Source organism: Triticum aestivum, chromosome 3B (genome assembly GCF_018294505.1).
Source record: "Triticum aestivum cultivar Chinese Spring chromosome 3B, IWGSC CS RefSeq v2.1, whole genome shotgun sequence".
Classification (NCBI taxonomy): domain Eukaryota; kingdom Viridiplantae; phylum Streptophyta; class Magnoliopsida; order Poales; family Poaceae; genus Triticum; species Triticum aestivum.
The window spans coordinates 72262642-72334730 of record NC_057801.1 but is presented as its reverse complement, the minus strand read 5'-3'; positions in this window follow the sequence as shown (position 1 = coordinate 72334730).

Below are 72089 nucleotides of genomic sequence, written 5' to 3'. Positions count from 1 at the left end.
CCTCCCTCCCTTATCTTTGTTCTTGCAAATCGTAGGTCATTTGAGTAAAATAGAAGTAAGAAAATTTAGGGTAGAACTAGGGTAGTAGAATTTTAGCAAGTGTTTAATAGAAAATAGTTTATTTAGTAAGTGATTAATATAACTAGTTTATTTATATTAGGTACTTAATAGAACTAGTTTATTTGGTAAGTGCTTAATAGAACTAGTTTATTTATAGTAAGTGCTTAATAGATCTAGTTTATTTAGTGTTAGGATTATATATAAGATATTTTCAAATATTTTTTCTTCATATTTTGAACCATTGAAATGCAATGACCATCGATAAGTGGCCTATGTTTTGCCAGAGTGTTGATTAATTTCCATTCCGGCAAATTTCAGGCAGTTGATATGTCTTTTTAGCAAAGGTCATGCCGGATTTTTTGGTTTTGCCGCCGAGTTATAATCTTTGAATTTTGAACACAGGAGATGTCTGATGACGATGGGATCCTGGAGTGCGGGTACTGCTACGATGACTGTGGTGTGTGCGACAGGTTTCCTCACCTACAAAATGATAGGTTTTTCACCGTGAAGCTAGAAGAGAACTTTGATGTTTGTACGGTACGCAACGACAAGCATTTTATCGTAATAAATATCATCACTTGTGCTTCTTTTGTTCAACGTGTAATTTATGGAATTTTTTTCAATTCTACTAGTACATCCCGTGCCATGCTAGACCATATGTATTGGAGAAGCTTGGTTTGGTTTAGATGACTTTGAGAATGTGGAGACGAGGAGGGCTCCCTTAAGGACTAAACATGGTTATGAGTTTATGGTTAAGTTCTACAATGCGGTCGATCGCTCCGATTTCGGTTGCTCTAATTGGGAAGCTCTCTGCAAGGCATATGGATTTGAGGAGGGAATGCGAATAAGATTTAATATTCACCCCGAAGATTATGATGATGATGATAATATCAACATCTGGGTGGATGTGGATATGCCTCCAGTTTTACCTAGATATGAGTTTGTCAAACTAATTTGTTAAGTTTAGTAATTTATGTTGTTAATTTAAAATATTTTCTATTCATACGTACTAAACTTATTTATTTATAATTGTCAACTTATTTCTTATCTTCAAGAAATACTCGGAAGGTAGTAGACAACACATACTACAACTATGACTCCAAGCTTAATTGTGAGGAGAAAGGTTATCTTGTCTCATTCATAGAAGTTGTTGAGGCCTTCAAAACCAGTCACTCTATCAGCCCAAATTATACTAGATACGTGCCACTAGTCCATAAATTGTTTGATGGTAACTTCATTGCCAAAAACTTGGTAAGATTTGGCTAATGATGGTAACTTCATTGCATACATTATTCTTAAGTAAACTACATTGCTAACTATATATGTTACTATTTCGGTTTTGAACTGAGGCTCCCGAAGCAGGTTGTGCCTGACATGCTATGTATCGAAGGTGATATGCATATGGTTAGCTTATGACCAACTCCTTCGGAGGCTTACCATACTACATACTCGATTTCTTCAAATGATGGAAGGTTCAAAATCAAAGAATGGAGAAAAGTAATGAATGCGCACACGCAAATAATTGAAGACAAAATGAATGTGTGCAAGCCACAAGTTGGAGATAGGTTTATGTCCATTCTCCATTATGGTGAAGGACCAGTTTATCTGTTTTATGATATTTTAGCTAGGAGAGAGGAGTAGGTCCGAAGTATTAAGAACAATTAGTTAGTGTTGATTATATATGACTACAATGTCTTAGACTTGATGGTGATGCTGAGCACACTACTGGAATTAGCTTATTTGTCGTCTACCAACTCTTTGTTGTCCGCTGGCTGACGACAAAGAAGGTCTTTGCCGTCCGCCACACGAAAACGGACGGCAAAGAAGTGGCTGATGGCAAACAAGGTATTTCCCATCAGCCAACTCTTTGCCGTCCGCTGGCTGACGGCAAAGAAACTATGTCGTCCACTAGCAGACGGCTAAGAGGTTGGTGGGTGCAATTATTGTGTAACCAACCCAAGCCCACCGGCCCCACCTCTTTGCCGTCCGCAAGCCGAGGCAAAGAATGTTTGCCGACCGTTGGCGGACGGCAAAGAGGGGAGTACGCTAACGGCTGTCCCACCCCTGTCCTCTGTCTCTTCTCTCCACTCTCTCTCGCTCCTCCTCGATTCACACCCACAAACCGCGCTGCCGCCGCCAACCCCGTCTGCCATAGCCGTCCGCCCCACCGCCACGCACTCCTCCCCTGCGGCGTCCCGACCTCCACCGCACCCCCGGCGCCCCTTCCACATCGCCGTCACCCCCCCCCCCCCGCCCCCTCCCGTCCATCGCCATCCCCCACCCACACTAGCCCACGCCGCCACCACCGACCCCATCCGGTGTAGCCTGCCGCCCCGCCGCCCCACACCCCTCCCCGACCTCCACGGCGCCCCCGCCGCTCGTTACACGTCGTCCAGCCGCGCCGCGGCCTTCCCTGCCCCGGCCCGTCCCGCCAGGGCCATCTGGCCTCCCCCTCCACCGGGTCGCCGCCTCCTCCTGCAGGTGAGCTCCTCCCCCTTTTTTTAATTAGTTTCTTTTTGTTTCTTTTTTAGTTTCTATTTTAGTTATAGTTTTAGTTTCAGTTAGTTTTAGTTTAGTTTATTTTAGATTAGTTTTAGTTTTAGTTTAGTTTATTTTAGATTTTTTTAGTTTTATTTAGAAGAAGAAGTAGTAGGAGGAGGAGGAGGGAGGAACGGGAGGAGGGAGAAAAAGAAAGAAGAAAAGAAGAAGAAGAGGAAAAAAGGAGAAGAAGAAGAAGAAGAAGAAGAAGAAGAAGAAGAAGAAGAAGAAGAAGAAGAAGAAGAAGAAGAAGAAGAAGAAGAAGAAAGAGGAGATGAGGAGAAGAAGAAGAAGAAGAAGAAGAAGAAAGGAGAAGAAGAAGAAGAAGAAGAGAAGACAAGGAAAAAAGAGACCCCGACCCCGGACACCCCAACACCCCGGCTCAACACCCCGACCCCGACCCCCGACACCCTGATACCACACCCCGACCCCGACCCCCGACACCCTGATACCACACCCCGACCCCGACACCGACCCCCAACCAACCGACACCCTGACACCACACCCCGACCCCGACCCCGACACCCTGACACCCCGATCCCGAAACGGCGCCCCGACACGACACCCCGACGCCGACCCCGACACCCTGACACCCTTACCCCCAACCTCCAACACCCTGACACCACATCCCGACCCACACCCCAACCCCGACCCCGACACCCTGACACCCCGACCCTGACACAACACCCCGGCACGACACCCCGACCCCGACCCCGACACCCTGTCACCCTTACCCCAGACCCCAACATCCTGACACCACACCCACACCAACACCCGACCCCGACACCCTGACACCCCGACCACGACACGACACCCAGACACCACACCCCGACCCCGACCACCGACCATCGACACCCCCGCACCTAACACCCCGACCACCGACACCCCGACACCGACCCCAACCACCGACACCCCGACCCCGACACCCTGACACCCCGACAATCGACACCCCGACCCCCCCCCACCCCGACCCCGACCCCCGACCCCGACACCCTGACACCCCGATACCGAAACAACACCCCGACCCCACCACCCCGACACCCGGACACCACACCCCGACCCGGACCACCGACCATCGACACCCCCACACCTGACACCCCGACCACCGACACCCCGACCACGACCCCGACCACGGACACTCCTACCCCGACCCCGACAGCCTGACACGCCGACAATCGACACCCCGACCCCCCCACCCCGACCACGACCCCTGACACCCTGACACCACACCCTGACACCCTGACAGCACACCCCGATCCCGACACCCTGACACCACACCCCAACCTAGACCCCGACCCCCGACCAACTGACACCTTGACACCACACCCCGACCCCGAACCCGACCCCGACACCCTGACACCCCTACCACGAAACGACACCCCGGCACGACACCCCGACCCCGACCCCGACACCCTGACACCCTTACCCCCAACACCCTGACACCACACCACGACCCAGACCCCAACCCCGACCCCGACACCCCGACCCCGACAAGACACCCCGGCATGATGCTACGTTTGGAGCTTGCGTTGGTTTTCCTTGAAGAGGAAAGGGTGATGCAGCAATAGTAGCATAAGTATTTCCCTCCGTTTTTGAGAACCAAGGTATCAATCCAGTAGGAGGCTCCTCAAAAGTCACAGGCACCTACAAAAACAAACAAAGAACTCACAACCAACGCAATAAAGGGGTTGTCAATCCCTTCATGGCCAGTTGCGAAAGTGAGATCTGATAGAGATAGTATGATAAGATAAATAAATTTTTGGTATTTTATAATATAGATGCAAAAAGTAAAGATGCAAATAAAAGTGGATTGAAAGCTTATATGATAAAAGATAGACCCGGGGGGCATAGGTTTCACTAGTGGCTTCTCTCAAGATAGCATAAGTATTACGGTGGGTGAACAAATTACTGTCGAGCAATTGATAGAAAAGCGAATAATTATGAGATTATCTAGGCATGATCATGTATATAGGCATCACGTCCGTGACAAGTAGACCGACTCCTGCCTGCATCTACTACTATTACTCCACACATCGACTGCTATCGAGCATGCATCTAGAGTATTAAGTTCATAAGAACAGAGTAACGCATTAAGAAAGATGACATGATGTAGAGGGATAAACTCATGCAATATGATATAAACCCCATCTTTTTATCCTCGATGGCAACAATACAATACGTGCCTTGCAACCCCTGCTGTCACTGGGTAGGGACACCGCAAGATTGAACCCAAAGCTAAGCACTTCTCCCATGGCAAGAAAGATCAATCTAGTAGGCCAAACCAAACTGATAATTCGAAGAGACTTGCAAAGATAACTCAATCATACATAAAAGAATTCAGAAAAGATTCAAATATTTCTCATAGATAGACTTGATCATAAACCCACAATCATCGGATCTCGACAAACACACCGCAAAAAGAGTTTACATCGAATAGATCTCCACAAGAGAGGGGAGAAATTTGTATTGAGATCCAAAAAGAGAGAAGAAGCCATCTAGCTAATAACTATGGACCCGAAGGTCTGTGGTAAACTACTCAAAACTCATCGGAGGGGCTATGGTGTTGATGTAGAAGCCCTCCATGGTCGATTCCCCCTCCGATGAAGCGCCGGCGAAGGCTCCAAGATGGGATCGCGCGGCTACATAAGGTTACGATGGTGGAAATTGTTTTTCGTTGGCTCTCTGGATGTTTTCGGGGTACGTGGGTATATATAGGAGGAAGAAGTACGTTGGTGGCCGCTCGTGGGGCCCAGGAGACAGGGGCACAGCCAGGAGGGGTGGGCGCGCCCTCCTATCTCCTGGCCACCTCGATCGCTTCTTGACTTGCACTCCAAGTCCTCTGGATCACGTTCGTTCCAAAAATCACGCTCCCTAAGGTTTCATTCCGTTTGGACTCCGTTTGATATTCCTTTTCTTCGAAATACTGAAATAGGCAAAAAAATAGCAATACGGGTTGGGCCTCCGGTTAGTAGGTTAGTCCCAAAAATAATATAAATATGTAAAATAAAGCCATAAAAATCCAAAAGGGGTAATATAATAGCATGGAACAATCAAAAATTATAGATACGTTGAAGACGTATCAAGCATCCCCAAGCTTAATTCCTGCTCGTCCTCGAGTAGTTAAATGATAAAAACAGAATTTTTGATGTGGAATGCTACCTAGCATAATTCTCAATGTAATTTTCTTTATTGTGGCATGAATGTTCAGATCCAAGTGATTCAAAATAAAAGTTCATATTGATAAAAGAAATAGTAACACTTCAAGCATACTAATCAAAGTAATCATGTTTTCTCAAAATAACATGGCTAAAGAAAGTTCATCCCTACAAAATCATATAGTTAGGCTATGCTTCATTTCCGTCACACAAAAATGTTCCAAAATTCTACACCCCCGATGAAAAGCCAAGCAATTGTTTCGTACTTAAATAATCTCAAACTTTTTCAACTTTCACGCAATACATGAGCGTGAGCCATTGATATAGCACTATGGGTGGAATAGAATATGATGATGGGGATTGTGTGGAGAAGACAAAAAAAGAGAAAGTCTCACATTGACGAGGATAATCAATGGGCTATGGAGATGCCCATTAATTGATGTCAACATGAGGAGTAGGGATTGCCATGCAACGTGCACTAGAGCTACAAATGAATGAAAGCTCAACAAAAGAAAACTAGTGGGTGTGCATCCAACTTTCTTGCTCACGAAAACCTAGGGCATTTGAGGAAGCCCATCGTAGGAATATACAAGCCAAGTTCTATAATGAAAAAATCCCACTAGTATATGAAAGTGACAACATATGAGACTCGCTATATGAAGAACATGGTGCTACTTTGAAGCACAATATATGAGACTCACTATATGAAGGACATGGTGCTACTTTGAAGCACAAGTGTGGAAAAAGAGATAGTAACATTGCCCCTTTTTATTTATTTTCACTTTTTTTTCTTTTCTTTTTTTCTCTTTTTTCCTTTTTTTCTTTTTTTTCCTTTTTCCCTTTTTTCTTTGGCCTTTTTTTGGCCTTTATTTTGGGGGGGGGGACAATGCTCTAATAATGATGGTCATCACACTTTTATTGATTACAACATATGAATTACAACTCAAAACTAGAACAAGATATGACTCTATATGAATGCCTCCGGCGGTGTACCGGGATGGTGCAATGAATCAAGAGTGACATGTATAAAAAATTATGCATGGTGGCTTTGCCACAAATATGATGTCAACTACATGATCATGCAACGGTAATATGACAAAAGTAATGTATGTCATGATGATGAACGAAACGATGGAAAGTTGCATGGCAATATATCTCGGAATGGCTATGGAAATGCCATAATAGGTAGGTATGGTGGCTGTTTTGAGGAAGATATAAGGAGGTTTATGTGTGATAGAGTGTATCGTATCACGGGGTTTGGATGCACCGGCGAAGTTCGCACCAACTCTCAAGGTGAGAAAGGGCAATGCACAGTACTGAAGAGGCTAGCAATGATGGAAAGGTAAAAGTGCGTATAATCCATGGACTCAACAATAGTCAAAAGAACTCATATACTTATTGCAAAAATTTAGAAGTCATAAAAAACCAAGCACTACGCCCATGCTCCTAGAGGGATAGATTGGTAGGAAAAGACCATCGCTCGTCCCCGACCGCCACTCATAAGGATGCACACTTCAAGTACACTTCATGTTTCAAATTTGTTACACAACTTTAACCATACGTGCATGCTACAGGACTTGCTAACTTCAACACAAGCATTCTTTAAATTCATAATCACCCAACTAGCATGACTTTAATATCACTACCTCCATTTCTCAAAACAATTATCAAGTATCAAATTGATCATAGCATCCAATTCACTTCCTATGATAGTTTTTATTATACCCAACTTGGATGCCTACCATTCTAATACCAATTTTATAACCATAGCAAATACCATGCTGTCCTAAAAGACTCTCAAAATAATATAAGTGAAGCATGAGAGACTAGCAATTTCTACAAAATTAAGTCACCTCCGTGCTCTAAAATATATAAGTGAAGCACTAGAGAAATAACTATCAAGCTCAAAAGATATAAGTGAAGCACATAGCATATTCTAATAAACTCTAATCAAGTAGGCGTCTCCCAAAAGGTGTGTACAGAAAGGATGGGTAAACTAAAAAGCAAATACCAATATCATACATGACGCTCCAAGCAAAACACATATCATGTGGCGAATAAAAATATAGCTCCAAGTAAAGTTACCAATGAACGAAGACGAAAGAGGGGATGCCTTCCCGGGGCATTCCCAAGCTTAGGATTTTGGCTATTCTTGAATATCTTGGGGTGCCATGGGCATACCCAAGCTTAGGCTTTTGCCACTCCTTATTCCATAGTCCATCAAATCTTTACCCAAAACTTGAAAACTTCACAACACAAAACTCAACAGGAAATCTTATAAGCTCCGTTAGTCAAAGAAAACAAAACCACCACATAAGTTAATGTAATGAACTCATTCTTTATTTATTTGGATGTTAAACCTACTTTATTCCAACTTCTCTATGCTTTATAAACTATTTTACTAGCCATAGATGCATCAAAATAAGCAAACAACACACGAAAGACAGAATCTGTCAAAAACAGAATAGTCTGTAGCAATCTGTAACTAACGCAAAGTTATAGGACTCTAAAAATCCTACCAAAATAGGAAGTCCTGGAAACATTGCCTATTGATCATCATAAAAAAGAATCAACACAAAAGCACGTTTCTGTGATTTAACAAAACTAATTTCGTGCGTGCAATGTTTCTGTTTTTCAGCAGAATCAAATTAACTATCATCATGGGTTATCCTATAGGTTCTACTTGGCACAAACACTAATTAAAACATAAAAACACATCTAAAAAGAAGGTAGATTCAAAATTTATTACTAAACAGAAACAAAAAAAATTGGGTTGCCTCCCAACTAGCGCTATCGTTTAACGCCCCTAGTTAGGCATAAAAGCGAAGATAGATTCAAGTAGTGCCATCTTTGGCACTCAATTCATAGGTAGCTCGCATGATAGATTCATAAGGTAATTTGACTTTCTTTCTTGGAAAGTACTCCATGCCTTTCTTTAATGGAAATTGGAATCTAATATTCTCTTCCTTCATATCAATAATCGCACCAATCATTCTAAGGAAAGGTCTACCAAGAATAATAGGGCAAGAAAGATTGCAATCTATATCTAGAACGATAAAGTCTACGGGCACCAAATTTCTATTTGCAACAATGAAAACATCATTGATCCTTCCCATTGGCTTTTTAATGGTGGAATCCGCAAGGTGCAAATTTAAAGAGCAATCATCAAGATCATGGAAACCTAGAATATCACATAAAGTTTTCGGAATCCTGGAAACAGTAGCACCCAAATCACACCAAGCAAAACACTCATGATCTTTAATTTTAATCTTTATAGTAGGTTCCCACTCATTATTAAGTTTTCTACGTATAGAAACTTCCAAATTAAGTTTTTCATCATAAGATTGCATCAAGCCATCAATGATATGTTTGGTAAAAGCTTTATTTTGACTATAAGCATCAGGAGAATTAACAACGGATTGCAATAAGGAAATACAACCTTATAAAGAACAATTATCATAATCAAATTCCTTGAAATGCGAGATAGTGGGTTCAATGCTATTTAAAGTCATGACCTCTCCAATCCCACTTTTACCAAATTTAGCATCAAGATATAAAAACTCCAAATTATTGGGACGCCTTCTAACTAAAGTTGACTCATCTCCAGTGCCATTATTATAAAGATTCATATTGCAAAACAAAGATCTAATAGGGGACACATCAATAACTTTAAGATCTTCATCATTATTTTCAAGGAAACTAGAAGAACACGCCTTTACAAAGCAATCTTTCTTAGCACGCAATCTAGCGGTTCTTTCCTTGCACTCATCAATGGAAATTCTCATTGCTTTGAGAGACTCATTGATATCATGCTTAGGAGGAGTAGATCTAAGTTCAAGAGAATCAACATCAAGCAAAAGTCTATCAACGTTCCTAACCAAATCATCAACTTTGATCAATTTTTCTTCAAGCAAAGCATTAGAATTCTTTTGAGAGATCATAAATTCTTTCACACTATTCTCAAAATCAGAGGGCATGTTATCAAAATTACCATAAGAATTGTTGTAGGAATTTCCGTAATTATTAGAGGAATTACTAGGGAACGGTCTAGAATTAAAGTTTCCTCTATAAGCATTGTTTCCAAAACTATTCCTACCAACAAAATTCACATCCATAGATTCATTATTATTCTCAATCAAAGTAGACAAAGGAATATCATTGGGATCAAGAGGAGTATTCTTAGTAGCAAACAACTTCATAAGTTCATCCATCTTTCCACTCAAAACATTGATTTCTTCTATAGCATGCACTTTTTTACTAGAAGATCTTTTGATGTGCCATTAAGAATAATTAGCCATAATATTATCAAGAAGTTTTGTAGCATCTCCTAACATGATTTCCATAAATGTGCCTCCCGTGGCCGAATCTAAAAGATTTCTAGAAGAAAAGTTCAAACCGACATAAAAATTTTGTATGATCATCCATAAATTCGAACCATGAGTAGGGCAATTGCGAATCATCAATTTCATTCTTTCCCAAGATTGGGCAACATTCTCATGATCAAGTTGTTTAAAATTCATAATATCGTTCCTAAGAGTGATAATCTTAGCGGGAGGAAAATACTTAGAGATAAAAGCATCTTTGCACTTGTTCCAAGAATCAATACTATTTTTAGGCAAAGACGAAAACCAAACTTTAGCACTATCTCTAAGTGAAAACGGAAATAACTTCAATTTAGCAATATCATTATCTGTATCTTACTTCTTTTGCATATCACACAAATCAACAAATTTGTTTAGATGAGTACCGGCATCTTCACTAGGAAGGCCGGCGAATTGATCTTTCATAACAAGATTCAGCAAAGCAGTATTGATTTCACAAGACTCAACATCATTAAGAGGAGCAATCGGAGTACTAAGGAAATCATTATTATTGGTATTGGAGAAATCATACAATTTGGTATTATCTTGCGCCATGGCAACAAGTAATCCAACACACAAGCAAATAGAAAAAAGCAAGCGAAAAAGAGAGGAGATTGGGAAAGAGAGGGCGAATAAAACGGCAAGGGTGAAGTGGGGGAGAGGAAAACGAGAGGCAAATGGCAAATAATGTAATGCGAGGGAGATGAGTTTGTGATGGGTACTTGGTATGTCTTGACTTGAGCGAAGACCTCCATGGCAACGGCGCCAGAAATCCTTCTTGCTACGTCTTGAGCTTGCGTTGGTTTTCCTTGAAGAGGAAAGGGTGATGTAGCAATAGTAGCATAAGTATTTCCCTCAGTTTTTTAGAACCAAGGTATCAATCCAGTAGGAGGCTCCTCAAAAGTCCCACGCGCCTACACAAACAAACAAAGAACTCGCAACGAACGCAATAAAGGGTTTGTCAATCCCTTCACGGCCACTTGCGAAAGTGAGATCTGATAGAGATAGTATGATAAGATAAATACATTTTTGGTATTTTATAATATAGATGCAAAAAGTAAAGATGCAAATAAAAGTAGATTGAAAGCTTATATGATAAAAGATAGACCCGGGGGGCATAGGTTTCACTAGTGGCTTCTCTCCAGATAGCATAAGTATTACGGTGGGTGAACAAATTATTGTCGAGCAATTGATAGAAAAGCAAATAATTATGAGATTACCTAGGGATGATCATGTATATAGGCATCACGTCCGCGACAAGTAGACCGACTCCTGCCTGCATCTACTACTATTACTCCACACATTGACCGCTATCTAGCATGTGTCTAGAGTATTAAGTTCATAAGAATAGAGTAACACATTAAAAAAGATGACATGATGTAGAGGGATAAACTCATGCAATATGATATAAACCCCATCTTTTTATCCTCGATAGCAACAATACAATACGTGCCTTGCAACCCCTGTTGTCACTGGGTAAGGACACCGCAAGATTGAACCCAAAGCTAAGCACTTCTCCCATGGCAAGAAAGATCAATCTAGTAGGCCATACCAAACTGATAATTTGAAGTTACTTGCAAAGATAACTCAATCATACATAAAAGAATTCAGAGAAGATTCAAATATTTCTCATAGATACACTTGATCATAAACCCACAATTCATCGGATCTCGACAAACACACTGTAAAAAGAATTTACATCGAATAGAACTCCACAAGAGAGGGGGAGAACATTGTATTCAGATCCAAAAAAGAGAGAAGAAGCCATCTAGCTAATAACTATGGACCTGAAGGTGTGTGGTAAACTACTCACAACTCATCGGAGGGGCTATGGTGATGATGTAGAAGCCCTCCATGGTCGATTCCCACTCCGGCGGAGCGCCGGCGAAGGCTCCAAGATGGAATCTCGCGGATACAGAAGGTTACGGCGGTGGAAATTGTTTTTCATTGGCTCTCTAAATGTTTTCGGGGTACGTGGGTATATATAAGAGGAAGAAGTACGTCGGTGGCCGCTCGTGGGGCCCAGGAGATAGGGGGCGCACCCAGGAGGGGTGGGCGTGCCCTCCTATCTCCTGGCCGCCTTGATTGCTTCTTGACTTGCACTCCAAGTCCTCTAGATCACGTTTGTTCCAAAAATCACGCTCCCGAAGGTTTCATTCCGTTTGGACTCCTTTTAATATTCCTTTTCGTCGAAATACTGAAATAGGCAAAAAAACAGCAATACGGGCTGGGCCTCCGGTTAGTAGGTTAGTCCCAAAAATGATATAAATATGTAAAATAAAGCCCATAAACATCCAAAAGGGGTAATATAATATCATGGAACAATCAAAAATTATAGATACATTGAAGACGTATCACACGACACCCCGACCCCGACCCCGACAGCCTGACACACTTACCCCAAACCCCCAACACCCTGACACCACACCCCGACCCCGACACCCTGACATCCCGACCCCGACACGACACCTCACCACGACGCCCCGACACTCAGACACCACACCCCGACCCCGATCACCGACCATTGACACCCCCACACCTAACACCCTGACCACCGACACCCCGACCCGACCCCGACCACTGACACCCCGACCCCGACCCCGACCCCGACACCCTGACACCCTGGCAATCGACACACCGACCCCCCACCCCGACCCCGACCCCCGACCTCGACACACTGACACCACACCCCGACCCACACCCCGACCCCGACACCCCGACACGGACACCCCGACCCCGACACCCGGATACCACACCCCGACCCCGACCATCGACCTTCGACACCCCCACATCTAACACCCCGACCACCGACACCCCGACCTTGACCCCGACCACCGACATCCCGACCCCGACCCCGACACCCTGACACCCTGACAATCGACACCCCGACCCCCCACCCCGACCCCGACCCCAAACACCCTAACACCACACCCCGACACCCTGACAACTGATACGTCTCCAATGTATCTATAATTTTTTATTGTTCCATGCTATTATATTACCCGTTTTGGATGTTTATGGGCTTTACTTTACACTTTTATATCATTTTTGGGACTAACCTACTAACCGGAGGCCCAGCCCATATTGTTATTTTATTGCCTATTTCAGTGTTTCGAAGAAAAGGAATATCAAACGGACTCGAAACGGAATGAAACCTTCGGCAGCGTGATTTTTGGAACGAACGTGATCCGGGAGACTTCGAGTACAAGCCAGGGAATCTTCAAGGAGCCAGGAGATAGGAGGGCGCGCCCACCCCACTTGGGCGCGCCCCCCTGTCTCGTGGGCCCCTCGTGGCTCCGCCGGCCGACTTCTTTCGCCTATATATTCCCATATACCCTAAAACCATCGAATACGAAGATAGATCGGGAGTTTCGCCGCCGCAAGCCTCTGTAGCCACCAAAAACCTCTCGGGAGCCTATTCCGGCACCCTGCCGGAGGGGGGATCCCTCACCGGTGGCCATCTTCATCATCCCAGCGCTCTCCATGACGAGGAGGGAGTAGTTCACCCTCGGGGCTGAGGGTATGTACTAGTAGCTATGTGTTTCAACTCTCTCTCTCTCTCTCTCTCGTGTTCTCTCTATGGCACGATCTTGATGTATCGCGAGCTTTGCTATTATAGTTGGATCTCATGATGTTTCTCCCCCTCTACTCTCTTGTGATGAATTGAGTTTTCCCTGTGAAGTTGTTTTATCGGATTGAGTCTTTAAGGATTTGAGAACACTTGATGTATGTCTTGTCGTGCTTATCTGTGGTGACAATGGGATATCACGTGATCCACTTGATGTATGTTTTGGTGATCAACTCGCTGGTTCCGCCCATGAACCTATGCTTAGTGGTTGGCACACGTTTTCGTCTTGACTCTCCGGTAGAAACTTTGGGGCACTCTTTGAAGTACTTTGTGTTTGTTGAATAGATGAATCTGAGATGTGGTGCATATCGTATAATCATGCCCACAGATACTTGAGGTGACAATGGAGTATCTAGGTGACATTAGGTTTTTTGTTGATTTGTGTCTTAAGGTGTTATTCTAGTATGAACTCTATGATAGATTGAACGGAAATAATAGCTTCATGTTATTTTACTACGGACTCTTGAATAGATAGAACAGAAAGGATAACTTTCAGGTGGTTTCGTACCCTACCATAATCTCTTCATTTGTTCTCCGCCATTAGTGGCTTTGGAGTGACTCTTTGCTGCATGTTGAGGGATAGTTATATGATACAATTATGTTACTATTGTTGAGAGAACTTGCACTAGTGAAAGTATGAACCCTATGCCTTGTTTCCTACCATTGCAATACTGTTTAAGCTCACTTTTATCATTAGTTACCTTGCTTTTTTTATATTTTCAGATTACAAAAACCTATATCTACCATCCATATTGCACTTGTATCACAATATCTTCACCGAACTAGTGCACCTATACAATTTACCATTCTATTGTGTGTGTTGGGGACACAAGAGACTCTTTGTTATTTGGTTGCAGGGTTGCCTGAGAGAGACCATCTTCATCCTACGCCTCCCATGGATTGATATACCTTAGGTCATCCACTTGAGAGAAATTTGCTACTGTCCTACAAACATGTGCACTTGCAGGCCCAACATTGTCTACAAGAAGAAGGTTGTGTAGTAGAAATCAAGCTCTTTTCTGGCACTGTTGCCGGGGAGGTGAGTGCTTGAAGGTATATCTTTAGATCTTTCAATCGAATTTTGTTTCTTGTTTTATCACTAGTTTAGTTTATAAAAGAAAACTACAAAAAATGGAATTGGGTTTGCCTCATACGCTTCATTTTTCAATATCTTTCGTGAGAATGATGGAAAGGAAAATTGTGCTCAAGTGCTAGAAGAAGAATGCATTAGAATGTTTAGCACTAAATCTTTGTATGATCAGCGTGATTGCAATGTTGTTAGTATGAATTCCTTGAATATCCATGATGCTAATGATATGCAAAGCCACAAGCTTGGGGAAGCTATGTTTGATGAAGATGATATTTTTAGTCTCCCATGTTTTGATGAGAATATTTATTATGATGAAAGCATGCCTCCTATTTATGATGATTATATTGATGAAAGTGGGTTTGGAAGAGTGTCAACTTTAGGAAGTAATTATCCCACTATTTTGGATGATGTTGAGTCTTATTGTGATGAATATGAAAGTGGATTTGGAAGAGTTTCAACTTTATTTAGTGATGATTCCACTATCTTGGAAGAGGTTTCAATCGATTATGATGAGAACAAGGTTGCTACTTATGATGATTATTGTGATGAAACTTATGCTATAAAAATTAGTGATAATTATATTTATAAAACTTGTCAAGATTATGATTACCCTTTTTCTGAACATTATTCTTTTAATGTGGAAACATTTTTTAGTATTCAAGTCTTTTATGATACTCCCACTATTCCGAATGAGAAGAATTTTGCTTATGTGGAGAGTAGTAAATTTTCTATGCTTGTAGATAATAAAAAGAATGCTTTAGGTGCTGGTTATATTGTTGAATTCATTCATGATGCTACTGAAAATTATTATGGGGGAGGAACATATGCTTGTAGGAATTGCGTAATGTCAAGTTTCCTCTTTATGTGTTGAAAATCTTTAAGCTATGCTTGTTTTGCCTTCCTATGCTAGTTGATTATTATTCCCATAAGTTGTTTGCTCACAAAATCCCTATTCATAGGAAGTGGTTTAGACTTAAATGTGCTAGTCATATGCTTCATGATACTCCCGTTATGTTTCAATTCTTATCTTTTATGTGAGCATCATTGTTATCATCACGCCTAGCTAGAAAGGCATTAAAGAAAAGCGCTTGTTGGGAGACAACCCAATATTTACCCTTGCTGTTTTTGTGTGTCCACATGATTATGCTACTGTAGTAATCATGTTTTATATCTTTTGTTTCAATAAAGTGCCAAGTAAGACCTTTAGGATAGCTTACGGTGATAGTTGTGTTGATCCTGCTGAGATTCAGAAACTTTTGCACCCAATAAATTAGTTTTGATACTTCACAGAAATGTGCTTCTTATCTGATTCTTTTTCTATGAATTGGTACACAAATTTCTTAGTACTTCCTAATCTGGTAGGATTTTTGGATTTCCAGAAGTATATGTTTGATAAGATTACTACAGATTGTTCTGTTTTTGAGAGATTCTGTTTTCTATGTGTTGTTTGCTTATTTTGATGAATCTATGAGTAGTATCGGAGGGTATGAACCATAGATAAGTTGGAGTACGGTAGATATCACACCAATATCAATTTAGAATGAGTTCATTACAGTACCTAAGTGGTGGTTTAATTTTCTTATACTAATGGAGCTTACGAGTTTTCTGTTGAGTTTTGTGTTGTGAAGTTTTCAAGTTTGGGTAAAGATTCGATGGACTATGGAATAAAGAGCGACAAGAGCTTAAGCTTGGGGATGCCCAAGGCACCCCAAGGTAATATTCAAGGAAAAACAAGAGCCTAAGCTTGGGGATGCCCCGCATGGCATCCCCTCTTTTATCTTTGTTCATCGGTAACTTTACTTGGAGCTATATTTTTGTTCACCACATGATATGTGTTTTGCTTGGAGCGTCATTTTCTTTTTTTTTGTTTTGCTTGCTGTTTGAATAAAATACCAAGATCTGAAATTCTTAAAATTTAGAGAGTCTTCACATAGTTGCACAATTATTCGACTACTCATATCTTTTGGAGTAGTTTTTCATTTGCTCTAGTGCTTCACTTACATCTTTTAGAGCATGGTGGTGGTTATATTTTGTAGAAATTGTAGATCTCCCATGCTTCACTTATATTATTTTGAGAGTCTCTTAGAACAACATGGTATTTTCTATGGTATTAAAATTGGTCCTAGAATGGTAGGCATCCAAGTTGGGTATAATAAAGCCTATCATAGGAAGTGAATTGGATGCTATGATCAATTTGATACTTGATAATTGTTTTGAGATATGGAGGTATAGATATTAAAGTCATGCTATTTGGGTGATTATGAATTTAGAGAATGCTTGTGTTGAAGTTAGCAAGTCCCGTAGCATGCACGTATGGTTAAAGTTGTGTAACAAGTTTGAAACATGAAGTGTACTTGGATTGTGCATCCTTATGAGTGGCGGTCGGGGACGAGTGATGGTCTTTTCCTACCAATCTATCCCTCTAGGAGCATGCGCGTAGTGCTTGGTTTTTGATGACTTCTAAATTTTTGCAATAAGTATATGAGTTCTTTTGACTAATGTTGACTCCATGGATTATAGGCACTTTTACCTTTCCACCATTGCTAGCCTCTTCGGTACCGTGCATTGCCCTTTCTCACCTTGAGAGTTGGTGCAAACTTCGCTGGTGCATCCAAACCCCATGATACGATACGCTCTATCACACATAAACCTCCTTATATTCTCCTCAAAAAAGCCACCATACCTACCCATTATTGCATTTCCATAGCCATTCCGAGATAATATTGCCATGCAACTTTCCACCGTTCCATTTATCATCATGGCATACATTACTTTTGTCATATTGCCATTGCATGATCATGTAGTTAACATCGTATTTGTGGCAAAGCCACCATGCATAATTTTTCATACATGTCACTCTTGATTCATTGCACCATCCCGGTACACCGCCGGAGGCACTCATATAGAGTCATATCTTGTTCTAGTTTCGATTTGTAATTCATATGTTGTAAACAATAAAAGTGTGATGATGATCATTATTAGAGCATTGTCCCCAAAAAAGAAAAACAGAAAAAAGAAAATAAATAAAAAGGGGCAATGTTACTATCTCTTTTTCCGCGCTTGTGCTTCAAAGTATCTCCATGTCCTTTATATAGCGAGTCTCATATATTGTGCTTCAAAGTAGTACCATGTTTTTCATATAGAGAGTCTCATATGTTGTAACTTTCATATACTAGTGGGAATTTTTCATTATAGAACTTGGCTTGTATATTCCTACGATGGGCTTCCTCAAATGTCCTAGGTCTTCATGAGCAAGCGAGTTGGATGCACACCCACTAGTTTTCTTTTGTTGAGCTTTCATTCATTTATATAGTTCTAGTGCATCCGTTGCATGGCAATCCCTACTCCTCATGTTGACATCAATTGATGCGCATCTCCATAGCCCATTGATTATCCTCGTCAATGTGAGACTTTCTCCTTTTTTGTCTTCTCCACACAATCCCCATCATCATATTCTATTCCACCCATAGTGCTATATCCATGGATCACGCTCATGTATTGAGTGAAAGTTGAATTTTTTAAGATTATTTAAGTACGAAACAATTGCTTGGCTTGTCACCGGGGTTTAGAATTTGGGAACATTTTTGTGTGACGAAAATGAAGCATAGCCTAACTATATGATTTTGTAGGGATGAACTTTCTTTAGCCATGTTATTTTGAGAAGACATGATTGCTTTGATTAGTATGCTTGAAGTATTACTATTTCTTTTATCAATATGAACTTTTATTTTGAATCATTTGGATCTGAACATTCATGCCACAATAAAGAAAATTATATTGAGAATTATGCTAGGTAGCATTCCACATCAAAATTTTTGTTTTTATCATTTACCTACTCAAGGACGAGAAGGAATTAAGCTTGGAATGCTTCATACGTCTGCAACGTATCTATAATTTTTTATTGTTCCATGCTATTATATTACCAGTTTTGGATGTTTATGGGCTTTACTTTACACTTGTATATCATTTTTGGGACTAACCTACTAATTGGAGGCCCAACCCATATTGTTGTTTTCTTGCCTATTTCAGTGTTTTGAAGAAAAGGAATATCACACGGAGTCCAAACGGAATGAAACCTTCGGCAGCGTGATTTTTGGAATGAACGTGATCCGGGAGACTTGGAGTACAAGCCAGAGAAGCTTCGAGGAGGCCAGGAGATAGGAGGGCGCGCCCACCCCCCTGGGCGCTCTCCCTATCTCGTGGGCCCCTCATGGCTCCCCTGACCGACTTCTTTCGCCTATATATTCCCATATACCCAAAAACCATCGAATACGAAGATAGATTGGGAGTTCCATCGCTGCAGGCCTATGTAGCCACCAAAAACCTCTCAAGAGCCCGTACCGGCACCCTGCCGGAGGGGGGATCCATCACCGGTGGCCATCTTCATCATCCGGACGCTCTCCATGACGAGGAGGGAGTAGTTCACCCTCGGGGCTGAGGGTATGTACCAGTAGCTATGTGTTTGATCTCTCTCTCTCGTGTTCTCTCTATGGCACGATCTTGATGTATCGCGAGCTTTGCTATTATAGTTGGATCTTATGATGTTTCTCCCCCTCTACTCTCTTGTGATGAATTGAGTTTTCCCTTTGAAGTTATCTTATCGGATTGAGTCTTTATGGATTTGAGAACACTTGACGTATGTCTTGCTGTGCTTATCTGTGGTGACAATGGGATATCACGTGATCCACTTAATGTATGTTTTGGTGATCAACTTGCGAGTTTCGCCCATGAACCTATGCATAGGGGTTGGCACATGTTTTCGTCTTGACTCTCCGTTAGAAACTTTGGGGCACTTTTTGAAGTACTTTGTGTTGGTTGAATAGATGAATCTGAGATTGTGTGATGCATATCGTATAATCATGCCCACGGATACTTGAGGTGACAATGGAGTATCTAGGTGACATTAGGGTTTTGGTTGATTTGGGTATTAAGGTGTTATTCTAGTATGAACTCTATGATAGATTGAATGGAAAGAATAGCTTCATGTTATTTTACTACAGACTCTTGAATAGATAGAACAGCAAGGATAACTTTTAGTTGGTTTCGTACCCTACCATAATATCTTCATTTGTTCTCTGCTATTAGTGGCTTTGGAGTGACTCTTTGTTGCATGTTGAGTGATAGTTATATGATACAATTATGTTATTATTGTTGAGAGAACTTGCACTAGTGAAAGTATGAACCCTATGCCTTGTTTCCTACCATTGCAATACCATTTATGCTCACTTTTATCATTAGTTACCTTGCTGTTTTTATATTTTCAAATGACAAAAACCTATATCTACCATCCATATCGCACTTGTATCACCATCTCTTCACCGAACTAGTGCACTTATACAATTTACCATTGTATTGGGTGTGTTGTGGACACAAGAGACTCTTTGTTATTTGGTTGCAGGGTTGCTTGAGAGAGACCATCTTCATCCTACGCCTCCCACGGATTGATAAACCTTAGGTAATCCACTTGAGGGAAATTTGCTACTGTCCTACAAACCTGTGCACTTGCAGGCCCAAAATCGTCTACAAGAAGAAGGTTGTGTAGTATACATCAACAGCACACCCCGACCCCGACACCTCGACTCCCTGACACCTCGATCGACCCCGGACATGATGATGATACAAAAACATTATATATATTTGTGTTAACCGGGTTTATTTTTATTATGTTCATGATGATGATATACTCAAATTATATACATACTATTATGTTCATGTCAGGTATATGCTACGTCTTCAGCTTCCATTGGTTTTCCTTGAAGAGGAAAGGGTGATGCAGCAAAGTAGTGTAAGTATTTCCCTCAGGTTTTTAGAACCAAGGTATCAATCCAGTAGGAGGCGCCGCAAAAGTCCCACGCACCTACACAAACAAACAAGAACCTTGCAACCAACGTGATAAAGGGGTTGTCAATCCCTTCATGGTAACTTGCGAAAGTGAGATCTGATAGAGATAATATGATAAGACAAATATTTTGGTACTTATATGATATAGATGGAAAAGTAAAGAAGCAAATAAAAGTAGATGGAAACTTATATGATCAAAGATAGACCCGGGGGCCATAGGTTTCACTAGTGGCTTCTCTCGAGATAGCATAAGTATTACAATGGGTGGACAAATTACTGTCGAGCAATTGATAGAAAAGTGCATAGTTATGAGATTATCTAGGCATGATCATGTATATAGGCATCACATCCGTGACAAGTAGATAGAAATGATTCTCCATCTACTACTATTACTCCACACATCGACCGACTCCTGCTTGCATCTAGAGTATTAAGTTCATGAAGAACAGAGTAACGCATTAAGAAAAATGACATGATGTAGAGGGATAAACTCATGCAATATGATATAAACCCCATCTTTTTATCCTCGATGGCAACAATACAATACGTGCCTTGCTGCTCCTGCTGTCACTGGGAAAGAACACCACAAGATTGAACCCAAAGCTAAGCACTTCTCCCATTGCAAGAAAGATCAATCTAGTAGGCCAAACCAAACTTATAATTCGAAGAGACTTGCAAAGATAACTTAATCACACATAAAAGAAATCAGAGGAGATTCAAATATTTCTCATAGATAAACTTGATCATAAACCGACAATTCATCGGATCTCGACAAACACACCGCAAAAGAGTTACATCGAATAGATCTCCAAGAAGATCGAGGAGAACTTTGTATTGAGATTCAAAGAGAGAGAAGCAATCTAGCTAATAACTATGGACCCGAAGGTCTGTGGTAAACTACTCACAACTCATAGGAGATGCCTTGGAGATGATGTAGGGCCCCTCCATGGTCGATTCCCCCTCCAACAGAGCGCCGGCGAAGGCTCCAAGATGGGATCTCGCGGTGTCGTGGTTCTAAGTATGACAGTAGAATAGGGGGGTAGGAATGGAGAGGCAAGATCCTAGCTATGGAGTAGTTGTATACGCAAGAGGTTTACGAGTTCAGGCCCTTCTCGGAGGAAGGAACAACCCTATGTCTCGGAGCCCGGAGGCGGTCGACTGGATTATATGCGTATGAGATACACGGGTGCGAACCCTTCTGCCAGTGGAGGGGGGTGGCTTATATAGAGGATGCCAAGACCCCAGCCAGCCCACGTAGCGGAGGGTTTAAAGTACATTAAGGCCTGGCGTTACTAGTAACGCCTTACATAAAGTGTCATCATGACCATAAAGACTACTTAATTATAGACCGTTTTGGATAGAGAGTAGCTCTAGATCTCCTGGTGGTCGAGTGAGTCTTCATGGTCGAGTGTCTTGAGTTCGTCGAGTGGAATCCTTCCAAGTCGACTGGAGGGCAGCTTCTGCTAAAGATGTCCTTGGGGAGGGTATCTTGGACAGGTCCATGACCCTACCCTAGGTATATGACTTCATCATTAGCCCCCGAATGGATCGAGTTTTGAGTGAGGAAGGAGTTGATAATCTTTCCGACATGTTTTTGTGCTATGAGAGCGTCTTACTCAGGATCAATGACTTTTTAGTGACGTGGTCAACTTCTCTTTCAGTCGCCTTGATCCATCCTTTACATCTGCCGAATGAACTTTAGGAACTTGGAGATTTCCGAGCGGCGGATCGGAGGAGATCTGCCATCTGACAAGTTGCTCTACCGTTAGCGGATTTAGCGGGATCCAAATTTTGGGAAACACGCGAAGCGGGGAAGGCCGCAGTATTCGGACGGGATAAGGCGAAGATGCCTCGATCTCTGCGCTGCCTTTCTCGCCACGTATCGCACGTGCGACTGTTGTGGGATTTGACAGGATTGTCTGGGCCTACCAGTCAGCCACTCGGGAGCGACTCCATATAAGGCACGGGGCGAGGGTTTTTGAACAGTGCGCCCTCATTTTCCCCTCCTCCGTCTTTAGATTCATTTGCTTTGCTCGCCACCTACTCCGTGCTGCTGCTCCGTGCCTGCTTCACCGGCGACAATGGTGAAGGAGAAGACGTCGGCTTTGGAGCGGGCGAAGAAGGCGACGACGAAGGCGAAGGGGAGAGCGACCAGTCGGGGCGGCTCTTCGTCGCGGTCCAGCCTGCCGCAAGGCTGGATCCAGGGAGATTGGATCCGCTCGACCATCACTCAGAAGGACCTCGATGACCTGGCCAACAAAGGGCTGATCTCCCACGGGTCAGCAAGGCTTCCGGGGACGGAGTGGCAGCCTCAGCCTCAGGAGGGTGACTGTGTCCTCTTAGCCACCCATGTCGATCGTGGGTTTTCTCTGCCGCTGAATCTTTTCTTTCGGGGGTTTCTGAACTTCTTTGGGGCACAACTCCATCACTTCGCACCCAACTCCATTGCTGTCACATCCCTAGTTCTGGCCTGCCCTAGGCTTGCTTCCATCTGTGCATCATGTTTAAATTTTTGAAACTTGAACTGAGGAAAATTGGAAGCCTCAAAATCCTAAATAAAAGAAGGGCAAAAACCCTAAAATCTCATTCATTGTTCCAAAATGTTCTTCTTAAATGTTTGATAATTTTTGGCAAGGGTTCTAGTCCCAACCAAAATATTGAACATTTTTAAGGATTTATTTTTGGGACTTTGAATTTAAATCATTAGCTATTTGAATTTGAATTATATTCATATAACTAGAATATAATTTCAAATACCCCTGAAATATTTTATGAGCTTTTGGAAAAGTCCATCTAGCAAAATAAAAATATTCAGAGGAGCTTTTGGCATTGTTTGAGTTATTTTTAAATTCAAAACAGTGGCAAAAGATTAAATAAAAATAAAACAGAACAGAAAAATTAAAAAAGGAGCAGAAGACTTACCTGGCAGCCCAGCCACTTACCTGGTGGCCAACAGGACCGGCCCAGCGCGGCCCAGCCCACCTCCTCCTGTCGTCTTCCCCGCGCAAGTAGGCAGCGCGCGTGGCCGACGGGCGCCGACGGTGCCTCGGCCACCTCCTGCTTCCCCGGCCACCTCCTGCTTCCACCGCAACGCCAGGGCCTTCTAGCATCGCCACGCAGCCCCCTGGTCCCTCTCGCTCACCCCCTCGAGCTCATCCCTCTCCTCTGCTTCCTCTCTCTCACTCGCCCGAACGCAGCCGTCGCCGCCGACGAGCTCCCTCGCGGCCACCGCCACCCCCTCTCCTCTCCGATGCGCTCCCGAGCTTCGTTGTTCCGCCCTCGTCCTCCTTGTCGTCTCACGCGACCAGAAGGGCCCCGAGCAGCCGCCATCGTCATCGTCTTCAAGCTTCGGCCCCGACGCCCTTCTCCGTCGATTCGGCCACTCCGGCGCGCCCCCGAGCCCACTAACCATCCCTGCAGCTCCGCGGTGAGCCTTTGACCCGATTCCCCGTTTCCTCATCGTCCTTCGCGAGCTCTAGCCCTGATCCCCAACCATGACCGAAGCATCCCGCCGCCGGCCATGGCGTGGCCGTGGCCATAGCCACCGCAGCTCGCTCCCGAGCCCACCAGCGTGCTCACCGCGCTCCTGCAAACCCGAAAACACCCACGGGTGCTCCCTGCCATGCCCTATAGCGCCATCTCCGCTGTTGCCCGAACTTCGGCCGCCGCCTTTGAGCTCGCCGCCGTCGATATAGATCGCACCCGACATATCTGACCACACAACTCGACGCGCGGGATCCTCAGCGTCACGTAGATGCCCTCCGCCGGCCATTTGGTCGTCGGAGGAGGAATTCCGACCCCCTCCGCCGTCTCGGGCTTCACCGGCGACGAGCCGTGGACCAAGTCCGGCGGGTTTGACCCCAGTTGGACGCCCCTGACTCAATGACAGGTGGGGCCCAGCCCTGTTAGTTAATTAGGATTAGTACTAATAAAATTAATTAATAAATAATTTTAATTAAGCCTCTGTCTCACTGACATGCGGGCCCCGCCCGGCTAACCAAGTTAGTTAGAGTTAATTAACTCTATTAGTCACCTAAGTCACTGACCAGTGGGTCCCACTGGTCAGGTTTGACCCGGACCAGCCCCTGTTGACCTGCTGACGTCATGCCAACGTCATGCTGACGCAGTAAAGTATTTCTGGAATTAAAGTAAATCAAGAAATGATTTATTTATTTCAGAAAATATTCTAAACTTCTAAAATTCATAGAAATTCAACCGTAACTCCAAATTAAATAAATTATATATGAAAAATTATCAGAAAAATTCAAGGAATCCATCTGTACCATTTTCATGCATGTCAGAACAACTTATAACTGCTGTTTAGCACAAATCAATTAAATGGCATTTGAATAATCACATATGGAGTTTGAATTTGAATCTTGTATTCAAACCAACTTCATTTAATCTGTTGCTAGTTGCATTAGCTCAAAACACATTCATATTGCCATGTCATGAGCATGCATCATATTGTGCATTGCATTGATTGTATTTCTTCCTTGTTGCCGGTATCTGTTCCCTCCCGATAGACGATGTTCCGACGTTGTGATCGTTGACACTGATGAAGACTCAATGTTATCTTCAGAAGTGCCAGGCAAGCAAAACCCCCTTGTTCATTCCGATAAAATCCCACTCTCTCGCTCCTGCTCTCTTTTACTGCATTAGGACAACAACGACATATTTGTTACTTGCTGCGGTAGCTGAACCCCTTTATCCTTTGCATGACCTGTCATTCCACAGTAAATAGATGAAACCCACTAGCATGAGTAGGAGTTGTTTGAGCCCTGTTGTGCCTACTCATTCATGTTTGTTTGTCATGCCTGCTACTGCTTAGAGTTGAGTCAGGTCTGATTCATCGGGGATGAATCAGAGGTGTGTGAACATGTCCTACTGTGTGTGAACTAAGTGTGTGAACACGATTTGGTAAAGATAGCGGTGAGAGGCCATGTAGGAGTACATGGTGGGTTGTCTCATTGCAGCCGTCCTCAGGAACTGAGTTCTGTGTTTGTGATCCATGATCAATTACTACCACACATTGAGCTCCGGGCGCTCCAAGCTCTCTCGACTTATTAATCAACTTGATCTCTGTCTAGGAGTTGGAACTAGTTTCTGGTGTTTGTAGGTAGTGTTAGTAGTCTACCAAGTGGCACCCGGTACAGGTGGGCTTGGGACAGACTAGGCACAGTGGCACGTTGTACCAAGCGTAGATCCACCCGTCGAGGTGGGCTTGGGAACCCTGCACACATCGTTTGGGGCCGTGAGCGACACCCCGGCCGGATCTCCTTGCGGATGGAACCCGAATAGGCGATAAACCTGGACTAGAGACTTGTTCGGTTAGTCAGGTCGTGGCCGACTCCCTCGCCCGGCTTCCACTTGAAGGTTGCCGAGGTACATGACGTGTACAGGGCGATAAGTGGCGAAAGCATGTGTGAAGAAGTACACCCCTGCAGGGTTATCATTATCTATTCGAATAGCCGGATTCCTCGGATATGGAAACTTGGACCCCTTGCATAGTTCATAGACAAGTGAAAGTGGATACTCTAAAATACGCAAGATAAGCGTGAGTGCTATGGATGGCGTTCTCGTAGGGAGACGGGAGCGGATCCATAGTGGTGTATTGATATGGTGAATATGTGGACTCGTGTGCGCCACCTCAAAAGAGTTACTTGCAGTCGTAGTTCAGGATAGCCACCGAGTCAAAGCTGGCTTGCTGCAGTCAAACTCCACCATCCCCTTTGTTGATAATGATGCATATGTAGATAGATCTGATGTATGTCTTGCTGGGTACATTTGTACTCACGTTGCTTAATTTTATGTTTTTGCAGAGAGACTTCAGTCTCACTAGTAGTTCCACGTGGACTTCGACGTTTAGCTTGTTACCTCAGCTACGATCTTGTGCCTCGGCAGGATCTGGTAGATAGTCAGGCTTCTCAGCCTTTTTCATTTATAGTTGTCTGTACTCAGACATGTTAAGCTTCCGCTTGTGCTTTGACTTGTATGCTCTGATTGTTGGGTCATGAGACCCATGTTTGTAATATCTCGCTCCTCGGAGCCTATTGAATAAACTACTTGAGTCGTAGAGTCATTTTGTGATGCCATGTTGTATTGCACATATCGAGCATACTGTGTGTATGTTATTGAAATGCTTGGTATGTGTGGGATCTGACTATCTAGTTGTTTATCTTTAGTAGCCTCTCTTACCGGGAAATGTCTCCTAGTGTTTCCACTGAGCCATGGTAGCTTGCTACTGCTCCGGAACACTTAGGTTGGCCGGCATGTGTCCTTCTTCGTTCCTGTGTCTGTCCCTTCGGGGAAATGTCACGCGATGAATACCGGAGTCCTGTTAGCCCGCTACAGCCCGGTTCACCGGAGTCCTGCTAGCCCAGTGCTACAGCCTGGATTCACTCGCTGATGACCGACACGTTCGATGTTGGGTCATGGATGCCTGTCCCTGTAAGTTTGTGCCACTTTGGGTTTACGACTAGCCATGTCAGCCCGGGCTCCTTATCATATGGATGCTAGCGACACTATCATATACGTGTGCCAAAAGACGCAAACGGTCCCGGGCAAAGGTAAGGCGACACCGTGGGAATACCGTGCGTGAGGCCGCAAAGTGATATGAGGTGTTACATGCTAGATCGATGTGGCATTGAGTCGGGGTCCTGACAGCGTTGGTATCAGAGCTTGACTGCCTGTAGGATTACCAAGCCAAACTGGTCGAAGTTGAGTCTAGAAATTCTTTAGTTATATAGGGGAATTGATTGTGGGATGGAACGTAAGGCTCTCTTTACTCCTTATACCTTATGCCCTTCTGATCTGAGTCATCTTATTTTTCCTACGGGGTTAAGAAACTAGGCTTTCTCTTCTTTCTATCAGGATCACGTGTTACTAATCCGTAGACTTATAAGATTGTTGGATTTAAGTCTCACTTAAGTTCCTGCTGCTTCCGTATGTTAACTATTGATCTCAGAACTTTGATATTTTGATGATCGAGTGGTTATGCCACCATTTTTGTGAATGTCTCAAATCTTTTTGAGCATTTACAGCCGTTATGTTGTCCGAGTCATCCCAGGTTTCTAAACAGTCTGATGCATTTGCAAATCCCTTCCTTCCGTTCCTGATGTCCTTTTGGGCCAGATTAAGCACACTAATCAGTGAGTTGAGGTACTTTATTGCCTTGACATATATGTTGGAGCTGGTATTATGACCCTAGGTGTCTTAGGGGATCATCTAGTAATTTAGCCATGATTGTGTCCCAGTGTGATGATTCTGGCCATCATTCTGGTAAGCATCCCTTGATGCCACTTAGTTAGTAGGTATTCCATTCCGGGGTTCTTAAACCCGAGATTCACCCTACTTACTTCATGTCGATAGTGTTTGCTAGTTCCTTTAGGATATTAGTAACTTTGCGATAGTCCTCGAAGTTCGTGGTATTTCCTTCTTCCAAATACTATGAACCACTTTATGGCAGATGTTTATTGGATCAAAAGATCACAATTAGAGTACTCTTGAGGAGTTCTCCATTATATATTGTGGCTCTGCCAGTCCTACCTCTCTGCATGGGTTATCCGGAAGAAACATGTTGAACTTGGTTCGACATACTAATCTATGCATCCACAACTCAGAAAATTATATGTTCCCTTGAGTTGTTCTCTTTACTTGCATTCTGACCCTCGCCTATCAATCGATAGTCAAGAGTATGCGTGCATTCGTGTATCGAGGCCTATTACTCTTGTGGTCCATCAAGCCATTCTATTCCAGAGTGACTAGGAGAAACAAACTCCAGTACCCTTTTCCATTTCCAGGATTGGGTCAAAGAAGTTGTTTTCCGCAAATCAGATACAATCCAACTTTTGATTCTGTTCTACCCTGGAGTATCACCCCCTTTATGTCAGGATTTTCATGGGAATTGCTCCAGCCCTTGTGAATTCTTGACGTAGTGATACTTCTCGCCATCATTTTCATTTCTCGCTTCTGTGTTGTTGCAACCGGAGTGCCGACAAGTGAACTATGATGTGTGAAATCAATACTCCTAGCAACTCCGTTGCTTGGTAGTTAAATGGACAATAACGTCATCCTTAGCGAGTTGACTATTGAATCATCACCCTAAGGCTGATCGTGCTACCTAGTCCATTTTCCTGGTGCACTCCTCGATTGATGAGATAGGATTTTGTTAAGTCCTCGCTCATTTGATCATATCGTCTTGCCCTGAAAAGCAAGATTGTTCTCGAGCTTAGTAACATATCGGTGGTTCGTGATTTTCCGTATATCTTCTCGGAAGTATTACCAGGTTGTCACCTGACCGCTATGTTGAGTTCGTGATCAAGTTGGTTCCTTGTAAACCACCCCTTCTCCAAGAATCTGTGTGGGATACCCCTGAGCTAGTTGGTCAAGCTAAACAACAACTTGGAGAGTTGGAAGATAAAAGCTTGCCTGACTTAGTTCATGTTAAGGGATATCTTTTTGTGTGTGTGTGTGTGTTGAAGAAAGATGATATCTTCATCAATTGGTCTTTGTGATCAATTGTTGGATCTATTATCTTACCCAAACCTTTGATTGAGCATGGGCTATCGTCAAATCAAAATCAGAACCAACGATATTCGTAATGTTGTCTTACTCGTGGTTTTTCCTCGAGCATACACCATTATGTCTTTTGGGTCTGACCAATGCTATCACCTTGTTCACGTAATTGTGGAATTCCACTAATAAGGAAACCCGGATGAATTGTTGTTGAGCCCATTGACAACATCCTTATCTCCTCCATGATTCTGTTGAACATTAAGCTATTGTTGGAAACTTGTATAAGCATTTTCTTCATGCCCTGTTCACGAAGTGTATGTTGGATGAAAGAAGTGACTTCCTTTGATTCACGTGCATTTGATGTAAGTTGCCGCTGTGAATTCGAGAAAGTTTGTTTTTGCTCCTCTGGAATCATCCCAAGTTGGTCATGCATATGTGCAAAGTATTCTATGGTTTGGTAGGTTGGCCGCCTCCATTCTATATGTGTTCTTAGCACACCAAGCCACTGATTGACTTGTTCCAGGTAAAGAAGTCTAATTTAAGTGCACAAGACTTCGATATCCTCGATGATGGTTTCCCCCCTGAACTCGGTAGTGTTTTATTATAAGACTACCATGTGTTCATGTTTGTCTGTGACAGCGTGTTCACACATGTGTAGCAGAACCAGCTCATGTTTTGGAGCTTGCTATCGTAGTTCATCTCCCGAGATTCTCGCAACGTCATCTCGTCGAATTGTGTTGCAAACTTTCTTTTTCTTCCTAGACTCGATGAGTCTGGAATATCTTGACACCAACCAGATCTGAATCTCAGGCAGATATGATGGTTGGAACATTTCCCAAGAACTATAATACTGATCCCTCGATAACCGGTAAAGTGGATGTCATGGCCAACACACCCAGCCGGAAGACCTATTATTGTAGTATCTTGATTGAGAAAGTTGGCCACCTTCCCATAAGGACTTCGTAGGATTTACTCCCTAGCTGTTCCTTATGGATTCTATTGCTTCTGAAGTCTGACCTTTTACTTGATGTTCTCGATACCAAACCATTTCAATGAATGGGATACGCTAGCACATCAAGGAGAACATTAGAAGCGGAGTGCTAAATGTCTCTCGGTCGATCATCCAGATTTCGTCCCCTTGGCCTCGCTAAGGTGAAATATGAGAAAGTGTTATCCTCCTTTGCATCTGCATTGTCCATCGCTGGTCATCATGGTAGTATGTTGTGTTGTCAGCACCCTTGACATGGATGTTGGTAAAACCCTGATGATTATGGAAATGCTCAAGTTCTTGAGAGCACGCACAAGCGCTAGGTGTTATCATCGACACTAACTGGGATGCTCTCAGTTCCCTCGTCAATGCTATGACTTTTCAAACAGTGAATTCACTCTCTATTGTTGGGTTCTTCCCCAGTTACCAGAATCATTCCCAGCATTTGCATTTTGTTCCCAGCTTGCACCGCCATTGTGCCACCCTACTCTGGATTACCCTTCTCAGTAATTACTGATCAGGATCATTTTCAAAAGTGGTTCTACCATGGGTCTCATCCATTTCCGGTGATAAGCAAAAATCATCCATTGCGTTGTCTTCAACAAGGTAGTCCACATCATCCATTCTAGTCCGGGTGTACCATTCCTTTGCACCCCGCCAATCAATTGCTGTGATTTGCCTTAGGCTGATATAGAGAGTCTCAATGATCTCTATATCAAAGGTAATTCTTTTTGCCACTTAAGGGGATATTTCTACGAGTCACCATCCCTAAGGTGCCTCGTTGTGGTATCATGGCAATTCAACTCCTCGCTACGTTGACAACCGATCACCACATTCTTAAGTCTGGAATTGTTGTCTACCTAGTGAACCTCGTCATCTGCTCCACTCCACCCCTCTAGAGGTATGCTTCGTCTCTCAGCTCGAGAGATGTTGCTATGTCACATTCCGAGAGTTAATCCTGAGTTGTTCGACCTTCGAGAAGATCGATCCTTCTAGAGTTTTCCTTTCCTCTTCTTGTCATGATTAGCTGGAGTTCTCAGAGCAAGACGACAAGACAAAGATGGTGTTCAAATTAACGTTCATTTGAAGTGCACCCTGGATCATGAAGATTATACTAGTTTGCGTTTCCCCTTCGTCTTACCCTACACTCGAATCTGGGGTCGAGATTCTTGTTTAGTGGGGGTGAGTTGTCACATCCCTAGTTCTGGCCTGCCCTAGGCTTGCTTCCATCTGTGCATCATGTTTAAATTTTTGAAACTTGAACTGAGGAAAATTGGAAGCCTCAAAATCCTAAATAAAAGACGGGCAAAAACCCTAAAATCTCATTCATTGTTCCAAAATGTTCTTCTTAAATGTTTGATAATTTTTGGCAAGGGTTCTGGTCCCAACCAAAATATTGAACATTTTTAAGGATTTATTTTTGGGACTTTGAATTTAAATCATTAGCTATTTGAATTTGAATTATATTCATATAACTAGAATATAATTTCAAATACCCCTGAAATATTTTATGAGCTTTTGGAAAAGTCCATCTAGCAAAATAAAAATATTCAGAGGAGCTTTTGGCATTGTTTGAGTTATTTTTAAATTCAAAACAGTGGCAAAAGATTAAATAAAAATAAAACAGAACAGAAAAATTAAAAAAGGAGCAGAAGACTTACCTGCCAGCCCAGCCACTTACCTGGTGGCCAACAGGACCAGCCCAGCGCGGCCCAGCCCACCTCCTCCTGTCGTCTTCCCCGCGCCAGTAGGCAGCGCGTGTGGCCGACGGGCGCCGACGGTGCCTCGGCCACCTCCTGCTTCCACCGCAACGCCACGGCCTTCTAGCATCGCCACGCAGCCCCCTGGTCCCTCTCGCTCACCCCCTCGAGCTCATCCCTCTCCTCTGCTTCCTCTCTCTCACTCGCCCGAACGCAGCCGTCGCCGCCGACGAGCTCCCTCGCGGCCACCGCCACCCCCTCTCCTCTCCGACGCGCTCCCGAGCTCCGCTGTTCCGCCCTCGTCCTCCTCGTCGTCTCACGCGACCAGAAGGGCCCCGAGCAGCCTCCATCGTCATCGTCTTCAAGCTTCGGCCCCGGCGCCCTTCTCTGTCGATTCGGCCACTCCAGCGCGCCCCCGAGCCCACTAACCATCCCTGCAGCTCCACGGTGAGCCTTTGACCCGATTCCCCCTTTCCTCGTCGTCCTTCGCGAGCTCTAGCCCCGATCCCCAACCATGACCGAAGCATCCCGCCGTCGGCCATGGCGTGGCCGTGGCCACAGCCACCGCAGCTCGCTCCCGAGCCCACCAGCGTGCTCATCGCGCTCCTGCGAACCCGAAAACACCCACGGGTGCTCCCTGCCATGCCCTATAGCGCCATCTCCGCTGTTGCCCGAACTTCGGCCGCCGCCTTTGAGCTCGCCGACGTCGATATAGATCACCCCCGACATATCTGACCGCACCACTCGACGCGCGGGATCCTCAGCGTCACGTAGATGCCCTCCGCCGGCCATTTGGTCGCCGGAGGAGGAATTCCGACCCCCTCCGCCGTCTCGAGCTTCACCGGCGACGAGCCGTGGACCAAGTCCGGCGGGTTTGACCCCAGTTGGACGCCCCTGACTCAATGACAGGTGGGGCCCAGCCCTGTTAGTTAATTAGGATTAGTACTAATTAAATTAATTAATAAATAATTTTAATTAAGCCTCTGTCTCACTGACATGCGGGCCCCGCCCGGCTAACCAAGTTAGTTACAGTTAATTAACTCTGTTAGTCACCTAAGTCACTGACCAGTGGGTCCCACTGGTCAGGTTTGACCCGGACCAGCCCCTGTTGACCTGCTGACGTCATGCCAACGTCATGCTGACGCAGTAAAGTATTTCTGGAATTAAAGTAAATCAAGAAATGATTTATTTATTTCAGAAAATATTCTAAACTTCTAAAATTCATAGAAATTCAACCGTAACTCCAAATTAAATAAATTATATATGAAAAATGATCAGAAAAATTCAAGGAATCCATCTGTACCATTTTCATGCATGTTAGAACAACTTATAGCTGCTGTTTAGCACAAATCAATTAAATGGCATTTGAATAATCACATATGGAGTTTGAATTTGAATCTTGTATTCAAACCAACTTCATTTAATCTGTTGCTAGTTGCATTAGCTCAAAACACATTCATATTGCCATGTCATGAGCATGCATCATATTGTGCATTGCATTGATTGTATTTCTTCCTTGTTGCCGGTATCTGTTCCCTCCCGATAGACGATGTTCCAATGTTGTGATCGTTGACACTGATGAAGACTCAATGTTATCTTCAGAAGTGCCAGGCAAGCAAAACCCCCTTGTTCATTCCGATAAAATCCCACTCTCTCGCTCCTGCTCTCTTTTACTGCATTAGGACAACAACGACATATTTGTTACTTGCTGCGGTAGCTGAACCCCTTTATCCTTTGCATGACCTGTCATTCCACAGTAAATAGATGAAACCCACTAGCATGAGTAGGAGTTGTTTGAGCCCTGTTGTGCCTACTCATTCATGTTTGTTTGTCATGCCTGCTACTGCTTAGAGTTGAGTCAGGTCTGATTCATCGGGGATGAATCAGAGGTGTGTGAACATGTCCTACTGTGTGTGAACTAAGTGTGTGAACACGATTTGGTAAAGATAGCGGTGAGAGGCCATGTAGGAGTACATGGTGGGTTGTCTCATTGCAGCCGTCCTCAGGAACTGAGTTCTGTGTTTGTGATCCATGATCAGTTACTACCACACATTGAGCTCCGGGCGCTCCAAGCTCTCTCGACTTATTAATCAACTTGATCTCTGTCCAGGAGTTGGAACTAGTTTCTGGTGTTTGTAGGTAGTGTTAGTAGTCTACCAAGTGGCACCCGGTACAGGTGGGCTTGGGACAGACTAGGCATAGTGGCACGGTGTACCAAGCGTAGATCCACCCGTCGAGGTGGGCTTGGGAACCCTGCACACATCGTTTGGGGCCGTGAGCGACACCCCGGCCGGATCTCCTTGCGGATGGAACCCGAATAGGCAATAAACCTGGACTAGAGACTTGTTCGGTTAGTCAGGTCGTGGCCGACTCCCTCGCCCGGCTTCCACTTGAAGGTTGCCGAGGTACATGACGTGTACATGGCGATAAGTGGCGAAAGCATGTGTGAATAAGTACACCCCTGCAGGGTTATCATTATCTATTCGAATAGCCGGATTCCTCGGATATGGAAACTTGGACCCCTTGCATAGTTCATAGACAAGTGAAAGTGGATACTCTAAAATACGCAAGATAAGCGTGAGTGCTATGGATGGCGTTCTCGTAGGGAGAGGGGAGCGGATCCATAGTGGTGTATTGATATGGTGAATATGTGGACTCGTGTGCGCCACCTCAAAAGAGTTACTTGCAGTCGTAGTTCAGGATAGCCACCGAGTCAAAGCTGGCTTGCTGCAGTCAAACTCCACCATCCCCTTTGTTGATAATGATGCATATGTAGATAGATCTGATGTAAGTCTTGCTGGGTACATTTGTACTCACGTTGCTTAATTTATGTTTTTGCAGAGAGACTTCAGTCTCACTAGTAGTTCCACGTGGACTTCGACGTTTAGCTTGTTACCTCAGCTACGATCTTGTGCCTCGGCAGGATCTGGTAGATAGTCAGGCTTCTCAGCCTTTTTCATTTATAGTTGTCTGTACTCAGACATGTTAAGCTTCCGCTTGTGCTTTGACTTGTATGCTCTCATTGTTGGGTCATGAGACCCATGTTTGTAATATCTCGCTCCTCGGAGCCTATTGAATAAACTACTTGAGTCGTAGAGTCATTTTGTGATGCCATGTTGTATTGCACATATCGAGCATACTGTGTGTATGTTATTGAAATGCTTGGTATGTGTGGGATCTGACTATCTAGTTGTTTATCTTTAGTAGCCTCTCTTACCGGGAAATGTCTCCTAGTGTTTCCACTGAGCCATGGTAGCTTGCTACTGCTCCGGAACACTTAGGTTGGCCGGCATGTGTCCTTCTTCGTTCCTGTGTCTGTCCCTTTGGGGAAATGTCACGCGATGAATACCGGAGTCCTGTTAGCCCGCTACAGCCCGGTTCACCGAGTCCTGCTAGCCCAGTGCTACAGCCTGGATTCACTCGCTGATGACCGACACGTTCGATGTTGGGTCATGGATGCCTGTCCCTGTAAGTTTGTGCCACTTTGGGTTTACGACTAGCCATGTCAGCCTGGGCTCCTTATCATATGGATGCTAGCGACACTATCATATATGTGTGCCAAAAGACGCAAACGGTCCCGGGCAAAGGTAAGGCGACACCGTGGGAATACCGTGCGTGAGGCCGCAAAGTGATATGAGGTGTTACATGCTAGATCGATGTGGCATTGAGTCGGGGTCCTGACAATTGCCTATCTCACCGCTTTCGGGTCTTTGTGCGAAAACTTCTTGGGGTGTCGGCCGCACTGGGGCCTTTTCAAACACATATTCACTTGTCGCTCTCAGACGGTGAAAAAGGCTAATGCAAATGACGAGAGAACCCATGTAATCCAGAGGTGTGGGGGTCTTGGGGTCTAGATGAGGAGTAAGAGTGCTTTTCCAGCTATGACCCTTCCCGAGTCAGTTAGAGGGTGGCAGTCGACCTGGTTCTATTGCCAACACTAGTAGACGCCAGGGCAGTCGACTGAGCTCCCTCCCTTCTCCATGAGTCGAGTGAACAAGCCATCTTCTCTGAAAGTGCTTCCGGAGGAGAAGGCTTAGGTCAAAATGTTGATGGAGCGTGTAGTCCAACTCATTCGCGACGGTGTGACTGGCATGGACCTTTTGGAGGTCTTCCTCCGATGGCGCATCCAATCACTCCAATACCGGGGTCACCCGATGTGGTTGTACTCTGGTACTGAAGACACCACTCGGGTCCACCCAGAGGAGGTCAACGACGTCACACTGGAAAGGTGGATGACTGCTATCACAGGAAACAAAGATAACCCTCATGGAGCTAGGAGGATCCCACCACTCGACCAGTCGTACGAACCACACAAGGTATGACCACTTATCTCCGACTGTGAATCTGTTTCATTCATCCTATTTTACTGCAAATCGGTCGATTGACCTTCGTCTTGTTTTGTTGCCTTCCAGAGCACTACTGAGTTGTATTCGATGCCCAACGGGGCGCAAGTTCAGACCGAAGAGGAGGAAGGAAGCGGAGGCGGAAGTCAGGAGGAGTGGGAGTCGGATGGCGGGGAGGGTGAAGAAGACACTGGCTCTGACAAGGAAGAGGAGGAAGAGGAGGAGGAGGAAGTCCAGCCTCCCAGTTCCGAAAGACGATCCAAGCTTGTCCATGACCCTGCAGTTGAGCGCGGCAAGGGAGCTGTGCCTGTTGTGCAGTCGACCAAGCGTCCTCGGACGACCTCTCCGGCACCGACTAAGAAAGCACCAAAGCAATCCCGAGCGGCGTCATCAAAGCCGGCGAAGGCCCTGCCGAAGATGAAGATGGTGATTCCCACTATTTCCGAGTAATGGCGTGACTCTTGTTTTCTCTTTTAACATGGATATATTCTTGGTCGACCCGATCACTGACCGACTAATTTCTGAAATCGCAGTGCTACTACTTCTGAGACCTCAGCCAAGCATGAAGATCAAGAAATGGAGGATGCTGCCACTTCCAATCCTGGTATGATCTGTGCAGTTTCCCTTTCGGTCGATCGGATCTTCATTTTTAACTTTGAATCTTTTCTGTAGCTCCACCTAGCATTATCATTGATCTCCCTGACGTTGACGATGAGCAGCCACTGAGACAAAGGAGGAACAGGAAAGCGTCTGCTGGCAAGACTTCTCAGGTTGCGTCAGCACCTAAGACACTGGTTCCGGAGGGAAGCAACGTCGCTCGGGCTACCGTGTCTTTTGCGGTGCCGCTGACGAGTGTCTGCCCTCCATTGTCGAGTGCTGATCCACCTTCCCTCTTCTCCAGACACCACCTCCCAGAGGACCAAGCAGGTGCTGCGGAGGAAGTCATACGCCAGGCGGGGGTCATGATGGAGCAGGTGAAGGCGATCCGAGACGCCAGCCAAGCAGCTTATGATGCAAGTTCAGCTCTTCAGAGCAATGTCCAGGTTAGTTGACCATCGCCTGTTCTGTTAGGATATGATACCTGACAATTTTTCTTTCTGAAGATCTTAGTATTTGTCATACACCCACTGGGTGTGTCGATTGAAATGTCTAGATTAGTGGGGGCACGCTGAGTGCACCCACTGGGTGTAGTCCCCGAGACTACGGTGGACTGCTGGCAGTCGACTGTAGTATTTATGTCTTGAACTTTTTTTCTCCTTTACTTTCTTCACTCGTTCTGGTCGAATGGAATCATGGAACCAGTGGGGGCACGCTGAGTGCACCCACTGGGTGTAGTCCTTGAGACCGTGGTCGACTACTGGTAGTTGGCTATGGTCTGAAGAATACTTCGCCTTTTTTTTAACTGTGCCTAACTGTTGGTAGTTAGCCTTTCTGTCTCTTTCGGTCGACTGATCAGCCTGAACTAACAAAACTAGTGGGGGCACGCTGAGTGCACCCACTGGGTGTAGTCCCCGAGACTACAGTTTATTGTTTTGATTCGGCTGTAGTCTTAGAAATACTATGATTTTTCTTTCAGTCACTCAGAAGTGACCTATTTTTGACGTCTGTCAATTGATCCTTCATAGAAATCTTGCGAGCTTGCAGCTCGTTATACTGAATTGGAGAACAAGCATATCCAGCTTGAACTTGATCTGAAGCTTGTCTAGGAGAACTTCACGAAGGCGAAGGAGGAGGCAAAAGGTATGTTTGGTGAGAACCTCGACGACTGCCTTTGTTCCTTGTTCACTCCCGAGCTTGATCTCACTTTGATTTTGCAGACAAACTAAGGGATTCTCTGAAGAAGAAGGATCTTGATCTCGCTGAGGTGCAGAAAGTAGCTTCGGAGAAGATCAAACTCACAGAAGAAAAGTTGGCTTCAATCAGCCAAACTTGAAGAGGAGAATACAAGTCTGAAAGCTGCTCTCGACACAGCCAACAAGTATGCCAGTTGACTGAAAAATGACAAGTTGGCCTTGAGCGATAAGGCTAGTGAGCTGGCGGGAAAGAAGAACGACTTAGAGGTTTATCTGGGGGGCTCGCCAAGAAGTTGTTCCTCATGCTCGAAGGTAACCCCTTATATCTGACTGGTAAACACTGACTTATTGTAGGAATGTTAGCTTATCCTTGGATCGTATCCACAGAATTCTGCCAAAACTTTTAAGAGGAGACCAGTCGAGTGGAGACTGGCTTGGATCCCATCAACTCTCCTGTGAAGGATGAAGCCGCCATGAATGTGCTCCGACTCGAGTCTCGCGTTGCTGCCGTGGTCGACTATCTTGCGAGACTGAAGTTTGCAACATCGCGCATTGACACAACACTCTGGCCAGGAGAAACACTTCAGAACGACCTCGAGTCTCTGATGGAAGAAGTTCCAAGTTGAGTGCAAGAATGGAAGAAGTCTTCTGCCAGGTGTGGTGCCGATGTTGCTCTGTCTCTGGTTCATGTTCACTGCAAGGACGCGCGAGAGGACAAGCTGGCGTCTCTCAAGGTGGCCAATACCAAGAAGCATGACTTTCGATCTTTCATGGAGACCTTCATTGTTGCTGCCACTCGGATCGCAGATGGAATCGACCTGGACGAGTTCGTTGTGCCTTCCAGTCCTCCGCAGGAGGTGTAAAAAACTTCTATGCTTGATGCCTTAAATTTGCCTCGGAATGCCGAGTAGTTTTTGTAACCGATAAACTTTAACAGGCTTGGTGCCTGCGCACTTCTGGATCTGTAGGATGCTATCTGGACTTGTGTTTGTCGTTGAATATGTTTGCATTTGCCTTTGAATGATCATTGTCCTTCGCTCGGAATATATTTTAGTGTTTGTGATGAACTTTTGCAGGTAGGGATGAAGCACAAATTGCAATTGACTTGTACCTCGTCATACTTAGGCGAGCACTGGGCTACAGCTAAGCCCCCCGAGTGGGAGGTTTGCTCTCCACTCGGTAGGATTTTGAAAAACTTAGGTGAGCACTGGGCTGTAGCTAAGCCCCCGAGTGGGAGGTTTGCTCTCCACTCGGTAGGATTTTCAAAAACTTAGGCGAGCACTGGGCTGCAGCTAAGCCGCCGAGTGGGAGGTTTGCTCTCCACTCGGTAGGATTTTCAAAAAACTTAGGCGAGCACTGGGCTGCAGCTAAGCCGCCGAGTGGGAGGTTTGCTCTCCACTCGGTAGGATTTTCAAAAAACTTAGGCGAGCACTGGGCTGCAGCTAAGCCCCCGACTGGGAGGTTTGCTCTCCACTCGGTAGGATTTTCAAAAACATAGGCGAGCACTGGGCTGTAGCTAAGTCCCCGAGTGGGAGGTTTGCTCTCCACTCGGTATGATTTTTGTGGCGTACCTCTGAAGGAGAAGGTAACAGTCGACCTGCACTTCGTCCTCCTTGCGGGTCATACGTTGTATTTGTGGCGTAGCTCGGAAGGAGAAGGTAGCAGTCGACCTGCGCTTCGTCCTCCTTGCGGAGCACATGTTGTATTTGTACTTAGGCGAACACTAGGCTGCAGCTAAGCCCCCCGAGTGGAAGGTTGGCTCACCACTCGGCAGGATTTTGTTTAAACTTAGGCGAGTACTTGGACTGCAGCTAAGCCTCCCGAGTGGAAGGCTGGCTCACCACTCAGCAGGATTTTGTTTAAACTTAGGCGAGTACTTGGACTGCAGCTAAGCCTCCGAGTGGGAGGCTGGCTCACCACTCGGTAGGATTTTGTTTAAACTTAGGCGAGTACTTAGACTGCAGCTAAGCCTCCGAGTTGGAGGCTGGCTCACCGCTCGGCAGGATTTTGTTGAACTTAGGCGAGTACTTGGACTGCAGCTAAGCCTCCGAGTGGAAGGCTGGCTTACCACTCGGTAGGATTTTGTTTAAACTTAGGCGAAACGGATTCACAGCTAAGCCCCCGAGTGGGAGGCTGGCTTACCACTCGGTAAGGATTTTTTTTACAAACTTAGGCGAAACGGAGTCGCAGCTAAGCCACCCACTGGGGGACTGCTTTATGTGGACAAAAGTAACAACAATCACTGGGAAAATTATAAAGCTCTTGTCTTTGATAAATAAACTACAGAAGTACTTTTATTACAACTCATCCGAGTGAATACTTAAGTATAAAAGGGGTGGAGTAGCTCCGCATTCCACGCTCAGGGCTCGTCGTTCTGGTACTCAACATTGTAAAGGCGGTACGCCCCATTGTGGAGAACTTTGGTGACGATGAAGGGACCTTCCCAAGTAGGGGCAAGCTTGCGTGGCTTCTACTAATCCACTCGGAGAACCAAGTCTCCCTCTTGGAAGGCTCGACTCTTCACGTTTTTGGCATGGAATCGGTGCAAGTCCTGCTGATAAATGGTCGATCGGATCAAGGCCATCTCTCTTTCTTCTTCTAGAAGGTTGACTGCGTCCAGTCAGGCTTGTTCTGCTTCAGCTTCAGTGTAGAGTTCGACCCGAGGTGCATTGTGAAGTAGGTTGCTCGGCAGGACTGCTTCAGCTCCGTAAACTAAGAAGAACGGAGTTCTCCCAGTCGATCGATTAGGTGTGGTCCTTAATTCCCAAAGTACTGATGGAAGTTCGTCGACCCATGCTCCAGCTGCGTGCTTGATATCACGCATCAGTCGGGGTTTCAGCCCTTTGAGAATTAGACCATTCGCTCGTTCTGCCTGTCCATTCGACTCGGGGTGAGCAACTGAAGCATAGTCGACCCGTGTGCCTTGAGACTTGCAGAAGGCTCTGAATTCCTCGGAATTGAAGTTTGACCCATTGTCAGTGATGATGCTATGGGGAACTCCATATCTGAATATCAACTCCCTGATGAAGCTGACAGCAGTGCCGGCATGAAGGTTCTTGATAGGTTTAGCCTCAATCCACTTAGTGAACTTGTCGACTGCCACCAGCACATGAGCGAAGCCGCTTATGCCAGTCCTCAGTGGACCAACCATATCCAATCCCCATACAGCGAAAGGCCAGACGAGTGGGATGGTCTTCAAGGCTGAAGCGGTCTTGTGTGACATATTGGAGTAAAATTGACATCCTTCACATTTGTCGACTATTTCCTTTGCCATTTCATTTGCTCTTGGCCAGTAAAATCCTGCTCGGTATGCTTTAGCCACAATGGTCCGAGAGGATGCATGATGGCCACAGGTCCCCAAGTGGATATCGTCAAGGATTATCCGACCTTCTTCTGGCGTTATACACTTCTGTCCAACTCAAGTCGCGCTTTCTCTGTACAACTGTCCCTTTATCACGGTAAAGGCCTTAGATCAGCGGATGATCTGTCGAGCCTCTTCTTAATCTTCTGGGAGTTCTTTCCTCAAGATATACGCGATGTACGTCACTGTCCAGTCGGGAGTGATGACCAATGCTTCCATGATCAGGTCGACCACCGCTGGAACTTCTACTTCAGTCGGATCTGTGACACTTTTTGGCTGCGGAGCTTCTTCAGTAAAAGGATCTTCTTGAACTGATGGAGTATGGATATGTTCCAGGAACACATCACTGGGAATGGCTTATCTCTTGGAACCTATCTTTGCCAAATCATCAGCCGCTTGATTCTTTAGTCAGGGTATATGATGGAGCTCTAGCCCTTCGAATTTCTTTTCAAGCTTTCTCACTGCATTGCAGTATCCAGTCATGGCTGGGCTTCTAACATCCCACTCCTTCATCACCTGATTGACCACCAAATCTGAGTCGCCATAAACCATAAGGCGACGGACGCCAAGTGAAATGGCCATATGTACCCCATACAAAAGTGCCTTGTATTCTGCTTCATTGTTGGAGGAATCAAAGTGAATCTGGAGCACATATCTGAGCTTATCTCTTCGGGGGGAAACCAATACTACCCCAGCACCGGAACCATTTAACATCTTAGAACCGTCAAATAACATGGTCCAGTGCTCCGAGTGAACTTGAGTCGGTTGTTGTTGTTCAATCCATTCGGCGATGAAATCTGCTACTGCTTGGAACTTAATGGCTTTCTTGGCCTCAAACTTGATATCAAGGGGAAGGAGTTCAATCGCCCATTTTGCCACTCAACCAGTTGCATCTCTGTGATGCAGAATCTCTGACAGTGGGCCGTCGCTGATGACTGTAATGGAATGATCAAAGAAATAATGAGTAACTTTCTTCATGATCATGTAAATCCCATAACAAGCTTCTGATAATGAGGGTATCTTTGCTTCGATGGGGTCAGTACTTTGGAAAGATAATATACAGGGCGCTGAACTTTGAAGGCTTTCCCTTCTTCTTCCCGCTCGACCGTAAGCACTGTACTAACAACTTGTCATGTGGCTGCAATGTAAAGCAACAAAGGCTCTTTGCTGATTGGGGCAGCAAGCACCGGCTGGGTGGAGAGCAGAGCTTTTAGCTCTGCAAATGTTGCATCAGCTTCCGGAGTCCACTCAAACTTGTCTGACTTCTTCATCAGTCGGTAAAGAGGCAATGCCTTTTCACCGAGGCGAGAGATGAATCGACTTAATGCGGCCAAGCATCCTGTAAGCTCATGGACATCGTCCACACGGACAGGGCGTTTCATCCAGAGTATTGTACTAACTTTTTCTGGGTTGGCATCGATTCCTTGTTCAGAAACGAGAAAACCGAGTAACTTTCCGCCAGGAACTCCGAATGTGCACTTTGATGGATTAAGCTTGATATCATACCTCCTGAGATTGGCAAATGTTTCAGCTAGGTCAGTCAACAGGTCGGAACCATTCCGTGACTTGACCACAATATCATCCATGTACGCTTCCACATTCCGACTGATTTGAGTGAGTAAACACTTCTGAATCATCCTCATGAATGTGGCTCCGGCATTCTTGAGGCCGAATGGCATGGTGACATAGCAGAAGCACCCGAATGGAGTGATGAAAGCTGTTTTGATCTCATCGGGTCCGTACAGACGGATCTGATGGTACCCGGAATAGGCTTCTAAAAAAGATAATCTCTCACACCCCGCAGTCGAGTCGACAATTTGGTCGATGCGAGGGAGAGGAAAATGATCTTTCGGGCACGCCCGATTGATATGTTTGAAATCAATGCACATGCGAAGTGACTTGTCCTTCTTGGGGACCATGACAACATTGGCAAGCCACTCGGAGTGGTAAATCTCTCGGATAAACTCTGCCGCCAGGAGCCGAGCCACCTCTTCGCCAATGGCCTTTCTCTTTTGGATGGAAGACCATCGAAGATGTTCCTTGATAGGTTTTACCTTTGAGTCGACTCGTAGGCGATGCTCAGCCAGCCCCCTAGGAACACCCGGCATGTCAGCAGGCTTCCATGCGAAGATGTCCCAGTTCTCATGGAGGAACTGGATGAGCGCTTCTTCCTATTTGGAGTCGAGTGTTGTTGAGATATGAGTCGGAGCAGCATTGGGGTCGGTCGGGTGGATGTGAATTGGCTTTGTCTCACCAGACGACTGAAACGCTGATTCGGTAGCAGGCTTCTTGGCTTGCAACAAATCACTCGGATCTGTGGTTTTCTAGTATTCCTGTAACTCTACCACTGCCATCTGAGCATCGGCGATCTCTGAGCCCTTCTGAAAGCACTCTTCTGCCTTTTTCCGATTACCAGTGATGGTGATCACCCCTTTGGGACCAGGCATCTTCAATTTGAGGTACACGTAACATGGTCGAGCCATGAATCGTGCATAAGCTGACCTGCCTAAAATGGCGTGATAAGCACTCTGGAAATCTACAATTTCAAATGTTAACTTTTCTTTGCGGAAATGCTTTGAATCACCGAAAACTACATCAAGAGCAATTTGGCCGAGTGATTCAGCCTTTTTCCCAGGAATGACTCCATGGAAACTCATGTTGCTGGAACTGAGTCTGGGCATCGGAATGCCCATTCCCTTCAGCGTCTCCGCGTACAATATGTTCAGTCCGCTGCCACCGTCCATCAGAACCTTAGTCAGTCGAGTGCCTTCGACGACTGGGTCGACCACCAAAGCTTGCCTCCTAGGGGTGGCTATGTGTGTCGGATGATCAGACAGATCGAATGTGATGGCGGTCTGAGACCACTTCAGATAAGTGGGTGTTGTCGGAGCAACCATATTCACTTCCTGGTTGATAACTTTCAATCAACTTTTGCTCTCAACATCAGCAAAAATCATCAGGGTGGAATTGACATGGGGGTATCCTTCATCACTGTCCTCTTTGTCCTCATTCTTGTCCGACTCCTTTTCTTTATCCTTGGGTTGTTTCCCTTGAAACTGCTGGATTAAGAGCCGGCACTGGCGAGTGGTATATTTCGGGTAAATGAAGTTACCCTCTTCATCTTTCTTCGTGTGGATGTGGCATGGCAAATCCATCATGTCGTTTCCTTCCTTGTCTTTCACCTTCTTGGGGTTCCAGGATCCTTTGGGTTTCCCTTTAAACTTGCCCTGAGTCACGGCCAAAGCTTCTCCAGGAGCAGCAGGTTCGGCTTTTCGCTTCTGCTTCCAACTGGAGTTTCCTTTTTCCGACTGGCTCGGCTTGTACTTGCCACTCCGGAGTCGATCATCTTCTTCACCGTTGGCATATTTGGTGGCAATCTCCATCATTCGACTTAGGGTCATGTCTTCGGTTCGACCAAACTTCATACTCAACTCTCTGTTCTTAACGCCTTCCTTGAAGGCATATACTGCTTGGTGATCAGATACATTCTCCACTGTATGATGCAATGTGATCCACCTCTGGATGTAATCTCTCAAGGTCTCATTCGACTTTTGCACGCAGACTTGCAGCTCGGTCAAACCTGTTGGTCGCTTGCAAATTCCTTCAAATGTCATGACAAACACTCGAGCAAGATCCTCCCAAGTGTAAATGCTGCTAGGTGCCAATCGATTCAGCCAGGCTCTGGCCGAGCCCTCCAGCATAAGTGGTAGGTGTTTCATGGCCACTTCATCATTGCCACCGCCAATCTGAACAGCCACTCGGTAGTCCTCAAGCCAAGTATCGGGCTTGGACTCACCGGTGAACTTACTCACACCAGTCGCCAACCTGAAGTTGGGAGGGATCACTGTGGCTCTGATGGCTCTGCTAAAACACTCTGGTCCTGAAACATGAACCCTGCTGCTGGTGGGCGCATCTCTGTCATGGCCTTCTCAGTGAGCTCTGTTCCGGTCGACCAGACCTTGCACGATAATGGATCTCGCATCAAAGCCTGGTTCCCTGGGGTCGACCGGAGCTCTTCGCCCAACACTGTGCTGGCGTCTGTCATCTTATTGCTGAGGGGCGTAAGACCCACCCCTTGGGGAAGGAGTGGGCACTCGACGCCGATCATCGCGATCCAATCGGTCATCATATTGATCACCTCGACCCCCATGTCCCTCACGCCGCGGAGGTGATCTTGGGCTATGAGTCGACCGAACTGTATTCGCAGCGACGGATCGACTGTGAATCCTATTGCGTGACTGTGATACAACTGAATTCTGATCTCCTGCTGCCCGGAGCAAATCTCTAATCTGCATCAAGACTCTGCCAGCCTCTGATTGAGAGGGCTGAATCAACTCCGCTATATAGGCAGCAGCTGCTAAATTCTGAATTGGGGTTCGGTATACCTGAGTCGGCGGCGGAAAGAGTTGACGTAGACTGGAGTCTAGTACTCATTGCCGTGCGCGCTCGTCGAGCGCTCGCGGGAGGTTCTCCAGTCGAGTGCGTTCAGCCAAGTTGGCCAAACGCGCGTCCTCCAAGGCGCGAGCCTCGAGGGTTTCTCCTACGATAGGAGTATGCAGAGCATCCATGTTTCGGCGGCGAAGATCTTCTCTTTGCAACGAAGTGAGTTGCTCGGGTTGATACTCCTTATGGACCCGAGCTGGGTCGCCTCTGCCGTCCCCTCCATCGGTGCGGGGGAAGTCGGAAGGACTACGAGGCCCGTTGACCATCAGGACCTCCGCCGCTGGATCACTGCTGCCGCACTCGGATGTAGTCTCTACGGAGCCAGTCGACAGATCGAACAGGCTGTAGAGAGATTCGTCGGGCTCAATCGCCGCGACTTGGGTGGTGGCCGATTGGCGAGCCATTGCGTGTCTCAGCCACCGCTGAAGCCTCGACCGACCAGAGCGCTTGCGCTGGCAGGAGACAGGGAGGGAGGACGACGCAAGGGTCGACCGATACGGGGCCGACGATTGCCGCAGCAGGACGCCGCAGACACATGCGCGAAAGTGTGTCGCCCCACGAACTGGGAGCGCGTCGATGTCTAGTGGAGCCTCCTGGAGCCAAGCAGAGTCGTCAGCGATAAACGTGAGCACGCCGAGACGGATCTCTCGGCCCTCGAACAAAACTCCACCAGAAACCATGGTGAAGGTGATCAGAACAATTGCAACTTCTCCAATAAGTTGCTAAGACACCTGCCCCACGGTGGGCGCCAACTGTCGTGGTTCTAAGTCTGACAGTAGAATAGGGGGTAGGAATGGAGAGGCAAGATCCTAACTTTGGAGTAGTTGTATAAGCAAGAGGTTTACGAGTTCAGGCCCTTCTCGGAGGAAGTAACAGCCCTACGTCTCGGAGCCCGGAGGCGGTCGACTGGATTATATGCGTATGAGTTACAGGGGTGCGAACACTTCTGCCAGTGGAGTGGGGTGGCTTATATAGAGGATGCCAAGACCCCAGCTAGCCCACGTAGCGGAGGGTTTAAAGTACATTAAGGCCTGGCGTTACTGGTAACGCCTTACATAAAGTGTCATCATGACCATAAAGACTACTTAATTACAGACCGTTTTGGATACAGAGTGGCTCTAGATCTCTTGGTGGTCGAGTGAGTCTTCATGGTCGAGTGTCTGGAGTTCGTCGGAATCCTTCTAGATCGACTGGAGGGCAGCTTCTGCTAAAGATGTCCTTGGGGAGGGTATCTTGGACAGGTCCACGACCCTACCCTAGGTATATGACTTCATCACGCGGATACATAAGGTTGCGGTGGTGGAATTAGTTTTTCGTGGTCGCCTCTGATGTTTTCAGGGTACGGGAGTATATATAGGAGGAAGAAGTAGGTCGGTGGACGCTCGAGGGGCCCACGAGAGTGGGGGGCGCGCCCACCCCAAGGGGGGGGCGCCGAGCACCCTCGTGGTAGCCTCATTTGTTGCTTGACATCCACTCCAAGTCTCCAGGTTTGCATTTGTTCCAAAAAGATCGCTCACGAAGGTTTCATCCCGTTTGGACTCTGTTTGATATTCCTTTTCTTCGAAACACTGAAATAGGCATAAAAACAGCAATTCGGGCTGGGCCTCCGGTTAGTAGGTTAGTCCCAAAAATGATATAAAAGTGCACAGTAAAGCCCATAAACATCCAAAACAGGTAATATAACAGCATGGAACAATAAAAAATTATAGATACGTTGGAGATGTATCAGTATCCAATTTTTTTATGTTGTACTAATTCCGTTTACTTTTTGTCATTGCAGGTGTTGACAAGATGGTGGGCGAGGGTCCAGAGTGCCCCGAGCCTCCTGCGAGCGCTACTATGAGGGGTGGTTCCATTATTGCACCCCGGCCCCTCCGGAGAGCGCTGCTAGATACTCCCTCTGTTCGAAATTACTTGTCTCGGAAATGGATGTATCTAGAACTAAAATAATTCTGAACGGAGGGAGTAGTATGCAGACAACTGCGGTGGGTGCTTCTACTTTGCCTGGGAGAGGTTGGGGGAGGACGAAGCAGGTTGGTAGAGGTGGACGCGGCCCCGGGAGAGGTAGGAAGGCTGCTACGCCTTCCTCGCCGCCACCCTCAGCTGATTCACCCGACCATAGGACTGCTCCGTCTAACATGGACCCATCTCGAACTCCGGTCCATGAGTCTCCGGTCGATGATCCTTCGCCCAACTAGACTCGGGTCACCGATCCTTCGGCCCACGTGAGTCCGGTCCTAGAGTCTTCGTCCCAGAAGACTCCGGTCACGGGGTCTTCGTCCCAGAAGACTTCGGTCACGGGGTATTCATCCCATAAGTCTCCGGTCCCACCGTCTTCTTCCCACGAGACTACGGTCCCGCCGTATTCTTCCCACGAGACTCCGGTCCCGCCGTCTTCTTCCCACGAGACTCCGGAAGCTAGTGGCCCGGAGGATGGTAGCGAGGACACCTTTTTAGATGATAGCTATAGCAAGGACGAGATGGTTGGGAAGGGCAAGAAGGTCTACAAGCATGGCGGTACAAAGCTCCTGCCCGTGTTGACGACCCCCGACCAGAGGTGGTTGATTGCGCCTAAAGGGTTAAAGTAAGTGCATTTACAATTTTTTAGCCTTTTGCCTTCATGTTCCTCCAAATTAATATCTAATGCGTTGGCCTTGTCATACTGCAGGGGCTAGGTATACCCCCGTGACCGTGGTGTCCGCAGGCCCAACCAGGTCCTTGGCATGCTTTGCCGGCAGCACTTCCCTGGGTGGGTCACGATGCCCAGTGAGGGTCAGGTTCCATAGCTAGCACTGAGCTGGGAGTTGTACTCTGTTGCCCCGGCCCCTCCAGGGGAGATGTTCGCCGGTGTCTCGTGCGAGACGGTGGCCGACATTGTATTCCGTCGGTTTTGGGTAATTTCTCCTTTAGAGAATTAAAAATGAACACTACCTACCTAGTGATTGTAGTAATCATTGTTCTCTTCTTTGATTGTAGACCTTCTACAGGGTTTCAGAGGGAGAACAGGAGGCCGCGGCTATGGTTGTCGAAGCCGAGTGCGAGCACCTACTTCAGAACATACAGCACGAGGCTTGGGTGCAAGCCGTTCGAGACTACTACGCCTCGCAGGGTATTAGGAGGGCCAAGAAGAAGTGTTGCAGCAAGTTTCTGAGTAGGGAGAAGTACTTGTCGGTAATTATACCTATTCTTAAGGCCTTGAACTTAGTTTTCTTGATTTGATTCATAGCGCTGAAATTTCTCTTGGCTCACTTAGGTGCCCCGAGATGGTGTGTCGATAAGATGGACTGTTGGGAGGCGTTGGTGGATGCTTGGTGCTCTCCCAAATGGCGGCTCGAACACCAAAGGGCCAAGGATAAGTGTGACCAAATGGAAGGTGTGCCACACCATCAAGGGAGGTCCAACCTGTTTGAGTACGGGGATAACTGGGTATGTGGTTTGCCACATGATTCATGCAATTCATGTTAGCATTTATCCTTTCCAAAATGACTTAATATGCCTAGTTAGTCAAAATGACATGATAACTACCTTGGATAGTTCATTTATGACATATTTAGCTCTAAAATGACATAATAACCTTTAGATAGCTCTATAAAATGACTTAATATGCTTTAGTTAGTTAAAAATGGCATAACTACCTTCGATAGCTCAATAATGACTTAATATGCTTTAGTTAGCTAAAAAAATAGCATAACTACCTTGGATAGCTCAATAATGACATAATTAGCATACATTGGTCAAAAATGGCATAATAATCTTTCTTAGCTCCAAAATGACCTAAACTTAGCTTATTTTCCTCGAAAATGACATGATAACCTTTCTTAGCTCCAAAATGACCTAGTAAGATCATTCTTAATGCTAGCTTGCGCCCTAATTAACTAATATTTTGTTCCTCTCTCTCAGGCGCACTACCACAAGAAGCATGTGCCTACTCTGTTCGACCTCTATGGCATGGCCCATATGGCCCCGTACAAGAAGGCCAAAGCATTCACGGAGTCTGACCTAGATCATCCAGAGAACTTCACCAACATCTCCGTCCACCACAAGCTTGTGAAGTACAGAGACGAGGGGAAGACGAGGAAAGGGGAGGACTTTAACCCGAGCTAGCATCCTTTTGATACAGAGCTGGTGATGATATCTAGTGGCGGGAGGTCCCATGGCTCTCAAGCCATTGGTGATGGACTAATACGTTGTCCTAAGACTCTCCTGCAAATCAAGAAGCACGTGAGTAGCTCTGATCCTGAGATAACGCCTCGTGCACGGCCTGCGGAGCTCGCCGTGGCGGTTAGTTATACGGACACTCTGACCTTTCCTCCATTACATTGTGTGTGCATCTGTCGATGATTACAATGCTAACGAGGAGTGTTGTGTTGCAGGCACCGGTTCAGAAAGATAGATTGAAGACCCAGGAGCTTTTGGAGGAGCCAAAAAGGGAGGTGGCGGAGAGGGAGAGGGAGAGGGAGGAGAAGACGGCTAAGCTGTTGGAGGAGGAGAGGAACCAGAAGGAAGCGTCTCACTAGGCCCTATACGAGCTCATCGTGGTACGTTTCTTGTGCATATTAGCCCAATCATGCACGTAATGTTCGCATTACTAACTAATATGACTGACTCGTGAGAATCAAATGTGCAGACCATGTGCGAGAAAACGGTCAGGCCCCTCCGCCGATGCCCAAGATTGCTCCGGCGGGCACGGTGAGTTTGATTTGAATTGTCCTTAGTTACTACTATTCACATTTTAGTTTGCATCATGCTAATGAGACATTCTTGGAAATGATTTTTGGTTCAGCATGGCTCCCGACAAGCATCCACCAATCCTTCCCGTCTGCCAATGCCGGAACCCCGACCGGTCTTTCACCTCCGTCTGCCAAAGGCGCAGCCCCAACCATTCCTACACCTCCATGATAACGGTATTTTTCTTCTTATTTAGCCTGTTTAGCCCATTTATGACATAATTTAGCCTATTTAGTCCACAAATGACATAATAAGATGAAGAAAATCAAGGAAGAGGAAGGAAAGAAGGAATAGGAAGAAAACAAGAAGAAGAACAAGAAGTTCTTCTTCTTCTTCTTTTCTTCTTCTTCTTCTTCTTCTTCTTCTTCTTCTTCTTCTTCTTCTTCTTTTTCTTCTTTTCCTCCTCTTACTTGTTTTTATTCGTAAATGGTATCATAACCTTGCTAACCTCATAAATGTCATATACTTAGCTTGTAGTCCTCTACTTCTTCTTCTTCCAGTCTTCTTCTCCTTCTTCTAGTCTTCTTCTCCTTCTTATCCTTCTTCTTCTTCTTCTTCTTCTTCTTCTTCTTCTTCTTCTTTTTCTTCTTTTCCTCCTCTTACTTGTTTTTATTCGTAAATGGTATCATAACCTTGCTAACCTCATAAATGTCATATACTTAGCTTGTAGTCCTCTACTTCTTCTTCTTCCAGTCTTCTTCTCCTTCTTCTAGTCTTCTTCTCCTTCTTATCCTTCTTCTTCTTCTTCTTCTTCTTCTTCTTCTAGTTTTCTTCCTCTTCTTCTTCTAACTTTCTTGTTTCACTACTAGGAAAAGGCCTACTAATGGCGCACCTAATTTGGCCATTGATGGCGCATCAATGGTGCGCCATTAGTGCCACGCCATTAGTATATTTTACTAATGGCGCACCACTGGTGCGCCATTAGTATCTGGTATACTAATGGCGCACCACAGGATGCGCCATTAGTATATACAACAGTGCGCCATTAGTATGCCTCCCAGGGGGCCATGTATACCCAGGTGCTTTGGCATACTAATGGCGCACAACAGCAAGATGCGCCATTAGTAACTTCGGCATACTAATGGTGCACTGTCTAATGATGCGCCATTAGTATCCTTTGGCATACTACTGGCGCACTGTGGTGTGATGCGCCATTAGTATGAATATTACGTTTTTTTTAATTTTTTATTTTCTGTTTTTTGCACAGGTTACAAAATGTATTATTGGACAAAATATAGACAGCACACATCAACAACAGATTCATCGAATACAATAGAAGATTAGTCTCTGAATACAATTCATCATATTAGTCTCCGAATTGAAAAGACCGAACAAAGATAGAACATTATATTACAAGTCTCGAGACCGCGAGTAGCGAGTTTGTCTTCACATTACAAGTCGATATCGATCATCTAAACTACCATCACATAGAAGAGAGCTGCGGTCATCACGATGAGCATCATCACGATGAAACTCGTCTTCATCCGGTTCCTCCAACGCTCCCTCCCCTCTCCCGCTAGATAGCGGGCGTATCTAGATTCGGCCTCGGCCCTAGTGGTGTACCCTTTGTAACTGTTACCGCTGAATCGGTGAACCTGTCTCCGACACTCCTCCCAGTCGTCGTAGACTCCGGGAACCTTACCCTTGTACACGACATACGTCGGCATCGCTATGCACTAGCCAAACGAAACGTTAGTACCAATTCACAGACAATACATAAGCAATATATAAGTATGCAACAGAACGATCGGAAGAGAAAAGCAAGACATTAATAGCATCGATTACATCTAAGTTGAACGACTCTCGAAACCAAAGAGACATACTACAAGTTCATTAAAGTTTAATTACAACATGAGCCAATCGATGTTTCAGAACTAGACACAGCATCACTGCTTTCGACTCGACTCAAGGGACCGGAGCGTGGATGAAGCCGCCGTCTATCGTGGGAGTCATGAAAGAACGGGCGTTGTCAGCCTGCATTTGTAGCATTGTGTCGATGTCACTGTTGGACGGTTGATTTCTGAGGTAGAACTGCCCCGAGGTACGAAGGACATCTTGATGGATGATTTCCGCAAACTCCGACTGGATGCGAAAGAATTCTTGTCGGAGGTCCGCGTCCTGGATTGCCGACACGCTCTTTGCCCAATCTTTGAGTTTACTCGGTAGCAGAAGTTGATGATGGTCCCGTACGATCGCCCGCATGTGATGGATGGCGTAGTAGGCACCCTTCTGACCGCCAGGCGGCTGCTTGACGCAGCAGAACGTCGTATTGTGGGAGAACACGTGCTTGCCGTACTTACGAATAGGCCTGCTGAAGGTGCCTCCAGATTTGGCGTAGCCGGGGAGAACATCATCAAGAACCTTCTTGACATTTGTGTAGTCTACGTTCGACTGACGGTCCGGGTCGAAATACGTGGCCATGGAATATTTGGGGCTTAGGAGGATGAGCGTGCAATGTGTGTCACTGCAGAAAACACGGAATGTTAAAAGAAAAACGATCGAAATCTAAGAATTCATATGTTACGGGCCGGTTGAGGGGAGGACTTACTCGGGAAAGTAAGGCACGAGGAAGTTATCCTTATCTTGGTTTGCTAGAATGACGCCTTCGAGGTAAGAACTCGCGACTTGCCGGTCCCCAGCGCTGCCCAAGATCTTGGCACGCATGTAGAAGGGGTCGACTATCACGATGTCCGGGGTCTTGTCGCGAATGATCCGCATCTCCATACTCAGCGAAAATAGCCGAACGAAGGTGTAGTGCAGCGGATGAAGGTTCATCATAGCGTGGATGTCATCAAACCGCAGGACGATCGTACGCCCGATGGAGTTATCCACAAAGCCCTTGCCCTCTGGCACCTTGGCCGCGAAAACCGGGTATGCCACATCCTTCTCTCTGAGACGCCGCTTCTCCAAAGAAAGAACACTGTCATGCAGACTCCGCATAGCACCGGTTGCAGCATTGAGCATATTTGTCGGTAGCATCGCCCTACCCGCCACATGCACCCTCCTCGAGATATCCTCAGGTGAAGGTGGCCCGTCCTGAGCACGGATCGTACTCGGTGCCGGCTGGCTCGCACCCTTGTTAGTCTTTCTTTTGCGTGCCTTCTTCTTCTCCTGTAATGGGACCGAGTTCTGCTCACAGACCGCCTTCTTGAGTGTGTTTGGGCTGATAATATTTCGCACCTCGCCTATCTGAGGCTCGGTGAAGTCGGCAGCTGGAGGCGTCTCCTGAGAGCTGAACGGCAGACGGCGCCTGTTGCAACTTGGCTTCTCCGCGGTACCAGCTAGATCGCGCACGTCTTTTGTTGGGTTGGGTTCTTGAGAAGGAGCCCCCATGAAGTCGCCATCGTACCCATGTTCGGCAAAGTACTGATCGACGTTGCCAAATGTATCGTCGTCGTAGTCGTTCTGATCCTGTGCCATATGCATGTTTGGATCCAGTGGCATAGGGATGTCCGGCACCGTTGCGGCGGTCTTGCCATGGGGCCGACTTGGCGCCGGCACGACTGGCGGTGTTGTCTTTGGGGTGGTGTCCCCCGCCCCCAAACGAATCTGGCTCTTCGGCCAAAGCAGGGGCCAGCTCAGGCAGGCGCTGAGGGTCATCACGTCATCATCGTCGGCCCCGACGGGTCGAATCGGAGGTAACAACTCGTCGCAGCCTGGCAGCACCCGAACCAGTTGAACCCTAAACAAGTTGGGTGGCATCTGGGTACCGTGGAACAAGGGGTTGCCCGGTTGAACGATTTGGCCCTTGGCGACATCGACCAACTCGTTGTTCACGAAGTGCAGGAGAGTGCACGGAACGTCGGCGGCGCCCTGCGAAAACATGTAGGGCGTCAGGGATGCCCAGTCAAAGGCAAGGAGATGAAGTCCTCGGCCGAGAGAGGCTTAATTAGTTACCGTGATGATGGCGTCGAGCTCGGCTAATGTCGAGGCACCGCCAACGGCGGGCGTGCAGTTGACGGAGGGGCCGCTTGCTGCAGAGGTGCCGGCCGGCGTACACCCGGGTGCATTAAGCTCCCGTGCCGGCGTCGGAGACACCAATGCCGCCTCCGCCGGAGACACCAATGGCCCCGCCATCGCATTCTGCGAGTTGCTGGCCGTGAAGCTAGGAATCGGGGGCGGCCCCTGTTGGCCGCCCGCAATCCACGCACTCAACCCCTGGATCAAGGTAGGCACAATGGCGGTGATCGTCGCTCCGAGTCGTTGTTCCACTTGCTCTTGGACAATCTCCGGAATCCGCGCCACCTGTGCCTTGAGTTCTTGAACCTCGCGCGCCTGGCTTTCCGAGCTGGTCTTTTTCTCCTTCCGCACACCAGCGGTATAGTATGACCCCCATTTTGTGGACAAGCCTTTGCCGGCCACACGACCAGCTGACGTCGGCTTACTGAGCTTATCCTTGTTCTTCATTACATTCAACGCCCTATTTAGAGTGGTGTCCCAAGGGTTGCTCGTAGTCGACCCCGCGCTACTGCTTTCAGTCGCCTGCGGAAGGAATGTGAACCATTTAGAAATTTGGCTTCATTAATTAGAATGCAACCATATGGAGCTAATTACGCGGGGGTGTATTCCTTACCAGAACAAGCTCAAGCGCCCTGGTCTTCGGATCCGTGGTAAGATCCTTTGTTATCGGGTCCTCCTTGTACCGGGCCCTGACAAAGTTCCTGGTCTGCTTGTTACCGCTGTATTTCTCGAAGTGGGGCGGTAGGCCTTGCTCGGCACGCTCCGCGTCCTCCTTGTCCCATATAGGCTCCGCCACTCTGTAACCGCCGGGACCGAGTTTGTGTTCCCCTAAGTTCAGCTCCCGCATTTCTTTCCCCCACTGACTTGATTGGGAGTTTGCGGTGCTCGAGCAATTGATCTTGAAGTCGTTGTAGTCATCTTCGGTGATCGAAGGATTTTTCTCCTTGATCTTCTCATAACTCTCACCTTTCTCGATCATTCTCTTCACATTGCTTTTCCAAGTAGACAGGGCCTTGCTCATCTTCGTGAGGGCAGCATTGTTCACTTTATTTCCTTTGAGGCTTGTGTTTTCAAAAGCAGCGGGGAACTTGTATCGTTCGTGCAGCTTCGTGAAGAGGAGGTTGCGCAAATTCCCTCGGTCAGGATGCCTCAGGTTCTCGGTGTTGATCGAGACGGTGCTCCGGAGAATGCACCCGAGCTGAAGCGAGTACCCCTTGACTATTCGTTCGGGCGCCGTTGGATTCCCGTCGGAGTCCACTTCAGTAACTTCCTCCTTGAGGGTGCGGAGCACGGTCGGGCGCCGGTCCTTCCGTTGCCTCTTCTGTTGGCTGCCATCTGTGCGTGCGCCGCCATCATCAGTGGTGGCATCCTCGGCGGCACCATCAGTGGTGGCATCAGTGGGGTCATCCTCGGCGGTACCATCAGTGGTCTCAGGATCGGTGGGGAAGGCGGCGTCCTCATACAAGTGAGGTTGTTCCTCCATCTCCTGGGACAGCTCCCAGAATGCCTTGCCGCCCGAACCACCGGCCTGATCGTTGTTGGCCATGTTTCTCTCTAAATAGGAACAAAGTTTGGTCAAAAAGTTGGTTATTGTCAAGGAACAAGATCATGGTCTCATCATTTAGGGTTTGTCGACACCGAGGCATCCTAAAAGCTAAGCTTTTATCATTGAGGGTTTTTCGACGCCGAGGCACCCTAAAAGCCTAAGCTTTCATCATTAGTCACAAGTACCCCATATGTCCTATTTTTAGCAAAGTCATGCTAAAATTCACGGAAAATTTCAGCATGACCTTTGCTGAAAATAGGACATATGGAGTACCCGAATTTGCTGGAACGGAAATTAATCGACATTCCAGCAAACTCAAGGGCCTCTCGGGTGGACAAGGCAAAAAAAGCCTCCATCACAACAAAGCAAATCATTGCATGGGCATACAGATGCTGAAGTAAGAACGCCAGAAGTAGCATTAAACCATTTCCACAGTACTATGGTGATTTGAGATCATCTATTTATGTTCGCAAAGAGTAGTTTATGATCTAAGACTAAAAGGAAATGCACCAGCAGTACTAAATTGTCGGTCAGTCTCCAAAACTGATCCCAGCATTTTAAACAGTCCCTAGCAAGAACACAAATGTGGAAGCAAGTCAATCGCACAACATAAGAAACAAATTGGCAGCTACTGGCTAGAGCTAGTATTATGTTATCATGTTTTCCGAACAGATTATAGGAACCTCAAATATATGACGTTTTGCAAATGGAGATTATAAGGAACACCGACATTCGGCAAGTTCACGGGTTACTACATTGTATATATGAGACTGAAAACATCAGTTTCGGAGAGATGAACTAGATAATAAAATTAGAAGATGAACTTGTAATAGTTTCACGAGGTTTGGTTGGACACTGTAAGTACACTTTCTACCTAACATCGTTCAAAACACAGAGTAATCTACTTGCAGAACAGTATGAGAACTTCCAATTTTTTTGTATATCATCATCATTTTTCATAAATAACTTTGCTTGATATGTCACCTTGGTTCAAATTAATGGAGGTTTGGGCTCTCTGATTTACTGGTTGTTGGTTGACTACTCTTTTCAATCAGATTTCTTGCGTCAAACTGGAGATAAACCTTTTCCATTAACAAAGGAATCTTGCCAGACTAAAGAAATCGTCAAATACCACCCGCTAACAAGAAAAGGAACAACATCTGAAGTTTTAAACACAAACAAGGAAAAGGGGTAGCATTTCAGTTTCTCAAAATGTTCAAGAACAGAGTACTGAACATTAGGTTTGACATCTGCATCGTCTTTCAACACAACCTACACATTCCAAACTGTAAGAAACTGAAAAGCACTTACATGGATGATTAATCCTCGTAAGCAAAGGAGTTTTAATATCGGAATCTATCTTAGATGTTGCAAGTCAAAATTAATAGCACTAACATGGATGATTAATCCTCGGTCACCTCAGGTGAGGCCAGAAGCGGTCACCGGGTTAGAAAAGCATGGGGCATCATCGTTGTTTTGTCCCTAAGCAACAAAAAAGTGCGACAACAAAGTTGGCATAGGTACATTTATCTAGTTTGGCACTTAGAAACAGTGTTTACAATAGTACGACAATGTGAACTGCAGATTTAAGGTGCCATGGCCTATGGCCTAAATTTAAAATAATAGCACCATGGTCTAATAATCTTGTGGTGCTGAAGACAGTTGTTTCGCAATTCATACCCAACACGCCAGAGTATTCATATCCAACATGCAAAAGTAAGAACGAACGGCCATTTTAGTTACATAGATACAGAGGATCCATTAGCGATTCCAAATAGGCTGCCAAGCAAAATGGCACCCCCACCGTAGAGCACACAAACAAATGAAGGAAGACGCTTACATGCCATTCCAATTTTCAAATAAACTAATTGAAAATCAATAAAGGAATACCATGCCTGCCGACCAGTGGCGCATATCATAATAGAAAGAGGGCATGGTGTTGTACTGGTATACCTTAAATCAATGAAGCAATGAATTGAAGCTAACCCTAAATCAGAGGTTGGGGAATTGGAAAATGGTACCTCAAATTAGGCTGAGCCGAGTGCCTGAGTGAAGACCGGGCGGTTGTGTACTGCAAACCGATGATGATGGGTGTAAACGTCTTTGCTTGAGCTAAATCTGAAGAGGTAAATAACGAGGGAGGAAGCAGAGCAGCATACCCGGTGTGTCGAGGCCACTGCAGAGACCAAGACGAAGGTTGTGGCGGTGAAATCCAAGAGAGTGCCTCGGAGCTCTCAGCCTCAACACCAGTGTTCTCCCTCCAAAACGATCAATCTGGAGAGATCTGCCGGGAGAATCAGAGAGATGATTTAGTACTTATACAAACACGGAGTTGCCGATGCTGCATTTACTAGTGTAGATGTTTGTGTGGATCAATTGGTTGTGTACTGCAAACTGATGCTAGGTGTATATGTCTGTGCTTGAGCTAAATCTTAGGAGGCACTGTAAATAACAAGAGAGGAAACAGAGCATACCTGGTGTTGCCGACGCCACGGCGGCGACCAAGATGAAGGCTGTGGGGGATGAAATCCAAGACGGTGAACACAGCCTCAACACCAGCGTTCTATCTCCAAAACGACCAATCTTGAGAGATCTGCCGGCCGAATCAGAGAGATAATTTGCAAGTCACAAACTAGGAAAGATCCACCAGCAAGAAGAGCAGACTAAGAAAGAGTAATTACCAGGAGGAAGGGATGCTGGCTGCGTGAGATTTGGGAAGGAAGCGCGGTGGAGAAAGGATTGGAGATAAAGCCGGGCGGGGCGCGGCCAGGGTGGCGCGGCCACGGGCGGTGGCGCGGCTGGCACCGAGCGCCGGCAGGCCGAGGGCGCGACGGAGAGACAGGCGGCGGGGCGGCGGCGTCGGGAGAGGAGAGGGCGGCGTCGCGGCGTCGGGGCGTCGGGGCGGAGACGAGGACGACGGGGCGGCGGCGGCGTCGGGGCGGCGGGGCAGCGGCGTCGGGGCGGCGTCGAGGCGGCGGGGCAGCGGCGTCGGGGAAGGGGATCGAGGGCGAGGGCGAGGGAGAGAGAGGGGATAGCTAGGTGGGCCGCCGGGGAGGAACTATGGATGGGGGCGGCACAATACTAATGGCGCACCACACCTCGGTGCGCCATAAGTACATCCACACTAATGGCGCACCTCTCCCTGGTGCGCCATTAGTAAAAAAAATTCTGCTCGAGCCAACAGGTTATATTCCACCTGACCTGATCCACATCAAGCTCCCTCTACTAGCTCGACTGGTCAGCAGCCAGTTCTCACACCAGGAGGTCCTGGGTTTGATTCCCAGGCTCCACAATTTTTTTTTTTCATTTAAAATGTTGTTTGATACTTATTTGTGTTTAAATATGTTCAAACTATTTTAAATCATAACAGTAATATTTTTTTATAAGACAGTAATATTTTTTTAAAAATATCATCAAACAGTAATGCCGGTGGAGCGGGGGAGGGTGCGGGGGGTGCGGGGGTCGGCGGCGGCGGTTGAGTAGGGGAGGGGTGTGCGGGGGGTCGGCGGCGGCGGTTGAGTAGGGGAATCGAGGGTGCGGGGGGTCAGCAGCGGCGGCCGGTGGACCGGGGGGTGCTCGGCGGCGAGGGGGACCGGATCTGGCGAGGTGGGATAGCGATCGAGATGGAGGGGGATCGAGATCGACTGTCCATGAAATTTAAAAATATTCATGATAGTTCAAAAAGTGCCCATGAAATACAATCGAGAAATGAAGGCTACGATTTAAATACAATCGCGATCTTAGCTAGCTATCTGTTCACATTCTTCTTGCCCTTCTTTTTCACAAATGGAGTTCTTCTGTGGAACGGACGTCCTTTAGGTAGGGTGGTCCTGCTTCTTCTTGTGGTGTATGCTGCTACTTCATCATCGTCGTCATGTTCGATCCGCGGGTCGCCGTACATGTCGAAGTCTTGCTCATTGGCTACTCCATCCATTCCGATGATCTTCCTTTTGCCTCTCCTCACGACAACACGACTGGGCTTTGGCGGGTCGGTAATGAAGAAGCATTGGTCCACTTGGGAAGCCAGTACCCATGGCTCATTTTTCGCGGTGACGTTTGCGCCCGCGGTCTTGGATTTGGCTTCGGGTATAACCATGGTGGTGAAATATCGGTCTTCTTTTAGGACGCTCTTGGCCCATCTGACACGGAACATCGGCACCTTCTCTCCAGCGTAGCTCAGCTCCCAGATCTCCTCGATCCTTCCGTAGTATCTGTCCTTGTCCTTACCGGTGTAGGATTCCATCGTTACCCCGGAGTTCTGATAACCATCGCTCTTCATGTCCTTGTCCTCGGTGTAGAATGTGTAGCCGTTGATATCGTACGCCTCATAGGTCATCAGGTTGTGCTCGGCGCCCTGTGACAAGGCGAATATGAGTTGTTCTTCCGCGGAAGAATCCTCATGTAAAGGGTACGACAGAAGCTTCTGCTTGAACCAACGCGTGAAACATGAGTTGTGCTCTTTGAGTATATCTCCGTCCGTCCTCTGTTGGCCTCGGTCATTGTACGTCTTCTCAATAAAGGTTTTGTGCTCTACCACCCAAGGATCGACCACGTCTATGTGTTGTAGCGCGACTAGGTTTGCTCTTTCAAAGTCGGCGAGTCGACCCTCGAAGTCGACATGCATTTCGCGGCGACCCTCACGGTGACCCCATCCAGCGAGCCTGCCGAGGTGCCTGTTGACGGGCAGACCAACGGGGTTCTCGATGCCTAGATAATTCGTGCAGTAGGAGATGCACTCTTCGGTCAGAAAGCCCCTGGCTATACTTCCCTCTGGACGTGACATGTTCCGAACGTATCCTTTGATGACACCATTCATCCTTTCGAACGGCATCATGCTGTGCAGGAACGTCGGCCCGAGTTGGATGATATCCTCCACGATATGGACCAGCAGATGCACCATAACGTCGAAGAATGCGGGCGGGAAGTACATCTCAAGCTCGCATAGTATCACCACGATCTCTTCCTGTAGCCTTCTGAGTTGCCTCACGCCAATCGACTTCCGAGAGATGACGTCGAAAAAGTTGCATAGGCCAAATAGCGTTTCACGGACGTGCGCGTCCATGATCCCACGGATTGCAACTGGAAGTATCTGCGTCATCAGCACGTGACAGTCGTGAGACTTCATCCCGCTGAACTTCTGCTTCGCTGGGTCTAGGTATCTGCTTATCTTCCCCGCGTAACCGTAAGGAAGTTTTACTCCTAGGAGGCAGGTGAAAAACTGCTCGATCTCCTCCTGACTTAGAGTGAAGCACGCGGGAGGGTAGTCATTTCCGGTCTTCTTGGCCTTTTTGCCTTTGCGACGACTTTCTGTGTCCTGCTTCGCCTCATCATCATCATCATCATCATCATCATTAGCGTGAAGCTCCTGCCTGATGCCCATTGATTTCAAGTCTGCCCTTGCTTTCGGCCCATCTTTGGTCCTCTCTGGCATGTTGAGCAGGGTACCAAGCAGACTCTCGCACACGTTCTTCGTGATATGCATGACATCAAGGCTGTGAGGCACACGGTGGATCTTCCAGTACGGCAAGTCCCAGAAAACAGACCTCGTTTTCCATACCTTCAGCAGCGGCTCTGGCGCCTTTCGCTTCTTTCCCGGCAGTGGGCAGTCTTTCCAATTTTTCAACAGCTTGTCTATTTCCTCGCCGCTCCTCGTACACGGGCGTTTTCGGGGTTCGGTTTCACCATCGAACAGATCCTTGCGTTTCCTCCACGGGTCATCGTCGCGAAGCCACCTTCGATGTCCCATGAACACGGTTTTTGAAGACCCGGGATCTCTATCTAGCTGGCGATACGTTGTGTCATCCATGCACCTTACGCATCCAGAAAATCCGTGGACTACCTGCCCCGCGAGATATCCGTAACCGAGATAGTCGTGCACCGTCGTGAGCAGTGCGGCTCTCATAGGGAAATATTCTTTCTCTGCGGCGTCCCACGTATTGGCTGGCGTTTTCCACAGCGTGTCAAGCTCCTCTTTCAGCAGCCCCAGATACAGATTGATGTCGTTCCCTGGTTGTTTCGGCCCTTCAATTAGCATACTCATGTGAATGTACTTCCTCTTCATGCACAACCAGGGGGGAAGGTTGTACATCCACACAAACACAGGCCAGGTGCTATGTGTGCTTCTCTGGCTGCCAAACGGATTGACTCCATCGGTGCTCGCGCCCAGCACAATGTTCCTTGGATCGTTCCCAAATTCTGGGTATTCGAAGTTCAACGCTTGCCACTGGCTCGCATCCTTAGGGTGACTCAGCATCTTGTCTTTTTATCTATCTCCGGATCATTTGCGTCATCTTCTCGCTTCTTCTCCTCCCTATCCGCGTGCCAACGCAGGAGCTTTGCTACCTTAGGGTCCGCGAAATACCGCTGCAGACGAGGAGTGATCGGAAAGTACCACACCACTTTTCGAGGAGCTTTCTTCCTCTTCTTGTATCGAGTGATGCCGCACACCGGACATATGGTAGACTCCGCGTGCTCGTCCCGATAAATGATGCAATTGTTCATGCACACATGGTATTTCACGTGCGGTAAATCGAGAGGACACACGATTTTCTTCGCCTCCTCCAAACTGGTCGGGCACTTGTTCCCCTTGGGAAGACGTTCGTGCCAGAATGACATGTTCTCGTCGAAGCATGCGTCGGTCATTTTGTGTTTTACCTTCATCTCCAGAGCCATGAGCGTTACTTTCAGGCGGGTATCCTCGGGCCTGCATCCTTCATACAATGGAGTAACCGCGTCTAACTCAAGTTGATCCATCTTGGCTTTCTCTCGGGCGGCAGCTCTTGCGTTATCCGTCTGCTTGAGAAGCAGCTCTTGAATATGAGGGTCCTGCACCCAGCCCATCGATGGTCCAGCGTCGTCTGCTCCGCCGGCATCATCATCTTCATGATCATGCCCGTCGTCTGCTCCGGCATCTTCCTCATCATCATGTCCTGCATCTTCTACATGATGACTGTGTACAGCATCACCGTCGTGATCATCTCCTGGGGATTCTTCGTCTTCTCGCCCGCCCGAGCCGCGGTGGTTGTCTTGCTGCCCTTCCTCATTTCTTGCCCGGCCCCCATGGACGACTTCGTAGTCATCTTCATCACCTTGCCACCGATAGCCATCCATGAAACCACGCAAGAGCAGGTGGTCCCGCACCTGCCCGGAATCCGGGTCCGCAATAAGGCTCTTCAGCTTGCATCTTCGACACGGACATCTTATCTCCGTCTCGTTCTTTTGAAGCATCTCGGCCTTCGCGGACCTCAAAAACCTATTCACGATGCCTTCGGTCATCGTGCGGACCATGGTCGCCTGCGGGGTAGAGCAAAACGATATTTTAGAACCAAGAAAATTTTTGGCATGACTTTCCCTAAAAATAGGACCAAAAAGAATGCTTAATGCCAAAATTCTCGCCGAAACGGAAATGAATCAACATTCCGGCAAAATATTGGCAACTATCGCATTTCAAATACCGGTACACCTCCAAACACAAACACATATGCAACACCACAAACATATGCAACACCACGAACATACATAGATCTAGCTAGGCCATAAAAAGTGCATGTGCACATTGTTGTAGGGAGAACAACATAAATATAGCTTCCCCCCTTACTTACCTATCAAAACAAGGTAATTTAACCACTTAATTTGAATGAATCTATGGTGGAAATGAGGTGAAAAAGAGGAGGCACCCGAGACAAGGAGGAGGCGGTGGAGAGAATGAAGTGGGGGGAAAGTGAGTGTGGGTAGGAGAGGCTGTCCAAAATATCTTGTTGCTGCCCACTTACTAATGGCGCACCAACCACAAATGCGCCATTAGTAATCCAGGTTACTAATGGCCCACCTTCTGGTGGTGCGCCATTAGTAGTTTTGCAAAAAAAAAACATACTAATGGCGCACTGTTCCAGAGTGCGCCATTACAAGTTTAAACTAGTAATGGCGCACGGTGGAGAAGTGCCCCATTAGTAGTTTTGCAAAAAAAGGAATAAAAAATATAATAAAAAAACAACATTAGTGGCGCACTTTCCGACAGGTGCGCCATTACTAGTTACAACTAGTAATGGCGCACTTCGTCTGGATGCACCAGTAGTATGTTTGGACAGGCGCACTAGTTCAAAAAAAAAATTTGATACTAATGGCGCACCTTGGGCCAGGTGCGCCATTAGTAGTTTCAACACTAATGGCGTAGCAGAAGGTGGTGCGCCATTAGTATATACTAATGGCGCACCGCCTGTCTGGTCCGCCATTAGTGTCAATCCCATCTATAGCCCTTTTTCTAGTAGTGTTTCCCATTTTGTAGATTTAATACACTATATGGAAGCTTGCATGGATGGAGTGCTTGTTTCTATATTCTTCTTTTTGTTTTTATCAAAGAATAATGTGGAACTTGTTATATGGATGCATGTGTTGGATGAACATTGTGATAGTAGTGTTGGATGAACATTGTCATAGTAGTGTAAGATGTATGGATGAAACTATGTTTCCTATGTATGTATATATGTTGTCATGGTTGGATGTAACATCCCAAATTTTCAATTTGGAATGTTATACATTAGATCATCATTGCATATCATATTTTATTGCATTTTGGTTTGATCCTAGAAATTATACGCAACTCAAGGACCCACGAAGAGAGTTGGGGATTTCGTTATTTTCATAATTGAGTTTTCTCAAATTTTGAAAATAGGATCATTTGATTTTATTTATTTTATCTTCAAATATCTCTAATATAAAAACAAGAGAGAGGGAATAAAATGACTTTCCCAAAATAAAAAAATATTGAGTATTTAATAACAAATCAAATAAGATTTTATTTCAGAGTTTATCGCTATTTTATTTGAATTTAGGAAAAATGTGTGTTTTTTAAAATTGCATTTAGGCCCTAAATAAATGTTCATATTGTCCGGCTTATTTTTAGAGGATGGGTAAAATTTATTTCGGGATCTTTTGAGTCCGTTTAGTATTTCTTTTATTTGTTTTTTTGCACGTCCGAATTATTTTTAAAAAAAAAGCTAACCGACTTAACGGGTCGTGGGCGACCCGGACTCCCGTCGCCCCGGGCCTTATAAGCCGCACCCCGACCAACGCAGCCCACCGCGAGCCCACCCACTGCCGCCGCCGAAACCCTAACCCTAACCCGCGCTGCCGCCGCCACCGCTGCCGTCGCAGACCTCGCGCCGCCGCCGCGTCGTCTCGCCGCCGCCGGACGCCGACCCCGCCGACCCCGCCGGATGCCGCCTCGCCGGAGTTGCCCACCGCCACCACCGTCACGCGTCCCGAGGTAGCCGTCGGTTTTATCTCAAACACCGAGATGCGTTTTTTTATTAGATCGGGTTTATTTTATTTTTTCGGGTTAGTTATTCAGCGGACGTTCGTCCATACGTTCGTTTGAACGGTCGGTTTTCGCCGTTTAGCCGCAGATAGCAAACGTTTGTTCGTTAGCCTGTTTGTCCGTTTTTCTTTTTCTCGGATTTTCCGCGATTATTTCAGATCATGATTTTTGTTCCAATTTTCGTTCTAGTATAACTTTTCGCTCGTTTATCTGAATCAGGCGATTCAAGCGCCTAGAGTTTCGTGTCGAAACCCTCTTTCTGTTTAACCAACTCAAACAAGTTTTTTCTATTGTAAAATTTGACTTAGGTCCAGATTAGTAAATGAAGCTTGTTTCTTTCGCCGTTTGACTTTCGTTGCTTCGTTTGATTTGATTTTTTTTGCAAAGCGGAGTTCTTAAGTTGAACTTTCTGGTTAGATCTCTTATTTGAGTTTTACCTGTGCATTAGATGAGTGCTTATTTTATGCTTGTTTGTTTGCGATAGAGTACCCGGAGTGCGCAGCTTGCTACTACGAGTCTCTAGGTTTCACGGATCATTAGCAAGGCAAGTAACACTTTGATCATACCTCTTTACTACCCAGTTTTATTGCATTAGATTAATCCCCAAACAATTGCATGATTACGATCAGATTTAATATGTGGGTATTGGGAAGTAGATGAGGTAGTACCTATTACCTGTTTTATTTATCAAACCTTGGGAGTTACCTCGATGTTTGCTTATATTGCTATGTTATGCTAGTAGACGTGGATAGGGTGAATGTAACCATTACAGATGTTGAAAGTGCAACTATCCCTAGGTGGTTTTGGTGATTCGTAACAGCATATAGCTCATTGAGCTAATGCTATTCCAAGACTATTATTTCAGGAAAGCTCAATGAATGGCATGGCATGGATGATGAAAGTGGATCCCTCAAAATACTAAGGACAAAGGATTGGCTCAAGCTCAAAAGCTCAAGACTCTTCATTTTATATTTTAGTGATCCAAGATCACATTGAGTATATAGGAAAAGCCAATACTATCAAGGAGGGATGAGGTGTTGCTTAATGAGCCTCTTGCTTCATGTGCTTTGTGATATGCTCCAAAACCCTCAGCTACTTTCCCACATCCACAAATGACCTAAACCCAAAGCCAAAATCGGTCACACCGATTCTTTCAATCCGGCGCCACCGATTCCAAAAGTCATAGCCACTGCCACAAACCCTAAGCAAATCGGTCTTACCGATAGGGATCTCGGTCTCACCGAGATGGGATTGTAATCTCTCTATTTCCCTTCGTAACGTTTCGGTCTAACTGAAGTGAGCGATCGGTCCCGCCGAGATTGCAATGTAAACTCTTTGTTTCCCTCTTGTAACATTTCGGTCCCACCGAAAAGGGCAAGTCGGTCCCATCCAGTTTACCTGACCAACTCTCTGGAAAGCTTATTACCAAAATCGGTTTCACCGAGTTTGTGTAATCGGTCTTACCAAGATTACGGTATGCCCTAACCCTAACCGAATCGGTCTCACCGAGATGCATGTCAGTCCCACTGAAAATCACTAACGGTCACTAGGTTTACTAAATCGGTCCGACCGAGTCTGTTGAGTCGGTCCCACCAAGTTTGGTAAATTGTGTGTAACGGTTAGATTTTGTGTGGAGGCTATATATACCCCTCCACCTCCTCTTCATTCATGGAGAGAGCCGTCAGAACGAACCTACACTTCCAACTTACCATTTCTGAGAGAGAACCACCTACTCATGTGTTGAGGCCAAGATATTCCATTCCTACCATATGAATCTTGATCTCTAGCCTTCGCCAAGTTGCTTTCCACTCAAACCCTCTTTCCACCAGATCCAAATCCTATGAGAGAGAGTTGAGTGTTGGGGAGACTATCATTTGAAGCACAAGAGCAAGTAGTTCATCATCAATGCACCATTTGTTACTTCTTGGAGAGTGGTGTCTCCTAGATTGGCTAGGTGTCACTTGGGAGCCTCCGACAAGATTGTGGAGTTGAACCAAGGAGTTTGTAAGGGCAAGGAGATCGCCTACTTCGTGAAGATCTACCGCTAGTGAGGCAAGTCCTTCGTGGGCGATCGCCATGGTGGGATAGACAAGGTTGCTTCTTCGTGGACTCTTCATGGGTGGAGCCCTCCGTGGACTCGCGTAGCCATTACCCTTCGTGGGTTGAAGTCTCCATCAACGTGGATGTACAATAGCACCACCTATCGGAACCACGCCAAAAACATCCGTGTCTCCAATTGCGTTTGAATCCTCCAAACCCTTCCCTTTACTTTCTTGCAAGTTGCATGCTTTAATTTCCGCTACCTATATACTCTTTGCATGCTTGCTTGAATAGTGTGATGATTGCTTGACTTGTACTAAATTAGCTAAAATCTGCCAAACTCTAAAATTGGGAAAAGATTAAGTTTTCATTGGTCAAGTAGTCTAATCACCCCCCTCTAGACATACTTCAAGGTCCTACAGATGTGAGATTGTTAATTAATGGTTTACTTAAGGTGGCAACTTAATTTTCACATCTGGGTGGATTGAGGCACCTGGGGAACCCAGTGTTGCCTGTATTTTTGGAAATCTCGTGTACCGTGTGATTCTCCTATGGACCGCCACCCAGACTCAAAGGGATCATGACATTATTCATGCTAGAAACTTCCGTGTGCAGCCGCAAGCTACTATGGGCTCTAGCATAGTTGATTAAGTTGCGTGAGCTCTTGAAGAGGTAGACTAGCAGATGTAGTGGGTTGTAGGTGGTACTATCTACCCGGAGTCGAGAGTTAATGCTTCTGAAAGACTGTGTCTCGGTCATCCGTTTCTCAAACATCATGTAGTGCGAGAAATCAAACGGAGGCGATCGAGTCTTGCGGGGAAAAGTGCGCAAACCTCTGCAGAGTGTATAAACTAATCATGGTTAGTCGTGTCCCCGGTTATGGACGTTTTGAGTATCTGGTACCTAGATTATCATGTGAATCTCATCATGTTAATTAATTTAACTTTGTTGGGTTAATGATGCTACTTAATTGGGATTTAGTTGGAGGAACCTTCTCAATGTTTAACAACCACCATGATAGTTAAATAAAATTTCATTCCTTTCTTATAGGGAAAAATTGGCTTTATGCAAAACAGTAACCATAGAGCTTTCCACCGGCCATATATGCATGTAGTGATAGCATTATTCTGTTCATTACTCTCTATGTGTTACATTGCCAGCATATTCCATGTGCTGACCCGTTTTCGGGCTGCAACATTCATGTTGCAGACTTTTCGAACGACGAGTAAGGAGCCTTAGGTCGTGGTCTTATACTAAGTGATGCCATTGGAGTTGACGGACTCGCTTATCTTTCAATCCTTCCGCTGTTATCGTTATTAGATGGCCTTAAGCCATATTTATTGTAATAAGTTCTCTTTTGTGACATTCGATGTAATAAGTGTGTGATTGCTACTCTATTATAAATCCTTCAAGTACTGTGTGTGCACAGAGATCAGACTGTTTGAGGTCTGGTCTCTACAAGATGGTATCAGAGCACACGCTGACTGTAGGACACAACCACTAAGCTAAAGCCCTAGATCACTGCTCTCTCTTCTCATTTCTGACTCCTCACCTTTTCTACTCTTTTAGGATGGAGGATGCAAGGAACAAGTTCACGCAACCGGATGAAGATACACCCTTTGGACGCCACTTGGAGGAAGTCACTAATTACCTGAACATCGGAGTACCAAGTGTCGGGGAAACTGATCCACGAACACCTATGGGACCGGCGGACCGAGCCCCTTTCGGTTCGGCGGGGGGCGGAGGTCGCACGAAGAGCAGATCGAGGTGAAGCACACGAGCAGTTTACCAAGCTTCGGAGCTCTCCGGAGAGGTAACACTCCTACTGCTGCTTGTTTGATTGTATTGTGTTCTTGCTCGAGAGAGCTAAGTGTATTTCTGGCTTCCGAATGAGCCGAACCCCCTCTACGTTGCGCATGGGCCTCATTTTATATGCTAAAGGGGTCACCGACAGGTGGCAACGTAAACAAGGGTACAAATGTAAAAAGAGAGGTGGTTGGTTCTGTTACATGTACAGTGTTTCCTACCTAACCCTGACGGCAGGGGACAAGGGCATTAAATTCCCGTCTGTGTAGCCCAAACAGTGCAGAAAAGGACCGTCACCGCTCGCCACGATGGCGATCTTGTCAGCATCGCATGCCACCGCGCACCGCTGGCTGCACAGCCTCCTGCCACGCGCGCCTGGAAAGGCCCCTAGAGCGACACGTTGGTGGATGCGCTGGAGCGTGGGCACAGAGTGGCCGCTTGTCGTGGAAAGTGCCTTGCCGCGGTCGTTATCTTGTCGGGTCCGGAAGCTTGTCGCCCACCGGGACGCGCGGCGCGTCACGGCAAGTTCCTTGAAATGCCTTGGCTGGCCTTCCCGGCAAGCTCCTCTTGTCGGGGCCTTGTCTCCTGAGCTTAAATACTTTGTTCTTGAATGGCTCCAAGGGAACCATGGAGGACCTTGGCGGTCACCCGGCAAGCCTTGCCGCGGGGCGCTGCAACTGCCCGTGCACAAGTTGGGGATACTAGGGTACCACCACTCTAGTACACCGATACCAAGCTTCACCAGGACCTACATCACCACTTTACCACAAGAGGAGCGTTGGAGGATTCAAGTTCAAGTTCCAGGAAGGACATTCATGCCAGTCACTGAGCCCATAGAGTTTTCCTTTGATGCACCAACCTGGAGCCTAGGAAAGAGCATGGCAGCCCACATCACCATGGGACGCATTGGAGAAGTTTACCACAAGGATCTCAAGGATACTATCTACCAGATTTGTGGGCGCCGTTATGAGCAATGGGAGATGATCAGCACCAGGAAGGATAGGTTAATTGCAGCTTTCATCCAAGACTTAAACCAGCACATTCGCCGCCTGGAGAACCAGATCTGCGCAGGCATGATAGATCTGAGGAAGTCTATGACCAAGGTCACAAAACTGGAGGAAGAACTTAAGTCTACACGCGATGGTCATGAGGAGGAAATAGCAACATTCGTGGAGAAGAATGAAGATCTGAAGAAGAAGCTAAAAGTGTTTATGGGATTTCCCGCGACTGGAGGAGAAGACGATGATTGCACTTTCCCGGAGAACTACATCATCATTGATGACACCGACTCAGACCCAGACGATAGCGATGATGACTTTGTTGATGAAGCTGGAGCAGATATCATGGACTCTTCGACAGATCAATTTTTCTAGTCGACCACCATAATAGTAGTAGTAATCCCCCATGTATATAGTATAGTCCGAGCACTTTGGTAACGATAGTTGGACCGTTGTATGCCCTTGTTTGAATTGATTGGAGTGATTTTGTTTGCTTTTGTCTCATGTGCATATGGGTAGTGTTTTTCCCTCTAGACCTTATTCTATTCTGTATTCTCATCTTTCTAAACCCTTAGATGCCTCCGAGACGTGACAATGGATTTGCTTTCCCACCGGAGCTCACTCGGTTGATGTAGCAGCAGAATGCATTGATGCATATGCTAGTTCAGAATCCGAATCAGGGGAACAACAACAACAACAACCCACCACCACCACCACCTATTGACCACTTAGCCCGTTTCTTGAGGCTGAATCCGCCAGTGTTCTGCAGTAGCACCGAGCCGATAGTTGCAGATGATTAGCTCCGTAAGATGGGAAGGGAGGTAACCACTGCAGGATGCACAGATGCGGAGAAGGTCCGTTTTTCCGCACATCAGCTTGATGGACCTGCAGCATCATGGTGGGAGAATTTCACAGCCACTTATCCTATCGACACTGTCACATGGGATCAGTTTCAGCAAGCTTTCTGCACTTCCCATGTTTCAGCAGGAGCTATGGCCATGAAGAAGCGTGAGTTTCGCAACTTACGCCAGGGAGGACGTACTGTTGGCTAGTATGTGGATGATTTTAGTAAATTAGCATGTTATGCCCCAGATGACGTTGCTACGGATGCAGCTAAGTAGGAGCAGTTTCTGGAAGGACTGAATGATGAGCTAAGCATGCGGTTGATGGTGGCAACCTTCAACAACTACCATGAGTTGGTAGATCGAGCTCTCATGATTGAAGAGAAGCAGCAGCAGATTGACAACTGCAAGAGAAAGTATGGAAAAGGGAAGTACAATTCTGGAGCTCAGCAGAAGCCTCGTTTTACCCCGAACTTGGGAGGACCTTTTTAGCATACCCATGGAGGAGGGAGTTCACACAACCATAGTGGCCCCAAGAATGGTAATGTGAATGGAGGAAGCAACAGACATAATCGTGCCAACCCATCAACACCAGCCAAGAGGGATCTAAGCCACATAACCTGTTTCAAGTGCCAGAAGACTGGACATTATGCCACTGAATGTCCTGAAGCAAAGAATGGAAATGGAAGTGGAAATTCTCGGAAGAAGCCTAACCCTTTCAACAAGGGACAGGTGAACCACGTTAGTGTACTGGAGGTTGAAGCCCAGCCAGATGCAGTAATAGGTAAGTTTTTGGTGAAGTCATTTGCTACAATCGTTCTTTTTGATATTGGTGCATCACATTCATATATATCAAGGGGATTTGTGGATAAGTATATACTGCCAACCTAAGCCCTTAGGTCACCCATGTTCGTAACCTCGCCAAGAGCAGAGTATATGGCTAGTCTATGGTGTGATCGGTTACCATTAAGGATTGGTAACTACGTGTTTCCCTTAGACCTAATTGTATTGGAGTCACAAGGACTGGATGTGATA